The sequence below is a fragment of the Cupressus sempervirens genome, chromosome 11 (assembly GCF_028749045.1).
Source record: "Cupressus sempervirens isolate cs-2001-9-10 chromosome 11, ASM2874904v1, whole genome shotgun sequence".
Taxonomy (NCBI): Eukaryota; Viridiplantae; Streptophyta; class Pinopsida; order Cupressales; family Cupressaceae; genus Cupressus; species Cupressus sempervirens.
Genome location: NC_143128.1, coordinates 49,440,125 through 49,512,213, shown reverse-complemented (window position 1 = coordinate 49,512,213; position 72,089 = coordinate 49,440,125).

The following is a 72,089-nucleotide window of genomic DNA, read 5'->3' as shown; positions in this document are numbered from 1 at the left end:
CCAAATCTCCCACCTCAAAAGATCTTTCATTCCTTTTCCTATTAGCATACAACTTCTATTGGTTATGTGCATGTTGTAGATTATCCTTGAGGGACCTTATTATGTCTTGACTTTGCTTGATGAAATCACTGGCTACAAGTACTCTGCTATCTGAAAGTACTAGAGCAACAAAGGAAAGGGCATCATAACCATAAAGAGCACAAAAAGGAGTCATACCAATAGAAATGTGATGAGATGTATTATAGCAATACTCCCCTAGGTGCAACCATTTCACCCAAGCATGTTGTTAATTTGAAACATAGTTCCTCAAATATCCCTCTATCCATTTATTAACTATCTCAGTTTGTCCATCTGTTTGAGGGTGATAGCTAGTACTAGGAGTGAGTTTAGTTCTTGTCAAATGAAAGAGCTCCTTCCAAAAAGAGCTGAGGAATCTACTGTCCTAGTCACTGAAAATGTTTCTAGGAAAGCCATGTAATCTAAAAATTTCCTTGAAGAAAAATTCAGCCACTTGTGATGCCTTGAAATCAAATGTGATAGGAAAGAAATGTGCATACTTAGTTAGTCTATCTACCATCACATATATGAAATCCTTACCTTGAACCTTGGGCAACCCAGTGATGAAGTCCATGGAAATACTTTCCCATTTTTGTTCAGGAACAGGAAGTGGCTGCAACAACCCTGCATAAAAAATTTTCTTACTCTTGCTTTGTTGGCATACCATACATTCCTTAATGTGTTTAAGGACATCCTCCTTCATACCCTTCCATGAAAATTGCTCTCAAATTTTTCTGTATGTCTTGAAGTATCCCTGATGACCAGCCAAAGGTGTGTCATGAAAGGCCCTCAATATCCTCTCCTTAGTTTTTGATCCTGGCACTAAGAAGATCCTGTTCTTGTAATAAATCAATTCATCAGCAACCTTGTACAAGTTATCATCAACTAACTTATCCAAAATCTTGGTGGCAAAGGAATCTTTAGCATACTCTAAAATTATGGAGACTTTCCAATCAGCAGAGATAGATGTTAAGGAACACAAAGTGGGCTTTCTTCAGAGAGCATCAGCAACCACATTATTCTTTCCTTTCATGTATTCAATATCAAAATCATAAGCTTGCAATTTTCTTACCCATTTTTGTTGATGATCATTCAAATCCCTTTGGTTCAAGAAGAACCTGAGGCTATTATGGTCTATCTTTACAATGAATCTCCCACATATCAAATATTGTCTAAACTTATAAAGTGCATGCATGATTGCCAACATTTCCTTATCATAGATGGAGTAACATTTCTCTGATTGATTTGATTATCTACTCTCAAATTCTATTGGATGTCCCATTTGAGTTAGGACAGCTCCTATACCTTCTCCAGAAGCATCACATTCAACAACAAAAGGTAAAGAGAAATTTGGAATTGCAAGCACAGGGCATGAACTCATTATCTACTTAAGCTTATCAAATGTTTTTTGTGCCTCTTCTGTCCAAACACAAGCTCCTTTCTTTGTCAAATCAGTCAAGGGGGCAGCAAGCTGAGAAAATCCCTTGAAAAATCTCCTATAATAGCTACACAACCCGAAGAAACCTCTCAACTATGTAAGATTAGTGGGTGGAGGCCAATCCAAAATTGCTTGGATTTTTTGTTGATCAACCTGTACTCCTTTAGAACTTATAACATGTCCCAAATATAGGATCTCTATGAAACCAAACCCACATTTAGATAGCTTAGCATAAAAGGATTGCTGCTCCAAGATTCCCAAAACAGTGTCTATGTGCTTTAGATGCTCTTCCCATGTTTTAGTGTAAATCAAGATATCATCAAAAAATACCAAATTTTTTTCTTGAAGATGCTGGTTGAATGCCTCATTCATACAAGATTGGAATGTTGCAGGTGCATTAGTGAGGCCAAATGGCATAACAAGAAATTCAAAGTGCCCATAGTGACATCTAAAAGAAAACTTTTCCACATCTTCACTCCTCATTTAGATTTGATGGTACCTTGATCTTAAGTCAATTTTTGAGAAGTATACAACAACATGTAACTCATCAATGAGTTTATCTATGCATGGTATGGGGTACCTATTTTTTATGGTCTTCTTTCTTAGATCCCTATAGTCTATACACATTCTCATTATACCGTCCTTTTTCTTGACAAGTACCACAGATGATGCAAATGGACTAGAGCTAGGCCTTATGAATCTCATGTCCATGAGTTCTTTAATAGTTTTTTCAATTTCTTCCTTATATCCTCTTGGATGGTAGTATGGGGTTGTTATAACTAGTTTGGCACCCTGTTCTAACTCTATAACATGCTCAAAACCTCTATCTGGTGGTAATCCTGGAGGCAAGTCATTGAAAACTATACTATGCTTATCCAGAATATTTTGAATTTCAAAATGGAAATTACCTTGATTCTTTGGAGAGCTTATTGGATGGATTATGACTCCTACTACCCATGCTACTTTTTCTCTTTGAAAAGTCCTCTCCATCCTCTTTGCAGAGACCACCTTAGGTGCTCCATTGGATAAGCCTCTTAATAAGACTTCTTTCCCATTGGAATGAAATTTAAACTCCATAGTTTGATAGTTCATGTAATAGCCTCCAATACAGTGCAACCATTGAACACCCAATACAAGATCTGTCTCCCCAATGCCAACCACATAGAAGTCATCAAATAACTCATAATCTCCTAAGGTCATCTTGAGTTGTTTCACCACCTGTGTGCAAGGCATAGTGAATCCATCAGCTATAGTAACATTGAATCCTTCAAAATCTTCTGCTTTAAGCCCTCTTTTCATGACAAATCCCTCATCAATAAAATTTTGAGTTGCCCCAATATCAAGAAGAACTGTCAACCTTTGCACTGCTAGTACCCCTCAAATTCGAAAGGGGTTGTATGTTGGGATTCCTAAAAATCTTGCTAAAGTGCCATCCTTGCTGATTTCTTTTTTTTTTTCTCTTCTTCTTCCTCCACCTTAGTGTCATGAAATTCCTCATGCTCATCTGAATCAGATTCTGAAGCAACTTCAATATAGTGCACTTGACCTTTCCCCAAACATCTATGTCTCGGAACCCATGGTTCTCTACAAGTGAAACAAAGCTTTTTCCTTCGTAATTCACTCCTAGTCTCTTCATCTACCTTCTTTTTTGCCACATTTATCACATCTCTTGGTGGTAGTGTTGGAAAAGTCTTTTTCTGAAAATTCCCCGTATGTTGCCCAAGATTTGGGATTTTTTGATTAGTGACTGGTTTCATAGGCATGCAAGTTTCAAGTTGCAAGCTTCTTTTGATAGCTTCCTGTAAGGTTGAGGGTGAGAAAGCCTTAACCAAAGCCTTAACAGAATCTTCCAAACCATCAAGAAAAAGATAAAAAATCCTCTTTTCACTCATATTAGGTACCATAATAACCACTTTTTGAAACTCTTCTATATACTTATTAACTGGTTTGGTTTGCTTCAACTTTGACAATTCTTTAAAGTACTCTTCATCATCCTTGAGGTCAAATCTATCTTTCACTCTTTGACTGAAATCATCAAATGTAGTTACCTAATCATGACCTTGAGTAGTTATTCCATGATACCACCAATCATAGGCTACATCTTCCAAGTGTAGGCTTGCAAATTGAACAACATCACTCTCTTTCATGGGGTTAAGTGCGAGGAAGGTCTGTAACTTTTGTAGCCATGCTCTAGCTGAAATTTTATTTGTTCCATCAAAAGTAGGTGTTGTAAACTTGCTTATTTTATTTTTGAGCTCTGTTCCACTTATGTCATTCTCCCTCCTATACTCTTTCTTGGGCATAAAAGTGTTCATCATATCCACATATTCTCTAAAAGGAAATTAACTGTGAAAGTCATCATCTAAGCCATTGTAAGTAGCTCTTAATGCAATCAAGTTACCTATAACCTCTTCCACAGGATTAAGGGTTGGATTTGGTAATGGTGGCTCATTTGTAGGCAAGAAAATAGTTTTTGTTGATTTAGAGGGTGTGGGTTTTAGATTTCTTGGCTCCTCTGAAGTTCTCCCTTTCTCATTAATAGATGCAACTCCTTGTAATTTTGATGTCAATATCCACAAAGCCTCTCTAGTTTCTACCAAACTATCCACTGTTTACTTCTGATTATTTTGGATGTCTTGGAAAAATTTCTTTGCCATCTCATCTTGATCAGCCATACTTTTTCCTTTTTTAGATTTTTTACTTTTACTTTTAACTGGAGGTTTGATCAAAATTTCTTTATTCTTTTCTCGCTGCAAATATCTCTTTTCTCTTTCGCTTGGTTGCATGCAAACTTCTACAAACCCTTAGGCTGGCAAGATCATAGCTCTAATACCACTATAATTTCCCTTCCTCTAATTTTTTATGATATTTCAAGCCTCTAATCATATTTTTAAAATCAAACAACCAATATTTCAAAGATCCACCAATTTCTCAATAAACCCCAAATTGGGTATGCCCAAAATAGTGCCAAAAACTTCATAGCTTCACATATTATTAATAGATTTGAAAGTGGAAATTTTTACAGAAATTTTAGTAGCATAAAAGCCTACAAAATGACATTTCTAGATCTTCATAGCATTTACACAATAACTCCCAAATGGAGGGCAAAAACAATGCTCATCGGGCTCCTAAAAATAAAACAAAATAGCCTGAAAAAACCACAAAACACTAATAATCTATCACAAAAGTTTAACCATGACCCAATACATATATTCAGCTCTATTTTAACATCTAAAAGTCTAAAATATAACAGCAAACCAAACTAATATGAAATACTCAATCGAAAACACCAAACTCTTACAAAAAACACAGCCGAAAACCCACAAATTTGCATTGTTCAGCACAAGGGTAAACTCTGCATGAGCTTGAACATGGAATGGCTTCAAACTCCTATCCCTAGCCTTCCTAAAAATTGGAAAACTCCTGTCCTTTGGTCTCCTTCTCCATAGGTTTGGCAGCCTCTGAAGAACAAGAAAGAAATAAGTGAAAATGAATTTATGGAATAAGCCCAAAATGCCTCCAAATCCCTTAAAAGAGGGCATAACCCTAACTCACATCCAAGAGGGGTTAATAAAATATATTTTAATAATAATTTTTATTTATTAGTCCATTGGTTTCCAAAGATTATCCCCTTTTTCCAAAACTTCACCCTTTTGAGCCTGCCTGCCTTAGCAAAGATTATTATTTTTAATTATTTGAAAAGGAGACATGATAGCTAGTTCTCCAAAATCGATAATATAAGCCTAAATGGTCACACATTTTTTGTATTTTAACCTCACTTGGTGGCCACACTCATTTCTCCAAGATTTCAATAAGTGATTGAAAATGGTAAATGCCATGCAACACAAAGATGGAAGACCTTGACATCACAGGGCATCCTCCCATGCACAAAGATGAAATAACCAACAAGCATATAGAGATACTGCAAGTGTTTTGATAAGACACAACATCAAATTCATGAGCTATGATAGAAGCCATCAGAGTTGATTTGGAGGAGCACGTGATGGTACCAGTGTCATACATGGCAAGGGGCTTACTATGTCTATTATCACAACAATTGGGAAGGAACATTGCAATTTCAAAGTTAGGCATCATCAAAGAAGGATGCCTAGTGATACTTGGTGGTCTTAAATTGGGTATATTCTTTGCAAGGTAGTAGCTTCAATGAATGCACCAATAACATCAACATTTGGCCTTGGGATTAATAGTACAATCACTAAATTAGATTCCACAAGTATCAACCATGTCAATATGCTGATATTTTGGTCCAGCCTAATGAAAACAATCAACAAATGACAATTGAATTATTTTGTGTACATCTTCACATGATTGGGTACCACCAAGTGTAGAATGTAGTTATAGCCATATGTATTGCTCTTTGTCTTCATAGCCAAGGCTAAAAAATTTCTATGGACTCAATTCATGTTGATCTAGAGAATACAGTTTTATATTAAAGATGCTAGTTTTAACTCCTAAGCAACTCGAGATGCTTGGTATCAGTGATGCTATAGTCTACCAAAGCTTTGGCAACCACGATTAGGATGATGTATCCAAAAAAAACTTTGGCCTTTGTCATAGGTACAAAAAATGATAACGATCATTCATCTTTTGTTAATCATCTCATTTCAGGTGCATGACCATTGGTGGTTATTTTCACAGAGGTTAGTTGACTGGTCTAAATTATTTAATTGATGTCCATGAAATCAACCCAAAAAATTAACTCCCTTTTGTAATGCCCATAACCAACATGGACTAAATCCACAAAGACATGTGGTAACTAATAGTAAATATATTATTAGATCGAATAAACCGAAGGTCACTTTACTTCGGAAAATGACTAGTTAACCCAAGGGTTAATAATCTAAAAGGAATGATTTGATGAGTCATCAGCTATATACCATCTATCAACTATCACATGTTCCTTTCAAAAACCTTAGTTCCGATATGTCCAAAGAGGAGTCTAAAAACCAAAGGGAAATGATTTTGAATGATAAAGTATAAAGAATAATTTCAAGAATTAGTTTTGAAATGGAAGAGAAAATCGACAACAAGAAGATAAATATGCCTCAGCAAATGTGAAAGGGGTTCCATTCATTTTTTCTGCTTCTGGAATGTAGACTATGTGCTTTAGGAGGGGAGGAGATCTTCCAAAATTATTCCATTTTCTTGAGAAACTGTGAGAGGTAGAGCATAGACATATTTTTCTTTTCTTCTAAACTATGTCTGAGATAGAGATAAGATTTTGATGGTTAATGTAATATTGTGAAAGAAGTTTCTGTTTTCCTTTAAATAGTGGTTTGGTTGTAATGTGTAAAAGAGTCTTTGTGGTCTTTTACAGTCAGGGAAGGGAGACTAGAGGTTAATCACATTAAAAATTTGATTATAATGTATTTCTTTCCACTGATCATGACCTTTACATCATTTTCCATTTTCTCTGAAATTACATTCTGATATCACTATTTCCTTGTTACATTGTCATTTTGAAACATATTTTAAAGCTTTGATTTCAATTCTCTCAAGAGGATGAAAGACATGTTTTCATTTTCATTGTGTAATGCAACATTTAGCAAATGAACCTTGTGTCATCTGCTATTCAGTTATTAAGGTTTTTGCATCTACTCTATGTTTATGGATGGATGCTTGTAACTCTTTTGTGCTTTCTGGTTAAAAGTTCCTATAATTAATTCATTATATATCTTACACAGGGAGTTGTACCCAATAAAATTTAGAGGAAGGTTATCAATCTAATGATAACCTGTCCAACTGTTGGTGCTGATTAGTCCTTTCACTTGGGCATTCAGGGTTAGATTTGTATTTCTAAATTATAGTTATTTCCACTTTAGAATTGAAGGAAATTGAATTAAAAAAAAAATAAAAAAAATTTGATCCTCTAAAAATTGATGTTAAACACATATCCTCAAACAATTATTTTGTTGTCTTTTTTGAATAAAAAATTACACTTATTCAAGTGACAATTACTCCTAAAAATGGTTACAATATATTTTAAAAATCTTTCTCTAAATAATATTTAGAGGCTAAAATGAAATACTAAAATACAATAATTTGCATCTTACTTATATTTGTATTTGTTTTGACCTAAAAAGTGTTAGAAAATAATTTTTTTTTAAATGTTGATCTTAGTGTTAAAGTTTGTCAAAAAGGACATTCAATTGTGGGACCTCCTTCTCAATTTCATCATTCATCTTGGGGTTATTTTTTCAACAATAGTATTGTTTAAAGATTATAAATGTACCCTATGAAAAAATCATGATTTTCATAGTTCATGAGTGTACCAAGAAGGTCCCAAAGTATTTAAAATGGATGATATTTTGATTAGATATATTCATCATTTATATTGTTGTTCTATTTTTCAACTTATCTTCAATAGAAATTACCTACTAAAGAGAAGATTAAACCCTCAAGTGTGTTTGTGGTGAATATGTCATAAGTCATTAAGTGTTATCATCTCTTAAAGACAAATAGAGATCCATATAGATAACATTGGTGTGATTGTCAACATGATTCCAACTAAGAACATCTCCCAACTCCACATCCTATATCCTATAGTTAGATATAAGGAAATAGGAAGTCTTCCTTCTCAACTAAATGATAAGACTTTTATCTTTTAAAATTTTTGAGAAGAGATGTGAAGTTCAAGTAGGAAGATGTTTTTGAAGCATTGTTTGATTGAATAAAGAATTATTCATCAAGCATTTTTATTTTAATGTTGGCCATGCTAGACTAGCCATTGATACAATAAACCACAGACAGAAATAAAAATTACATGAAAATATAAATAATATTAGAAAATAATAAATCATTTAGAAAAGAACACAAGACACCAAGATTTAATGTGATTCACCCAATCCCTGGTCTATATTAACCAAATAGAAAGTTCAATATTATTATAATCCTTTGATTGCAAACCAATTACATTTAGTAATCCCTTACTCAATACTGCCAAAAGAAGCAATTTTCACATCAGACCTTATGAATATCCCTAACCCTAAGCCCTTCTATACAAGTATTTTTCAACTTTAGGGTTAAAATTAGATATAACATGTTGGCCCTAAACCCTACTAAGGAAATATGAATTTTGTACAATAGTTCCTTGATTAGTCACCACAAACTAACAATCTCCCACTTGGGGATTGATTAGGCTCCACACTAAACAACAATCTTCCATTTTGAGACAGATCCTTTAGCTATGTCAATACTCCATGAGGCTCCTACTCGATCAAACCACACAAGACTCTATTGTTCTTTTATTCTACTTAGTCTAGAAGACCAACCAAAGATGAAGAGGAGTTCAAATTCTCCCTTGTTAGTACCTTTGTAAAAATATATGTTGGATTGTAATCTATATATATCATCCAAAACTAACTGAATGAAATGGTAGCACAACTATATATTACTTTTTAATGCAGATTAGAATTCTTCACAAGATAAATGACAGTCTAACTATCTATGAATAGATAATTATTCTTCTTAAAGTGTCTAAATTATTCCAAGAAGAATTGAAGCCATATCATCTCCTTGGTTTCCTTGGTTATCTCTGTAGAAGCAATGTACTCTGCCTCTATAGTGGCTAAAGTGTTGGGTAGGTACAGGATCATGGTCAACCAAATTATGGCCTTAAGTGGCAATGAAAGACCAACAAATCAAGGTTATGTCAACTTGACACATAATTTTAAAGTGGGTCTAGACTTTATATCAAAAAGATGTAAGAAAATAATCTATAGGAAAAGAAATCTAGTTTCTAAACTACTAGGTCTTATATGGAGAAAAAAATATTTGATGGGTCAAAATTTTGGATTTTAATGGAGCACTACAAAAATTTTAAGATAAAAATAAAAAGTAGGTGTATGTCTAACCACCTTAATCAAAATCAAATGATAATTTCTGTAATGCACACACACACACACACACACACATAATAGACTCATGCCCAGATGTGACACATATTTTTGGGTATTTTTATTCCAAATAAATAATTAAATATAAACTTTCTACGATAACTTTTCCAAAATAAAAAGAAATCCCATGTCTAACCACCTTAACTAATTGAAAACTTTACCAAATTAATTTTTTTCCCTTATACTAAGTGAAGGATAAAATGTGACGCAACTTTTGGATTTCAAAAATGTTACACCATTTGAAAGTTATAGCTATTTTTTAAATAGTATGTCAATTAACACTTTATAGTCATTCTTATTAAAAACTAGCTAATAAATACTTACCAAACTCAGAATTGTATAGCAATTATATCAATGGAATCTTGAGAGTGTTATAAAAAAACTCTTTCGTTTCATTGAATTTTGATGAAAATAATGTTGTCTAATGGCTACTTGAAGTCTGAATTTTAGTGAAACCTTTCTAAAACACATTTTTTGATTTAACCAAATAGATTTAAATACCAAGCCTAATTGGGTACTCAAAAAGTGGTGGTCAAAATTCTTTCAAGCATTCATAGCCAAGCCCAAATTTTTGAAATTTTTGAGGGAAACCACCCAAATTTTGGTTTGGGCATTATTATTATTAACTATTATTATTACATATGATTATGATTATTATTATTATTAACTATTATTATTATATAGATTATGATTATTATTATAACTAAATATAATATAATAATATATATGATAATAATTATTACTAAATATATATAGTAATATTATATGATTATTATTTTTATATAATCTAGTAATATATTCTTATTTTATTAAAATATATAGTATTATATTATTACTATTAAATATAATATTGTCAAGAAATGCATCAAAAGGGGTCATAAGATAACCTGTGACCACTTTTGATGCATTCAAACCAACCAAATGTGTCCCTAGGGGTCCTAGGGCCCCAAGGCACATATGTTGTCAACCAATGTGTTGAAAGGGGTCATACATTAACCTATGACCCCTATCGATGCATTTGAACCAACCAAATAGTTCCCAAGGGGACCTAGAGGCCCTAGGGACATATGTTGTCATGAAATGCATTAAAAATGGTCATAAGTTAACCTATGACCCCTTTTGACATCCCTAGGGGTCCTAGGGCCCCTAGGGACATATGCTATCATGAAATGTGTCAAAAATGGTCATAGGTTATCGTATGACCCCTTTCAATGCATTCTAAAAAACCAAATAGGTCTCCTAGGGCCCCAAGGGACATATGTTTTCATGAAATGAGTCAAATTCTACACATTCAAGAAAACCACATTTTTTGTCATGAAATGCATCAAAAGGGGTCATAGGTTATCACATTACACCTTTTGATGCATTCAAAACAACCAAATAGGTCCTTAGGGGTCCTAAAGCCCCTCAAGAAATAAGTTGTCATAAAATTCATTGAAAGGGTTCATAGGTTCACCTATGACCCATTACGTTGCAGTCGAACCAACCAAATAGGTCCTTAGGGATCCTAGGGCCCCTAGGGACATATGTTGTTATGAAATGCATCGAAAGAGGTCATAGGTTAACCTATGACCCCTTTCGACATACATAGGAGTCCTAGGTCCCCTAGAGACATATGTTGTCATGAAATGTGTCAAAAGGGGTCATAGGTGATTGTATGACCCCTTTCGACACATTTTAAATAACTAAATAAGTCTCTAAGGGAACTAGGGGACCTAGGGCCCCAAGGAACATATGTTGTCATAAAAAGCATCAAAAGCGGTCATAGGTTAATCTATGACCCATTTCTACATATTCAAACCAAATAGATGAGGGCTCCTAGGGACATTTGTTGTCATGAAATGAATTGAAAGGGGTCATAGGTTAACCTATGACCCCTTTTGATGTCCCTAGGAGCCCTACGGTGTTTAGGGACATATGTTGCGAATAAATCTATCAAAAGGGGTCATAGGTTATCATATGACCACTTTTGTTGCATTCGAACCAATCAAATAGATCCCTAGGGGTCTGAGGGCCCTTAGGGACATATTTTGTGATCAAATGCATTGAAAGGAGTCATAGGTTATCATATGACCCCTTCACATGTATTCAAAAAAAGAAAATAGGTCCCTATGGGTCCTAGAGCCCCTAAAATCATATAATGTCATGAAATGTCTTGAAAAGGGTCATAGGTTAACCTATGACCCCTTTCAAAGCATTCCATCCAACCAAATAGATCCCTAGGGGTCTTAGGGTCTCTAAGTACATATGTTGTCATGAAATTCATCAAAAGAGGTCATAAGTGAACCTATGACCACTTTCAACATCCCTAGGGACATATGTTGTCATTAAATGCATCAAAAGGGGTCATAGGTTATTGTATGACCTCTTTTGATGCATTAGAAACAACTAAATAAGTCCCTAGGTGTTGTAGGTCCCCTAGGGATGTATGCTGTCATGAAATGTGTAGAAAGGCATTGTAGGTTAACCTATGATCCATTTTTATGCATTTGATCCAACCAAATGGGTCTACAGGGGTCCTAAGGCTCTTAGGAACATATGTTGTCATGAAATGCATCAAAAAGGGTCATAGATTAACCTATGAACCTTTTCAACATCTCTAGGGGTCTTAGGGCCCCTAGGGGCATATGTTGTCATGAAATGCGTTGAAAGGGGTCATAGGTTATCATATGAAAACTTTCAATGTATTTTAACCAACTAAATAGGTCCCTAGGGGTCCTAGGGCCCCTAGGCACATATGTTGTCATGAAATGTATTGAGAGGGGTCATAGGTTTCTACCCACTCAAAGGAATCAAATAGGACCCTATGGATCCTAGGGCCCCTAGGGACATATGTTGTCATGAAATGCATCAAAAGGGGTCATAAGTTATCATATGACCTCTTTCGACACATTCAAAACAACCAAATAGGTACCTCGATGTCCTAGCCCTAGGGACATATATTGTCATGAAATGCATCCAAAGTGGTCATAAGTTAACCTATGACCCCTTTCAAAGCATTTGAACCAACCAAATAGGCCCTTAGGGGTCCATGGGACCCTAGGGACATATGTTACAATGAAATGCATCGGAAGGGGTCATAGGTTAACCTATGATCCTTTTCCACACATTCAAACAAACCAAATTGTTCCCTAGGTGTCCTAGGGCCCATAGGGACATATTTTTTCATGAAATGCATCAAACCTCTGACCACTTTCAATGCATTCCAACAAACCAAATAGGGCCCTAGGGGTCCTATGGATACTACGAATATATGTTGTCATGAAATGCATTGAAACATGTCATAGGTTATTGTATGAACCCTTTCAATGCATTCAAACCAATCAAATGGGTCCTAGGACCCCTAAGGACATATGCTGTCATGAAATGTGTCAAAAGGGGTCATAGGTTAACCTATGATCCCTTTCGATGCATTCAAACCAACCAAATAGATCCCTAGAGTCCTAGGGACCTTAGAGACATATGTTGTCATGAAATGCATCAAAAGGGATCATAGGTTATCCTATGACCCCTTTCGATGCATTCAAACAAACAAAATAGGAACATACATTGTCATGATATTCATCAAAAGGGGTCACGGGTCAACCTATGACCCCCCTTGACATCTGTAAGTTTCCTAGGGCCCTTAGGGAGATAAGTTGTCATGAAATGCATCAAAAGGGGTCATATGTTGTCATGAAATGCATAAAAAGGGGTCATATGTCATCATATGACCCCTTTCGATGCATTGAAAACAACAAAAATGTTACCTAAGTGTCCTAAGTCCCGAGGGACATATGTTGTTATGAAACACATTGAAAAGGGTCATAGTTTACCTATGACCCATTTTATTGCATTTGAACCCAAAAAAATGGGTCCCCAAGGGTCCTAGGGCCCTTAGGGATATATGTTGTCAAGAAATACATTGAAATGAGTCTTAGATTAACCTATGACCCCTTTCGACATCCTTAGGAGTCCTAGGTCCCCTAGGAACATATGTTATCATGAAATGCATTGAAAGGGCTCATAGGTTATTGTATGACCCCGTTTGATACATTCGAACCAATCGAATAGGTCCCTAGGAGTCCTAGGGTGGGTAGGGACATATGTTGTCAAGAAATGTGTTGAAAGGGGTCGTAGGTTAACATATTACCCCTTTGTACTCATTTAAACCTACAAATTGGTCTATAAGTGTCCTAGGAGCCCTTAGGGACATTAGTTGTCATGAAATGCATTAAAAGGAGTCATAAGTTATCATACAACACCTTGCGACCCATTCAAAACAACCAAATAGGTCCCTAGGGGTCCTAGGGCCCCTACAAATATATGTTGTCATGAAATGTGTCAAAAATGGTCATAGGTTAACATATGATGCTTTTCAATACATTCAAACCAGCCAAATAGATTCGAACAAACTAAATAAGTCCCCAGGAGTCCTACGGCCCCAAGGGACATATTCTGTCATGAAATGCATCAAAAGGGGTCATAGGTTATCTTATGACTCCTTTTGATGCATTCAAACAAACTAAATAGGTCCCTAGGTATCCTAGGGACACAAGAGATATATGTTGTCATAAAATGGGTCAAAAGGTGTCATAAGTTATCGTATGACCCCTTTCAATGTATTCAAACCAACCAAATGGGTCCCTAGGGGTCATAGTACCCATGGGACATATGTTGTGATGAAATGCAATGAAAGGGATCATAGGTTAACCTATGACCCCTTTGGGCATATTCGAATGAACCAAATAGTTCCTTAGGGGTCCTAGAGACCCTAGGACATATGTAATGCATCGAAAGGGATCTTAGGTTATCACATGACCACTTTCAATGCATTCAAAACAACCAATAGGTCTCTAAGTGTTCTATGGCTCCTAGAGACATATGTCGACATGAAATGCTTTGAAAGGGGTCATAGGTTAATCTTTGACCTCTTTTGATGCATTCGAACAAACCAAATAGGTCTCTAGGGTTACTAGGGCTATTAGGGACATGTGCTATCATGAAATGCTTGGAATGCAGTCATAGGTTAACCTATGAACCCTTTTGACATATTTGAAACAATCAATTACATCCCTAGATATCCAAGGGCCCCTAGCAACATATGCTATCATAAAATGCATTGAAAGAGTCCTAAGTTATCATATGACCCCTTTCAATGGATTCAAAACAACCAAAAATGTCCCTAGGTGTTGTAGGGTCCCTAGGGACATATTTTGTGATCAAATGTGTTGAAATGGGGCATAGGTTAAATTATTACCCCTTTCAATGCATTTCATGAAATAAATAAGTCCCTAGTAGTCCTAGGGCCCCTAGGGACATATGTTGTCATAAAATACATTGAAAGTGGTCATAAGTTACCCTATGACCCCTTTCGATACATTCAAACAAATGAAATAGTTACCTAGGGGACCTAGGGCACATAGGGACATATGGTGTCATGAAATGTATCGAAAGGAGTCATAGGTTAACCTGTGACCTCTTTCGACACATTTGAACCAACCAAATGAGTCCCTAGGTGTCCTAGCATCCCTAGAGACATAAGTTATCATGAAATGCCTCAAAAGTGGTCAATGGATTCAAAGCATTCGAAAGAACCAAATGGGTCCTTAGCGGTCCTATTGATCTAGTGGATATTTTTAGTGAAAATTTAAGTGTCTTATTTCTCTCTAAAATTTGCACCATCAAAAAGATCTCGGTGTCCTAATTCCAATGCAACTTGAATGGACAAAAACGAAGTTCAGATGAAGAAGTTACGCCCAGTCAAAGTTTTGGTCAATAGGTAGACTAGAGGGCTAGATAAGGTGAAAAATTGGACCATCTCAAAAGTGTTCAACAATGGGTTTCAAATTAAAGATCTCGTCACAAGCTTTCTGATGGCATTCATTTCATCAAAAATAGACTTCATATGTGAAAGTTATGGCAATTTGAATTTTGGAGGTAAAAATGTCATTTGAAAGTTGATGACATCATCATGACATCATGGTGGCAATTTTAAATTTTAAAAAAAAAAAGAAAAAGAAAAAGGTTAGTGGTGAGATTAGAACTCCTAACCACCCCTTTGCTAAAATAAGGCATGGTCGTTGGGCCATGCAGATTGTTCATTACATAAATGTCAAAACTTCTATTTAAATTTGAGCTAGCCGCCAATTTGATTGTCAAAAAGGTGCCAGCAGGGGTTGAAATGCCAACCTAACACCTTTCAAAATTAGCTATAACTGTTGTGCCATGTGCATCTTATGAGATATGGAATGTGTGATTTCTATTTAAAGTTTAACAAATGGCCCGCTCCCCTTTTAAATAAGGAATGTGGTTATTTTGTTAATCTTTAACCACCCTAATTTGGTAAAATGCCAAAATACAAAAATGTAAAGAGGGCTATTTGTTCAAGACCTATAATTAAATATTTTTGTTTTGGCCTAATTTAAGTAAATTTGTTGTATAAAAAGGGGGAGAGAGTGAGTGTTTTTCACTCATAATTTTCAAGAGTCTTTTGGGAGGAGAATTTTGTCCAAGTATTCTTGAAGGCACATTTTATTCTCTTCAAGTGATGATTTATTGAAATAGACATTGTGATAGAGAGGTCTTGTAAGGATATTTTTGTACCATTCTTGTATCTTAGAGTTTTATTGCTGCTGAATTGGTCAAGGGAATGGTCTTGGTGCTTTGTAATTGATTTCTAGAGAATAATCGAATCGGTCATACTCTATTGGAGCCGACCCAAAGACGTAGTCACATTTGTGGCGAACTCTGAAATCAAACTGTGTTTGCACTTTCTATCTTCTTCTCTCTCTCAATTCTATTTCTCACCTTAAGTTTTGATGCATAATTTCTTTTATGTATAAATGTATTAATACTTTTGCTAATTTGATTTTATTTAAGCATTCAGTACTGCAATTAGTCTAGGTCCATCCATCAGATCACCTATGACCCATAGGGACATAAATTGTCATGAAATGCACCAAAATGGGTCATAGTTTAACCTATGACCCCTTTCTACTTATTCAAACTAGCCAAATAGGTTCCTAGGGGTCCTAGGGCCCCTAAGGACATATTTTGTCATGAAATGTGTCGAAAGGAATCATAATTTATTGTATGGCCACTTTTGATACATTAAAAACAACCAAATAGATAACTATGGGACCTAGGGCCCTTAGGCACATATGTTGTCATGAAATGCATTGAAAGGGGTCAAAGGCTAACCTATGACCCCTTTCGATGCATTCAAACCAAGCAAATAGGTCCCTAGAGATCTTAGGGCCCCTAGGGACATGTTGTTATGAAATGCATCAAAAGGGGTCATAGGTTGTCATATGACCCCTTTCGATGCATTCAAAATGACCAAATAGATCCTTAGGGGTCCTAGGGCCACTAGGGACATAAGTTGTCATGAAATGCATTGAAATAGGAAAAAGGTTAACCTATGACCCCTTTTGACACATTCAAAGCAACCAAATAGGTCCCTATGGGTCCTAGGGCCCCTAGGGACATATGTTGTCATTAAATACATCAAAAGGGGTCATAGGTTATCGTATGACGCATTTCGACACATTCAAAACAACCAAATAGATCCTTAAGGTTCCTAGGGCCCCTAGGGACATATGTTGTCATGAAATGCATTGAAAGGGTTGTAGGTTAACTTAGGACCCCTTTCAACACATTTGAACCAACCAAATGGCTCCCTAGGAGTCCTAGGGCCCCTAGAGAAATATGTTGTCATGAAATGCCTCAAAAGTGGTCATAGGTTTTGACACATTTGAAACAACCAAATGGGTCCCTAGGGGTCCTAGGGCCCATAGAGACATAAGTTGTCATGAATTAGATTGAAAGTGGTCATAAGTTAATTTATGACCCCTTTCTACTTATTTAAATGAACCAAATAGGTTCCTAAGGACGTATGTTGTCATGAAATTTGCAAAAGGGGTCATAACTTATTACATGACCCCTTTCAACACATTCAAAACAACTAAATATATCCCTAGGGTCTCAAGGCCCTTAGGGACATATGTTGTCATGAAATACATTGAAAGGTGTCATAGTTTAAGCTATTATCCCTTTCGGCACATTCGAACCAACAAAAAAGGTCACTAGGGGTCGTGGGGCCCCCTAGGGACATATGTTGTTATGAAATGCATTGAAAGGGATCATAGGCTATCATATGACCACTTTCGATGCATTCAAAACAACCAAATAGGTCCCTAAGAGTTTTAGGGCCACTAGCAACATGTTGTCATGAAATGCATCGAAAGGGGTCATAGGTTAGGCTATAACCCCTTTCTAGTTATTAAAAAAAAAAAAGTTTTCCATGGGTTCTAGGGACCTTAGGGATATATTCTCTCATAAAATGGGTTGAAAGGGGTCGTAAGTTATTGTATGACCCCTTTTGACACATTCAAAACAACCAGATACATCCTTAGGGGTCGTAGGGCACCTAGGGAGATATGTTGTTATGAAATGCATCAAAAGAGGTCATAGGTTAACTTATGACCCATGTTGACACATTTGAACCAACCAAATAGGTCATTAAGGGTCCTAGGGCCCCTAGGGATATATGTTGTCATAAAATGCATCGAAAGGGGTCATAGGTTATCGTATGACTCCTTCCAATACATTCGAAACAACCAAAAAGGTCCTTAGGGGTCTTAGGGCCCCTATCGATGTATGTTGTCATGAAATGCATCAAAAGCAATCACAAGTTGACCTATGACCCCTTTCGATGTATTTGAACAAATAAAATGGGTCCCTAGGGGTTCTAGGGCCCATACGGACATATTTTTTAATGAAATACATAAAAAGGAGTCATAGGTTAACCTACGAAACCTATTGACACATTCAAACCAACCAACTAGGTCCCTATAAGTCCTAAGTAAATTGGGGATATATGTTGTCATGAAATGCATCGAAAGCTATCATAGGTTATCATATGACCCCTTTTGACACATTCAAACCAACCAAATGGGTCCCTTGGGGTCCTTGGCCCTTAGGGACATATGTTCTCATGAAATGCATCAAACCTATGACCCATTTTGATTCATTCGAACAAATCAAATAGGTCCCTACACATCCTAGGGACCCTAGGGACATATGTTGTCTTGAAATGTGTCTAAAGGGGTCATAGGTTATTGTATGACCCCTTTTCATACATTCAAACAAACCAAATAGATCCTTACGGTTCCTAGGGCCCAATAGGGAAATATGTTATCAGGAAATGCATCAAAATGGGTCATACGTTAACCTATGACCCCTTTCGACCCACTCAAACTAGCCAAATAGGTCCCTAGGGGTCTTATAGCCCCTAGGGACACATGTTTTCATGAAATGTTTAGAAAGGTGTCATAAGCTAATATACAACCACTATCAATGTATTCAAATAAAAAGAATAGATCCCTAGGGGTCTTAGGGACCCTAAGGACATATGTTGTCATGAAATGCAATGAAAGGTATTCATAGGTGTTAGTACCCAAGGTGATCTCAGTTTTAAAACTTTCAGTTTCAGAGGTTGAACCTCTTTGAACCACTTCGAACTAAAGTTTGATGTAGTTCAAAGTAGTTCGACAGTTCAAAGCAGTTCAGTTCAAAAATGCAAAACGGTTAGAAAAGTTCAAAAATTTTGTCTCAATGCATTTTCTAGGTTCGGTTTGTTAGTCCCATGACTTCAAGAAAGTGCAAGGATGTAGATTAAGTGAAGTTCAGATTCTGGATTTGAAATGCAGATTTTTTAGTTCATAAAGTTCGGAGCCCCTATTAGTGCCCAATATGGTTTTAAAACTTCAAGTGCAGATTTGTCAAACCACTTTGAACTGAAGCCCAAAGTAGTTCACATGTAGATTCAAAATCTTTGACTCAGAACTGTCAACTCCATTAATTCATAGCAGAAGTGTTCAAGGAAAAGTTATCAGAAGTACAGGTTCAATGATCTATTATGAGAAGTTCATTCAAGGGTTCAATGGTTTAGGTAGCCCATCCTGCAAGTTCAACACAAGAAAAGTTCAGACTCAAGGTTCAAAGGCTTATTTCTGACTCATTGGAGTTCAACAATTCATAGTTCTAGTCACAATTCATTGGTTTAGATGGATATTTTAAATTGGATTCAGAACGATTTGGTAAACTTCTCCCAAGTTCAAACCTATTTGGGCATCTACATTTGAAGTTAATCATAGTTTTCATAGGTTCAAAATCTGATTCAAGGGGTGAGCTTATTAATCCAAGAATGCAGTCCCTTTTGAAGGATCAAATTTAGAAGTTTGGGAAATTTCTGATTCATAATAACGCAACGGGCATAAAGGTGGCTATCAACTTACATCAGATCTCTATCTATTTCTTCAAATCCGCATAGATTCATATACATCATTCGTGCAATCACTATCACCTATTCATATTTTCAAGAAAACATTGAGTTCACAACCAGTGCATTAATTTCCAGATCTGCGACAAATGCTATGAGAAAGAGGAAGAACTTGATGGAATAGGCAATATGGGAATGCATCACTATATGCATAAGTCTTCAACATTCTACCTATGGACACATGGAGCCTACGACATCATACATCTCAAAGACCCAAGCATTAGTTGAGACTATTATGCTATATTGATAATTTCTCAAAGCATAAGCTCGGGCATCTTCATACAAAGGATCATAGATATAAGTAAGATGTTTATGGAACATGAAAGAAGGAAGTAGTTACAAACTCCCATAAAGACACTTTGTTTAGCAACCTCAATTGTTTAGTAAAAAATTTGCAAAGTGTAATGATAGATGTCGATAACAATAGGATACACGAGATGCAGATATATATGTGTGGAAGGTTTATATCAAAGCAAATGGTGAGCTACGACACTCCACATGTCTATTTCACAAAATGATAGCACGAATGATAATATAAAATGCAAATAGAGGTCATCCATTCTTTCCAAGCCCGATAACAGTTTGACAAAGGAACATGAATCGATTCTTGTCAAATCTCCATTAAGCGGAAATAACTGGATGATAATACGAGCTAGTGCATAGCAAAGGCATCAGGTCTATCATGAGGTGAGCATTCCAAAACATGAAGATTGGTACTAACTTCCAAACTTGAGTTGCCCCAAAGTTAATGCATAAGGTGTAAAGCTGAAATCTCAAAGCATTAAGAAAGGAGATATCAAGATAATCATGGTGCTTCCTTTTTAAAAGATTTTGAAAATCATTTAGCACATGATGGTATTATTAGAAGGTGAAAAGACTAGACATCCAAGAAGTAATTTCAAGAATCGGTTACAGAAACTGAACAACTACCGACAATAGAGAAAGATAAATACATCTTAGCAAGGGTGCAAAAGTGGGGTTCCATTCTTCCGGCTTCTAGACTGTAGACTTTGGGCTTCAGCCAGGGAAGGGATTTTGCAAGATCATTCCATTTTCTTGAGAGGCTGTGGGATGCAGAGCAGGGGCTATTTCTTTTTTCTTTTCCAGAACTATGTGTCTGAGATAGAGATAGTTTTTTGATATTTGATGTAATTTTGTGAAAGGAGTTTTTGTCTTTCTTTAAATAGCGGTTTGGTTGTAATGTGCACAAGATACTTTGTGATCTTTTGCAGTCAGGGAAGGGAGACTGAGGGTTAAGTATATCGGAACTTTAATTATGGTGTATTTTCCTTCCACTGATTATGAAGTTTGTGTCATTTTCAGTTTTCTCTGAATTACACTTCAATATCATTTTTTTCTTGTTGCATCATTAGTTCAAACATCTTTAAAGGGTCTGAGTTTTATTTCTCTCAAGAGAATGGAAGATATATTTTATTTCATTACACGATGCAATGTTTAGCAAATGAACTTTGTTTCACTTGTTGTTCTTTGATTTCTTTCTATGCAGTAATATAAATTTACGCATCTATGCTGTATTTACGAGTAGATGTTTGATATCCTTTTATGCTTTCTGGTAAAAGCATTCACATTTGATTCATTGAATATTTCATATGAGGAGCTGTACCCAGTAAAATTCAGAGGAAGGTTATCAACCCCGTGATAACCTATCCAATTGTTGGTGTTAGTTTGTCCTCTCACTTGGGTATTCAGGGTTAGAATTGCATACATTTTCTCTAAGGACAATCTATTCACTAACAGATTTTTGGCGACTCTGCTGGGGAAGAATCAAATATTTGAGTGCCTAACAATTTCTTCCTTAGTTTTGTGATTATCTCTACATGTAGGAGATTGGCGAATCTACATTTTTAACATGGTGAATCTTTGATTGTGGGGTTTCAGCCTGCATTATGGCAGCAGCTGCAAGTCAACCATGGGGAGCTCAAATCAGACCCTTTGCTTTGGCTCAATATTCAGCCTTACCAAAAGGTCGTGGAAATTTCTTCCCAAGTTTCATGGAGATAGAATGCAAGACCCGGCTGATCATATCAAAGCAGTTATTGTTGCATGTGGGATTCTTGGTGTGCAGGAAGAAGATGTATTTGTCAGATTGTTTGTCCAAAGCCTCATGGGAAAAGCCATAGAGTGGTTTCAGCATTTGTAAGATGGATGCATTACAACTTGGGATGATCTTGAGCAAAGATTTCTCAAAATATTTCAGCCTACAATCAATTCCCATCAATTACTGGTAAATCTTTTGCAAGTTCAGATGAAAGAAGATGAATCTGTAAGGGAGTTCGTTGATAGATTTAACCAGATTGTTGGTAAAATTCCTCTAGCCAACCAACCAAGTGAAAGTAATCAAGTATGCTTCTTTATTGCTGCTATGGATGTTGAAGTCAAGATTTGGTTGCAACACCTTGGAATGCAAAATTTGGTAAATGTTCAAAAAGAAGCAATCAGATTAGATGATGCCTTAATTCTTAGTGGCATGAAATCTATGAAGACTCCCCCAACAAAAGAATACCTTTATGGTCAGCAACAGTTCATTGATGAGGAAGCCAAACCTACCCCCAAGGTTACTCATTTTCAGAATTTGACAATTTTTAATGATGGAGACTTTAAAGAACCCTTGTTGGCTAAAGATGGTGCTTCAAAGATATCAGGATTTTTCTGCATACATATTGAAAATGACGAAGAGGAGCAAAGAAATGCTAAAAATCTTGGGAATTCAGGTAACATGGTTTTACCACATCCTCTCTTCAGCCAAGAAACTAGATCTCTTAAATCCACAGGTGCAAAATGTTATCTAGTTTCAAATAGTCTTGATGGTAAAGATTTTCATAACGGTATTCAAAAGTTTAGTCTCATAGAAAGAATCAATATGGATGATTCTTTATATTCTAAAAATTGTAATCAGCAAGTTGAAGAGTCTGTCATAGGTGATGCTGAAGCTATATCATATTCCTCTTTTGAAACTTGTGCTGATAGTAAGGTGTCATATGCTGATGAGGATAAAATTGCCTAGAGTGACCCTAATCCACTTTTCATGCCAATGGGGTTTGAAGAGAATATAGCTATCAAAGAAAATCCTCTTTTTCGGTTTCAAGATTCTCACTTAAATAATGAAAACCTATCCTATTTTTCTTTATTGACAAATGCTGAAATTCTCATGGAAGGAGGACAAGTGGAGGTCAGTCTCCAACCAGTTGAAAACTCTATTGAAAAACCATGTGGAGATCTTATCTATCAAAGAGAGGAAATCATAGACACGTTTCTATCATCACTCAAGTTAGACAATTCCTCTAATGGTGAGCTAAATATTTGTTCAAATCAAATAAAAGACTAGGCATTTATTGACAACTTTTCCCTTCATCTATGCACAATGTTGCTAATTTGGATCGTAAGAAAAATGTTGAGATATGTGATGACAGCCAATTCCTTGAAAGTGGTGAAGGAGATATACATCTAAAGGCTGATCCTATGCTGAAGGAGACGTCCCTATGGCTGCAAATTGATCATGATCATGTACAAGAATTGAATTTGCATGACAATGTTCATGAGGACTGCACATCATCTTTTGATGAGGCTTTTTCATTTCATGTTTTTCAATCCAAGGTAGAATCAGCTCCTACCGGTGTAAAGGATCAATGCTTCAGTGGAGATGAATACTATGATGATTCTTGGCTATTTAGAAAAGAGTGTTGGATCAGCATGTACATGCACGCTGCCATTCTAAAGTTTGGCATCAAAAGAGGCGTCATCAAGCAATGGTTGGGAGCTGTTTCATTGAGGTATGCTTTACTAATTCGGAAAGGCTCCTATTTCTCTAAACCAGCAAATGGATTTGCATAGCTTCATCCTCCTTTTGAATTCTCTTAGTAGGTTCTTTCCTACCTTGGTAAATGTTTTAAATAAGTTTTTGTTGTGTGTAGTGGTAGTTGGAATAATGCACAAGCTTTAAGCTTGTTGGTAGTTTAGGTGTGTGTTGTTGGTTTTCTTTGCTGGTTTTGCCCTGCTCCCCTCCACCCTCTCAACAAGTAGCTCCCGATCTTCTCTTCTAGTTGACTCTATTTGCCCAAGATTAAAGCACCGTTCTTCTCCTAGAGATTGTTGGAGTTCTTTGATTTTGCATCAAAACCAGTCCCACAGTCAGAGCCCTTGTTATTACCCAAGGTGGTCTCAGTTTTAAAACTTTTAGTTTCAGAGGTTGAACCTCTTTGAACCACTTCGAATTGAAGTTCGAAGTAGTTCAAAGTAGTTTGATAGTTCAAAGAAATTCAGTTAAAAAATGCAGAACGGTTAGAAAAGTTCAAAAATTCTATCTCAATGCATTAGTCCCATGACTTCAAGAAAGTGCAAGGGTGCAGATTAAGCGAACTTCAGATTCTGGATTTGAAATGCAGATTTTTCAGTTCATAAAGTTCGGAGCCCCTGTTAGTGCCCGATATGGTTTTAAAACTTCAAGTGCAGATTTGTCAAACCACTTCGAACGAAAGTTCAAAGTAGTTCGATGGTTCACATCAGTTCAACATGTAGATTCAAAATCTTAGACTCAAAACTGTCAACTCCATTGATTCATAGCAGAAGTGTTCAAGGAAAAGTTATCAGAAGTGCAGGTTCAATGATCTATTATGAGAAGTTCATTCAAAGGTTCAATGGTTCAGGTAGCCCGTCCTGCAAGTTCAACACAAGAAAAGTTCAGACTCAAGGTTCAAAGGCTTATTTCTGACTCATTAGAGTTCAACAATTCATAGTTCCAGTCACAATTCATTGGTTTAGACGGATATTTTAAATTGGATTCAGAATGACTTGGTAAACTTCTCCCAAGTTCAAACCTATTTGGGTATCTACATTTGAAGTTAATCATAGTTTTCATAGGTTCAAAATCTAATTCAAGGGGTGAGCTTATTAATCCAAGAATGCAATCCCTTTTAAAGGATCAAATTTAGAAGTTTGGGAAATTTCTGATTCATAATAACGCAATGCGCATAAAGGTGGCTATCAACTTACATCTGAGCTCTATCTATTTCTTCAAATCTGGATAGATTCATATACATCATTCGTGAAATCATTGTCACCTATTCATATTGTCAGGAAAACATTGAGTTTACAACCAGTGCATTAATTTCCAGATCTGCGACAAATGCTATGAGAAAGAGGAAGAACTCAATGGAATAGGCAATATGAGAATGCATCACTATATGCATAAGTGTTCAACATTCTGCCTATGGACACATGGAGCCTATGACATCATACATCTCAAAAACCCGAGCATTAGTTGAGACTATTATGCTATATTAATAATTGCTCAAAGCATAAGCTCAGGCATCTCCGTATAGAGGATCGTAGATATAAGTAAGATGTTTATGGCACATGAAAGAAGAAAGTAGTTACAAACTCCCATAGAGAAACTTTGTTTAGAAACCTCAATTGTTTAGTAAAAAATTTGCAAACTATAATGATAGATGCTGATAACAATAGGATACACGAGAGGCAGATATATATGCGTGGAAGGTTTATATCAAAGAAAATGGTGAGCTATGGCAATCCACATGTCTATTTCACAAAATGATAACACGAATGATAATATAAAATGCAAATAGAGGTCCTGCATTCTTTCCAAGCCCGATAACAGTTTGACAAAGGAACATGAATCGATTCTTGTCAAATCTCCATTAAGTGACAATAAATGGATGATAATACGAGCTAGTGCATAGCAAAGGCATCGGGTCTATCAAGAGGTGAGCATTACAAAACATGAAGATTGATACTAACTTCCAAACTTGAGTTGCCCCAAAGTTAATGCATAAGGTGTAAAGCCGAAATCTCAAAGCATTAAGAAAGGAGATATCAAGATAATCATGGTTCTTCCTTTTTAAAAGATTTTGAAAATCATTTAGCACACGATGGTATTATTAGAAGGTGAAAAGACTAGACATCCAAGAAGTAATTTCAAGAATCGGTTACAGAAACTGAATAGCTACCGACAATAGAGAAAGATAAATACATCTTAGCAAGGGTGCAAAAGGGGGGTTCCATTCTTCCGGCTTCCAGACTATAGACTTTAGGCTTCAGCCAGGGAGGGGATTTTGCAAGATCATTCCATTTTCTTGAGAGGCTGTGAGATGCAGAGAAGGGGCTATTTTTTTTTTCTTTTCCAGAACTGTGTGTTTGAGATAGTGATAGGTTTTTGATAGTTGATGTAATTTTGTGAAAGGAGTTTTTGTCTTTCTTGAAATAGCAGTTTGGTTGTAATGTACACAAGATACTTTTTGATCTTTTGCAGTCAGGGAAGGGAGACTGAGGGTTAAGTATATCAGAACTTTGATTATGGTGTATTTTCCTTCCACTGATTATGAACTTTGTGTCATTTTCAGTTTTCTCTGAATTACATTTAATTATCGTTGTTTTCTTGTTGCATCATCAGTTCAAACATCTTTAAAGGCTCTGAGTTTTATTTCTCTCAAGAGAATGGAAGATATATTTTATTTCATTACACGATGCAATGTTCAGCAAATGAACTTTGTGTCACTTGTTGTTCTTTGATTTCTTTCTATGCAGTAATATAAATTTATGCATCTACGTTGTATTTACGAGTAGATGTTTGATATCCTTTTATGCTTTTTGGTAAAAAGCATTAACATTTGATTCATTGAATATTTCATATGGGGAGCTATACCCGATGAAATTCAGAGGAAGGTTATCAACCCCGTGATAACCTATCCAACTGTTGGTGTTAGATTGTTCGCTCACTTGGGCATTCGGGGTCAGAATTGCATATATTTTCTCGAAGGACAATCTGTTCACTAACAATAGGTTAATCAATGACCTCCTTCCTCGCATTTGAACCAATTAAATAAGTCCCTAGGGATCCTAGGGTTCCTAGGGACATATGTTATCATGAAATGCATCGAAAAGGGTCATAGGTAATTATATGACCCCTTTCGATGGATTTGAAACAACTAAATAGGTCCCTATGGGTCCTAGGGCCTGTAGGGATAGATTCTATCATGAAATGCATCGAAAGATGTCATAGGTTAACCATTGTCCCCTTTCAATACATTTGAATGAACCAAATAGTTCTCTAGGGTCCTATTGCCCCTAGGGACATATATTTTCATGAAATGCATCAAAAGGGGTCATGGGTTAAGCTATGACCCTTATTGACATATTAAAATAAACCAAATAGGTCCCTAGGGGTCCTAGGGCCTCTACAAAAATATTTTGTCATGAAATGTGTTGCAAGGGGTCATAGTTTAACCTATGACCCTTTCGATGCATTTGAACCAATCAAATGGGTCTATCGGGATCCTTGAGACCCTAGGCACATATATTGTCATGAAATGCATCAAAAAGGGTCATAGGTAATCACATGACCCCTTTTGGTGCATTTGAAACAATCAAATAGGTCCCTAAGGGTCCTAAGGCCCATTGGGACATACTTTATAATGAAATTCATCGAAAGGGGTCATAGGTTAACCATTGGTTGCTTTTGATGAATTTGAATCAACCAAATAGGTTCATAGGAGACGTAGGACCCCTAGGGACATATGTTATCATGAAATGCATGAAAAAGGGTCATAGGTTAACATATGACCCCTTTCAACACATTCAAACAAACCAAATAGGTCCCTATGGATTCTAGGACACCTAGGGACATATGTTGTCATGAAATGCATCAAAAAGGGTACTATATTAACCTATGACCCCTTTCGATGCATTCGAATCAATGAAGTGAGTCACTAAGGGTCCTAGGGCCCTTAGAGACATATGTTGTCATGAAATACATTCAAAGGGGTCATAGGTTATCATATGACCCTTTCTATTCATTTGAAACAACCAAATGGGTTCTTAGGATTCCTAGGGCCCTTAGGGACATGTATTATCATGAAATGCATCAAAAAATTTCATAGGTTAACCTATTACCCCTTTCTATGCATTTGAACTAACTAAATTAATTCCTAGGGATCGTAGAACCTAGAAGGACATGTTTTCATGAAATGAATCGTAAGGGATGATAGGTGCTCTTATGTCAACTTTTTATTCATTGAAACCTACCAAATGGGACCCTAGGGTTCCGTAGGCCCCTAGGGACATATGTTGTCATTAAATGCATCGAAAGGGTTCATAGGTTAACACATGACACCTTTCGATGCATTCAAATCAACCAAAAAGGTCTAATGGGGTCCTAGGGACCTTAGGGATATATTTTGTCATGAAATTTGTCGAAACAGGTCATAGGTTAACATATGACCTCTTTCGACACATTTGAACCAACCAAATTGGTCCCTAGGTGTCCTAGGGCCCATACAGACATGTGTTGTCATTAAATGCACCAAAAAATTGATGCATTCAGAACAACCAAATAGTTCCTTAAGGGTCCTCAAGGACCTAGGGACATATGTTGTCATGAAATATGTTGAAAGGAGTCATAAATTAATCTATGATCCTTTTTTATGCATTTGAACCAACCAAATAGGTCCCTCGTGGTCTTATGACCCCTAGGAACATATGTTGTCACTAAATGCTTTGAAAGGGTTAATAGGTTACCTATGACCCATTTTGACATATTTGAAACAACCAAATAGGTCCCTATGGGATCTAGAGCCCCTAGGGGCATATGTTGTCATGAAATGCATCGAAAGGGTTCATAGGTTAAACCATTACCCCTTTTGACACATTCAAACCAACCAAATCAATCTCTAGGGGTCCTAGGGCCCCTAATTATATATGTTGTCATGAAATGCATTGAAAGGGGTCATAACCTATAACCCCTTTGGATGCACTTGAAACAACCAAATAGGTCCCTAGGTGTCATAGGGCACCTAGCAAGATATGTTTTCATTAAATGAGTTGAAATGGGTCATAGGTTAAACCTATGAGCCATTTTGACGCATTCGAACCAATCAAATATGTCCCTATGGGTCCTAGGGCCCGTAGGGACATATATTGTCATGAAATATGTTGAAAGGGGTCATAGGTTATTTTATGACCCCTTTCAATGCATTCAAAATAACCAAATAGATCCCTAATGATCCTAGGGCCCCTAGGGACATATGTTGTCATGAAAAGTGTCGAAGTGGTCATAGGTTAATCTATGACCCCTTTTGATGCATTCAAACCAATCAAATAGGTCTTTAGGTGTCCTAGGGCCCCTAGGTACATATGTTGTCATAAAATGCATCAAAAATTTTCATAGATAACCTATAACCCCTTTGGGTGCATTCGAAACAACCAAATAGGTTGTTACTAGGTATCATAGGGAAACTAGGAACATATGTTTTCATTAAATGAGTCAAAGCCTTTCGACATATTCGAACCAACCAAATAGGTCGTTAGGGGTCTTAGGGCCCCTAAGGACATAAGTTGTCATAAAATGTGTTGAAAGGGGTCATAGGTTATCATATCACCCCTTTTGACGCATTTGAAATAACAAAATAGGTCCCTAGGGGTCGTAGGGCAACTAGGGACATATGTTGTCATAAAATGCGTTGAAAGGGGTCTAGGTTATCCTATTACACCTTTTGAAACATTTCATGAACCAAATATGTCCCTAAGGGTCCTATGGCCCCAAGGGAAAAATGTCCTCATGAAATGCATCAAAGGGGGTCATAGGTTAGGCCCCTTTCGGCACATTCAAACAAACCAAATAGTTACATAGGGGTCTTAAGGCCCCTAGGGACATATGTCATGAAATGCATCAAAAGTGGTCATAGGTTAACCGATAACCCCTTTCAATGCATTCAAACCAACCAAATGGGTCGCTAGGGGTCCTAGGGCCCCTAAAGACATGTGTTGTCATGAAATCCCTTAAAAGTGGTCATAGGTTTCGATGCATTCGAATGAACCAAATGCATCGCTAGGGGTCCTAGGTCCCCTAGGGACATATATTTTCATGAAATGCATCAAAAGGGGTCATAGATTAACCTATGAACCCTTTTGATGTCCCTAGGGTTTCTAGAGACCCTAGGGACATATGTTGTCATGAAATTCTTCGAAAAAGGTCATAGGTTATCGTATGATACCTTTTGACAAATTCGAAACAACCAAATAGGTCCCTAGGGGTCCTAGGGCCCCTAGGGACATATGTTGTCATGAAATGTGCCGAAAGGGGTCATACCTTTTGATGCATTCAAACCAACCAAATAGGTTCCTAGGGGTCCTAAGACCCCTAGGGACATATGTTTTCATGAAATGCATCAAAAGGGGTCATAGGTTAACTATCACCCCTTTCGACATATTTGAAACTACCAAATAGGTCCCTAGGGGTCTTAGGGCCCCTAAAGACATAATTTCTCATGAAATGTATCAAAAGGGGTCATACGATATCGTGTGACCCCTTTCAATGCATTCAAAATAACAAAATTGGTCCTTAAAGGTCATAAGACCCCTACAAACATGTGTTGTCATAAAATTGTCGAAAGGGGTCATAGGTTAACCTATTACACCTTTTGAGGCATTTCATGAGCCAAATAGGTCCTTAGAGGTACTAAGGCCCCTAGGGACATATGTTGTCATGAAATGCATCGAAAGGGGTCATAGGTTATCATAAGACCCTTTTCAATGTATTCAAACCAATCAAATAGGTTCCTAAAGTTGTCGATCATCCTTCAATGTACTTATGTCAATCATGCTTAAATTTCCTAATTATACACACTGCCTTGTAAGCTTATTATACCTCATATTTATATATTTAGCTTACTCCAATTTTTGAGAAATTCACTAGTCTTGGCTCAAAATTCAATTTCTCATGCAAATAACTTAAATTCACTTTTGCTCTTGTTGTAAGAAAGGGGACTAATAAATATTTGAATGCCTTCTTCATAGAAAAATGTGTTCTCAAGTTGGGTAGGTTGCATAAATGATAACATTTGGACATTGGTTACATACCAACTAATGACCATACTGACTAACAATCTCGATTACTATCTTTCACTTGATTACTGAGTTCCACTTGGTTAACCAACACTTTACCACCAATTAACTAATTTGCTTGGTTATACTTGTTGACTACACTTGCATTCACAATTATGCAAGTTATGCCATTGCACATAGTCCTATTTTAATTTTCATTTGATTACATGATTATAAAGAATTGATGTAAATAATCTAGATTTAAATGTATTTCCCACACACATAAGTATGTTATAGTTTCTAGTTGTAACATCCCTTGATCTAGAGGCTAAAGTGTCTTGACTAGTACACTTGCTCCACTCTTTATGTCTTCTTTTTGTGACCATATCTTCGAACCACTCTAGATGTAAACCATTATAGATGTAATCCTTGCGTTATAATCCTAGTTGATAGTACTACCTTGTCTCTTTAGTATCTAGTAGAACATTTTCTATGATTTGTAGTCTCATGCTTTGTAACCATACTTTGCACTTGTTTTACAATAACAATCAAATTTCTATTTCCTATGAGTCAACCCCCACTATATGTCATAATCTTCAGGGACATTTCAGTTGTCAATGGTCATTTGATTTTCTCAATTTTTGATTTGGCCTCTCAGTCCTTAGAAATAATTTCATGATTGATTTTCTCTTTTATCGCATGCAAATTTCCAAATCGTTGATTTTGTCTCACTCTATGAAATATTTTATTGATAGTTGATTTTGCCTCTTAATCCCTACCATTGATTTCACACTTCATCATTCCAAAAAAATTAGCAAATAAAATCAAATACTATATTTTCCTATGCATTTACAGGTCATCTTATCCCTCCACATGAGTCATCTACACCCATTATATGTCATAATCTTTAGGGATATTTCATTTGTCAATGGTTGATTTGATTTTCTCAATTGTTGATTTGGCTCTTTAATTTGTGGAAATAGTTTCATCATTGATTTCTCTCTTATCCAATTCACATATCCAAAATTTGATTGTGTCTCTCACTCTATGAAATGTTTTATAGATAATTTATTTTGCCTCTTAATCCCTATCATTGATTTTGCCTCTTAAACCCTACCCAAAGTGTATAAATAATATCTTTAACCCACTTATTACATACCTACCAATACTATCATGGTGAAGAGCAAGCCACGTACAAAATCATTCAAGTAAGTCTGAAGTAACAATAGAGTCTTTTAAAGTCTTTATAATTATATTATTTTTTATCATTTGACTTTTTAAATACATAATAATATTGTTATCATTTGATTTTACCCATAGATCTTATATTTATTTTATCTCTGTATAAATTTTGACTCTTGTACAACATAGAACTTAATATTTCTTTTACAATAAACTTTTTTTTTCTCCTGAATTGATTAGTACATCTCTATTGCACTTCGATAAGAAAAGTTATATTTGATAAGAAAAGTTATATTTGATAAGATATTTGAAATTTTAGAAGTTAAATTTATTCCCACTGAGTACTAAAGGTTCATGTGGAGTTAGAGAAAGATCGTCCGAAATTTATCCCCTCAACACAATTGCTAGAAACACTTCTGATGCAGGAGCACCCACATAAAGTATTTAGGTCAAAGTTTATATAAAGTATTTAGTTCAAGTTTTATGTATTCACCCACATAAAGTATTTAAGTCGAAGTTTATATAAAGTATTTAGGTCAAGTTTTATATACAAGTCGACTTGAGAAATTTATCTTGATTTGTCTTTAGGATAAGATAATTCTCTTGGGATTTGTACAGATCATTGTGGGGTCATTCTTCCTCATTCTATATCAATCTAGAGTATTCTATAGACTGTATTTCCTAGTTTGCAATAATCTAGAATTTCCATAGATCGTCTTAGCAAGTATAAGTAGAGTTTTAGGTTTAGGTTAAGCTTGAGAGGAAAGTTTCTGGATACAAAGTTACGAAGAGAAGAAATCTGTAGGAAGAGCTAATGTATGTACTACTCATTTGATAAATTAAATAGAAGAATTTTATAATCTATCTCTTGCTGGTGCTGGTTCTTATTGCTATTATGTTTGCTTCTGTTGTGTTTATCTCTGCATCAACTTCCCACCAATAGGCTCTGTTTGTTATCGATCCGGCTACGAACTTTTAACATGGTCTATTTAAATCTGACAGGAAATCTATTTAAATCTGTTTAAAACGATTTGAACATCTGTTTGTACACCTGCGAATTAGGGAAAAGAGGTCCATAAATACAGCTGCGAATTAGGGAAAAGAGTTCACCTGAACACAACTACTAGAAACACTTCCCGCCCGTGATTTTCCAACGAGGAAAGCACAAAGAGGATGTAGCCATTTCTCTCCAACTTCACAGGTAAGAGGACAAGATTAATCGTCTTGTTGACCTTTAATATAGCAAATAATAACTGATAGTCTAACTAATATTAGTTTGTCTATGAAATGGAGGTAACCTCTCTTAACCATCTTCGTGCACTAACACATAGAGGAGCAAATTCTTCTAAATGTTCAACATTAAGAAGACAAAATTACGAATAGTTTGCTCTTCTATGTGTTGACTATGCAAGAAGATGGCTAATAGAGGTTACCTCTGATTCAGAGATGGAGAGAGCAGAGGTATTCTCATGGTAAAATTAAACAATCATGAAAATATAATGAAAGAAATGTGTATCAAAATTAACCTGGAGAACTATTAGGTAATTTGAATAGTAATATAGTAAAGTTGACTAAGGTATCTATGATATTGCTTGTATTTGGCTTGGGGTGTCTTTTTGGATGTTAATCTATAGATAAAGGTTCCTGCCTTCACACACATGCGAAGAAAAAATATAAATTTGGCAACATTTGCATATAAGAAAAATAGGAAATGGTGGTTAGTGGAGGATAGACTATGAAACCTATGTGATAAAGACTAGTATTGGACCAAAAACCATGTTCTCTTTCATAAAATGTAAACAATTTTTTTTTGAAAAAATAGACTATCACTTTAGAGATAGAGGACATTGATCCTGCAAAGGCAAATAAATTGAACTAATTTTAAATTTAAAACCCTTCATTATCTAACTTTGGCTTCTCTTCTAGACTTGTAACACTAATAATTAATTATCAGTTAAATTATTATCAATTAAATGTTCTTCTCTCTAAATTTTGTGAACGAGTAATGGGATATGCTATATTTAGGAGAAAGGTTGGCAAGCTGATCAATCTGGTTCACTTACCTTTGATGAAGTTGTCAACATAGTTTGGAGATAAATAGTGAAATATTTGGATCCTTGTCTCTTGCATTTAAATATCAATTTTCTCTAAGGTACCATAAATTGGTAGGTGATTGGGTTTTTCTAGACAAGGTTCGAGATTTGAACATTAAATTTTGCTCTATGAAGCAGCTCTGCAGCTCTATCCTTTCGAAAATTTTCTTCACTTTAAGTCGATCTACAATTGTAATAAAATGTTTTCTAAGAATTGTGGTTGGCATGGTTTTGAAGGGCCCTCATTTTGGCCTACTAAGTTGGAAAACATCAACCGCCTGAAGGCTCATAAATTTGTTCATGCCCGAAAAATTGGAGAGACTCTTTTTTGGCGGCAATCTTCTTCCGTGATAATGACTCTGGGTACCATAGTCCATGGACACAAGTTAAGCTGATTATATCATTTCTTTATATTACAAAGCATTGCATAATATTTGATTCAATTTTTTCATCTAAACTAATAGTCCGATTCTATAATCATTGAAGCAGCTCAAATAGATACAAATTGCTAAGTTTTCAAATTGATCTTTTTGCATGGGCTTGCCATTTGGAGAAGATTCAAACAGAACTCTTTCTAATTGATACTTTAATTAGGGTAATTGATGGAGATAATCTTGGATTTACATTTTCTTAAATCAGTCCTTGCTGCTGTGCTGTGAACTACCAGATCACACTCTATGATGGAATTAGATTCAAGCTACAGTAATCTACGTACTCCCCTTTAATGCTGAGACTCTCAATTCGATCTCAAGGCACTCAAATTTAACTCATGCATCTCATAATTCAATTCTTCATTACTAGAGTCTTATAGATTCACATGGCACTTCTAATAGAAGTCACCCATTTGTTTAATTATTTCTTTCTTTCATGAGAGACCACAAGGCTCAGTGTTCTCCACCTTTAACAAAGAGAATAATCATGACACTTCTGTGTGCTAATCAAAACAAGAAGTCAACAACTACTTTACTCATGAGAGACCACAAGGCTCAGTGTTCTCCTCCTTTAACACAAAGAATAATCATGACACTTCCGTGTGCTAATCATGAACTACTTTACTCAAACTTCTGAACTCTGATCCACCATTGTCTCTTTTAAAATGACAAGTTTTTTGACAATACCATAATATACTTTTTCCTTTTCATAGAAATATAATTTCAATAGCTCTTGTTGAATAATCTCTAGTTCTTAGCAAAATGCTTCCTTTTTGTTTCATTTGGAGGCTCCAATCTTCAATTTAATAGCTCTACCAAACTTATTTTCCTTTTCATAGAAATATAACTTCAACAGCTCTTGTTGAATAATCTCTAGTAGCTCTACCAAACTTATTTTCCTTTTTATAGAAATATAACTTCAAAAACTCTTGTTGAATAATATCTAGTTCTTAGCAAAAATGCTTCCTTTTTGTTTCATTTCAAGGCTTCAATCTTCAATACAATAGCTCCTCTAGTAGCTCTACCAAACTTATTTTCCTAACATCAATAAATTTATCTCAGGCCTCACGGGAATGGACGCACAAGACAATAAATTTCTCTCAGGCTTCATAGGAATTGAGGGACAAGACACTAATCTCATAGTAGAAATTTGTAGATCTAAGAAAATACTAATAAACAAACAATAGCGATCTCCTCTCCGTTTCACTAGTAACAATCTTCAACTAATATTTATCAAATGTAAAAAATCTTCTTCTCCATCAGGTATGGCCTAAAATCCTATCACTTCAATCTTTCTGCTTCTCCTTTGGATGATGGTACTTTATTCAACCACTTATCATGCTGGCAGCTATATCTTTATTTTTGTATGATGTCCTCCACACTATTACTTTTGGCAGGTTCGACACTTTGCTTGTGGACTGCAACCTGTCCAATGTGATTTGTATTCATTATGACTGGTAAAACAATTAAAACATGGCAATTTGTTACTAACCTAAGCCAAGATACTGGCCCCTCCCCTAAGGGAATGGGCCTAGCTCTGCTTGATACCAATTGAAGAAACCGAATGTAGTCATAGAAAAATCAAAGATTTTTTACATAAGCCTAGCTCTTTAAGCATAGACCAATTCCTTTTATTCCATGGACAAAAATTAATCTAATTACATCACTTCTTTATATTACAAAGGAGATCAATTATTTATCTAAACTAATTTTATTCGACCTAATTTTCTCATCTAAACTAATTGTCCAATTCTAAAATAATGGAGATCAATTATTTATCTAATAAGAAAAACATGAGTGGGAGTGGAAGTGGAAGCAGAAGCACATTGCATGTGGATGGATTCAACTGCAAAGTGGGGGGACTTGGTTTTCATTTCCTTCCGAGCCCTTTGGGAATGATATTTTCTATAGTATGTTGCTTTGTAGAAAGGGATTCAGTTTGGTCATTGGTGGATTCATTTCTGAACTATGGGGTGCTTCCGTTAGTGATAGCTGCTCTATTTGTGAGCTTGGAACTATTGATTCATGCCTCTCCATGTTGCATCTCAGAGTGTTGTGTTGAGATCTATGGCTTAATGCTGTTTTATTTGTTGGCAGGTTTGGGAATCCTCATTCCTCCTTTGGAGTTGTTGACTTGGAAATTTTTGGTGTTCCCTTGGAATAGTGGACATCTATCCTAGAAGGTATTTCATCTTTTGGGAAGTCTGGTTTCTTTCCCTTCTTTCTTCATCCACGGGTGTTCTACTTCTAAGTTTACCAATTTTTGGGGCTATTTTATGGTTTAGTAGTTGGAAGTCATGGATCTCTTCACTCTACCTCCTTATCAAGCTTTTCTGCTTCTTTCATGATGTGTATTTACCAATTTCTTAAGTGGGCTCTATTTTTTGGTTTTCCTATTAGTTACCAAATGGTTTTTGTTTGTATTGAGATGAACTCTCATCTTTGGTTTCAAAAGAACCTTTAGTTTGTCCATTGGTTTGAGGTCTGGTTAATGTTGTTGTACAGTATGACCACAACTCTTATTAAGTTGGGGATATCATCTATTAAGTTGGTGATATATTGTGTGGATGTTGCTTATAATTTGTTGAACAACACTACTCTTTTGTTTAGTGCCATGAAGGTGGAGTGGTTTCAAAAGAGGGTTTTCTTGGGTTTTATTTTCCTCCTCATTATCTCTATTGAGGTGGGTTTCCTTGTTCTTAAGAGGGAAGGAAGTTATACTAGGAGTGTTCCTCCAAACTGAATGTGATGTTTTTTGATTGAGTCCTCTACAATGTTGACTTGACTGTGAGATTGACTCCTATAGAGGTGGAGTTGATTTTGGAGTTTTTGGTGGTAGAGGCTAGTTTTATTAAAGGGGATGGATCCTTGGTGGATACTAGAAATAGTGTCAATGTTTGAAACTTTCTCTCCCCCAACTTTAAATTCAGGATCTTCCCTCCCCTTGCTGCTATTGAGGTGGGAAGGGAGTTTGTGAGGGGACTAAAGATTTTTGAGACAGTTGACTTGAATTGGTGGTTTTGTTGGTTTTGGACCTATATAAGGGTGTAACAAGAATAGGCTACATGTTTCCTATGATTTATCTCTAGGCCTTTTGAGGATGGGTCCCCCCCCCACCCCCACCCTCTCTCTCTCTCTCTCTCTCTCTCTCTCTCTCTCTCCTATGACCAGGGGGTTGTTGTTAGTTTTCAAGGGCTCACCTAGGTCATTTGTTCTTGGTTTTGGGATGAGATTGCAGCTAGTATTAGGGCTTGTCTCACGTCGATCCTTAGCAATGCGGACTATGGTTGGTGGATTTACCGCATTCAAACCATTTTTTTGATAGAGGTAGACCTTAATTGATGTCTCTGTGGATATCCTGCACTAGTGTTGTTAATTTCTTCTTTAACAATTTCTAGTGTACTTTATTTGTAGCTCAAGTCAGCACCTTCTTGCTTCTTTTTAAATTCAAAACCTCTACAATCATGGATATCCACTCCACTCAAAGCAGCTCAAACTAATACAAATTTCTAAGCTTTCAAATTGATCTTCTTACATATGTGTGCCCTTTGGAGAAAACTCAAAAACAAAACTCTTTGGAGTCAAGTAGCAGTAATGATGAAGAAAATTATTGACACATAACTCTATATGCCCAAAGCTAAATAGTTTTGTTTATACAAATTTTAGAGATATTGTTTTTCTTAAATCATCTTGGATTTATTTGTAATAATTTTTTCTTAAATCATCTCTACAAATTAAATAGCTCATAAATTTGTTAGTCAAAAAATTCTCAATTATTGAAATTTATAAATTTGGTTTGGCATGTTACTTCTCTCCCTTTCTCTTTTCTCTCTTAAACATACCTTGCTTAGTCTGCAATTTACTTTTTGCTTTCCTTGGTTCTCCTGCATTCTGATAATAGATCATGTAATGTAATATGATCTATTGACAGTAAAAGAAATTTCTTCGGAAAATGACCAACTTTACAATATGTATAAATGTAGATAGATTAGTGAGAAAAGACTGCATGGATGAGATCGATAGTGGAGGATTATGTTTTCCTCATTGTGTGATCGATGTATATATGTTAATCAGTGTTTCTTTCATCCTTATTTATTCTGGAGTTGAATGGCTCTCTTTTCTGTCTGGTCCAATATACTTGCCCTTTTGTAGATCCAAATACTAGCCGGCTATGCAGCCGACAAGTTCCCCATCCCATTGCCATGCATAGCTCGTTCCATGTATACCATTTACACTGCATCCACTGATGAACCATTAGCCTTGCGCCTTTACACTCAGTCTTAACTGGAACTCTTATTAATGTAAGATAATTTTTTTAATAGTATAAAATAATTTATTGTTTATATTAATTTTCACTTATAATGTTTTTTTGTGTGTTTGTTTAATTTGATTTGTAACACAAAAATGTTTTTTCCACTAATATTTTTCTTGGTTAAATTATTATTTATTTTAAATAGTTTCATTTAAATTGAAAAATATATTATTATTTTATTTTATTTCTTGAATATATATTATTATTATTTTATTTTATTTTTCTAAAAATATTTTAATTGGTTTTATTCAAATTAGAAAATATATAATTATTTTATTTAAATTGTGTTGTGATAAATCTTTTAATTGAAAAGATCAAATATACAAGCTTTTCTTGTTGAATTTTAGTTCTAATTTATTTGCAAAGATTTTGTTTTCTTCAAAATTTAAAATTAAATATATTTTTAAAGATTTTAAAGTGAGACTTAAACAATAACATTTCTTTCACCTAAAGATTACAACATTTTTTTCTTTTGAGATGTACAATTATTTTAAATAAAGTATTAAGAACTCATTTATCCAACTAAGTGAAGCCAACTAGGTCAAGATTCTTCCTATTTGTTCAACCTTCCTCTTGGCCTTGTTTAATAGTTTCTTAGCCACTCAAAAACTATCTTAGTCATTTGAATTGGTCTATGCTCGCTTCCACCAACTTCTGCACAATGCTCATAGTTCATTGGTTGTCTCACTCCACTACTCCACCATCTCTTTCACATATTAGCTCATTCTCACATGCATTCTAGTGAACTTTATTTTATTGGCTTAGAAGAGAAGTTATCTCTCAAATCAAGCTTGTTCATTTCCATTCTCATTAAAGCACATCATAGTTAGAATAATCTTTATCTTTACATAGGTTGTTAGTGAAAACATCTAACTACTCCCATCTCTCTACTATTGTTTTTTTATTAATATTTTTCCTTAAAATTATAGTTAATTTTAATAATTAATTGTATTGTTTTAGATTAAGGTAAAAATGGGTTTTAAAGGGACTCGAAGCCCTGAACAGAAAAAAGAAGATATTCAACTAAGCACACCAAGAAAACACCCTCCTAAAACCCAAAAAACAAACACAAAATTAGGTTTTATAGGGACTTAAAACCATAGAATGTAACCAAAAAATATGACCAAGTTTTACAAGGACCTGAAGCCTACAAGTTTACAAAATTTTCAAAATGAAGACAAAAACATAAACGAAAAGTAACTAGACCGCTACTATAGTTCCTTGATAATCTTTGCAACCTCCTTAGCCACATCAGTTGTACTAAGAATATTATCAATAGGGGTAAGACCTATACAAAAAAGTGTATAGATTGAAGAGATCTCTTTATGGGCTCAAGCAAGCTCCAAGGGCATGGTATAGTAGGATTGACTCATATTTGATGAACAATGGCTTTAGGAAAAGCGATGGTCAGCCCACTCTCTACATCAAGACAACAAATGGTAATGTGTTGATTGTTATCTTGTATGTTGATGATTTAATCTTTACTAAAAATGATAATTTCCTAATTGGTGAGTTCAAAGAGGCCATGAAAAATGAATTTGAAATGATAGACCTAGGTCTCTTGAAGTAGTTTCTAGGCATAGAAGTAAAACAAATGCATGATGACATCTTCATCTCTCAAGAAAAATATGCAAGATAGATCTTGGAGAGATTCAAGATACAAAATAGTAAGGCAGCCCCAACACCAACAAAAGTAGGTTTAAAATTGAGTAAAGAAGATTGTAACAAAAGTGTGAATCCAACACTATACAAGAGTATGGTTGGATGTTTGATGTATTTAACTACAACTTAGCCAGACCTAATGGATGTAGTAAGTCTGATTTCTAGATTTATGGAAACACCAAAGGATTCCCATTGGCAAGTTGGAAACAAGATCCTAAGGTATGTGAATGGTATCAAGGGATTTGGGATTTTGTATACTACAGAAAATGATTTCAAGTTGGTTGGTTACACAGAAAGTGATTGGGCTAAAAGTCTATGATCAACGAACATGAATCTTCATGAATGTGAGTTAGCAAAGCCACACCCACGTCACACCATGATGCAATAGTAAACTAAAGGAACTTGAGGGAAATGGCACAGTTACCATTCATGTTCAAATAATAGTTCATCTAGTCTTGCTAAATAAAAGTCTACTGGAAAAATCATTTAGAAGGTCAATAGCCCCTTACTGGTATACCAAGCTGCTCCAAAAAGAAAATAGTAATTACAGCAACTCTGTAATTTTTTTGGTACCAATATCATACAATAAAGCTTTCTGCAATAAGCTTATTTACATGCATTTAAGAGAAAAAGAGACTGTTTTAAACATGAAGCGTAGTATTTGATTGGTGGTTGTAGTCTTATAACCATCAGGTCACCGTGCAACTAGCAAGGCCTCAGCAAACACCCATCAAACCATCGCAGTGACAAACATTTTAGAAAGAAAATTTCTAATTTATGTGACACAAAAATTATAACCAATATTTCAATAAATTGTTTTATAATAATGAATTTTCTAAACCAATCACATTTTTAAGGTGAACATCCCTACATGGTTTTTGAAAACCACAATAGAAATTGCCTTACAAATTAAATATCATAGAAAACTGTCACATAATGCAGACTTCCAAGACCTTAATCAATAATGCAGACATACAAAGTCTTAAATGAGATTGCCAGTACTACAAGTATTACAACCAAACATTCGCATCAAGGCACCCAATAATTTATTAACAAACAATTTGAAACAGCTCTAGTTGTTTACCTTGATAGATATTGCAGCAACATGTGCACTTTCTTTCACCAATCTTTGAATGAAAACTTTCATATAAGAACACGAAGCCTTGAGTTACAAGGGAATATAGTGGTAAAATTAGTTATGAAAATACCGTTGTTTCAAGCCCCTGTATATCCTTTTTGCCATTAACTTGAGTATCGTGCCAATAAATTTCAAAGCAGATCGGATTGTCATTTTCTGTCATCCAGGCTTGCTTAGATGAACTTGTACTATCTTTCTAGCTAAAAACCCTATCAGTATCAATATACCTGTAAAGATGTTTACACTCTTGCTGTAAGTAAATAATGTCCATACTAAAAATGTTTGCTGTTTGGAATGGAATGAGAGGAATGTGTTGTTGCGTCAGAAATTAATCTGACCATAGACGTGGAAGAATGGAGTAATGTGGATTAATGTGTTGTTGTGTTGGAATGGAAGAAAGAAAATACAAATGTTCGAGTGTGAAGAATAATCGAAATCATTTTTTTAGTTGAGAAATTTTATTGAAGGGTTTGTGGTAAGCTTAACACATTTGTTTAGGTGAAAAACCTAAAATTTTATTGAAGGGTTTGTGGTAATCCGAAACCACTTGTTTAGGTGAAAGAACCTAAAGCGTTTTTTCAAAGAGTTTGTGATAACCTAAAACCACTTGTTTGGGTGCAAAACCTAAAAAAAAAAATTTGAAAGGTTCATGGTAAGCAAAAACCATTTGTTTGGGTGAGAAATCCCAAAAGAAAATCAATTTCATTAGTTGGGGCACAATCATTTTACATTGTAAATGGGTACCTAACAAGGCTCAATGCTAATCCTATCTAAATTTCTTATTGTAATTTCTCCCACTGAAAGAATTTTTAAGTGGTAGAAATTAAGGGAGAGTGTTAGAAATTAATACTCCATTCTTCCACGTCTATGGTCAGATTAAGTCAACGGTCAGATTAAGTCAATGTTGCACACACTCTAGTTAACATTGAGTCTCCCCCACACGTGTATTGAATCAAGGTGATTTCTCCACATTTGCAGCAGATAAATGTAACCATTGTCTAGCTCACTGATAGTTCTATCCATCATACCATCCACATAAAGACTCTAGAATCCTCTTCTTTAACTTCAGCCTTCTATTTATAGAGGTTATGTAATTGGTTTTTAGTGTGCAGTCAGATCAATATAAATATTGAAAGTTATATTTTCTTGTGATCCGCTGTCACCATTTTTAGTTGATTCATAGTTTTAATTTTTAATATGTTGCACTTTGTAAGCACGCTGGCATTCAACCCACCATGATGATTATAGGTATGATGTCAACTTCTGTATAGTTTTTGTGAATAATTTATCTTCCTTTCATTGAATGAGTTTCAGATTGATTGTTATCATTATTATTTGTTGAGATTAATTATTATTATTTTTTAGATTTGAAGTAAGCTCAAATTTAAAATCTTTCATAACTTTCCATTGTCTAGCCTCTTGCCTGAAATGAAGCATATATTGATGATAAAAAATAGTATTGTTCTTGGATTAATTTGATAAGGACTCTCACTTTCATTTTTCATAGTAGTGTCGAATGGATTGGAAAACGAGAACACAATTTTTCATCAAGTATAAAAGAAAGGACATCGAAGGCAAAAACTAAATCGGATGTTAAGAGGATATAACTGCTATATTTACAAACTAAATCTTTAAAGCATGATTATAAGTTGTTTTTGGATTATTTTCTAGTGTGCATATCTGTTCACTAAATTTGTAAAAGCAAATCTTGTGTGCTTAAATTTGATTTATAGGATCAAGTTGCAAAATATATTGTCTATCATTGGGCTTTTGATACATTTAATAGAAGTATAGACTTCTTAGAATTCTGAATTATCTTCATTTTCAGTGATGGGAGTGATAGGTTTTGAATCAATAGCATGGTGAAATAATTGATCCTGTCATGGGATGGGGAAAATAATATAAGGCAATAATGAGGACAACTAACTTTTTCTTCCAACTGATATCAGAGGCGCATCTAACATAAGACTTTTTTCTGTACAGTTGCTTCGAGTGTTGACCATATTCGAAAGTTGGCAAACAATAAAAAAGTTTTTCAAAACTGGCAAAGGTGGCAAAATATTTGAAATGTGGCATAAAAACATAGCAAATAAAGAAGCTTTTTTAGCGGCAGCATAAAAGATAATAACACTGACATAAAGTATGTGTGATTAATTTCTCACCGCAGTATATGTCAAGTGTTATAATATTTTGGCGGACTTGAAATGGCATTGAAATACAATTTTCTTTGTGGGTGCTCGTTAAGGTTGAAAGAAACATTAACACAGTGCATTATGAGGGTTTTCTTGGTTGTTCTTTGTAAATTTATGGCTCGGAAACAGGATTATTTTACTGTTATTGCAAGTTTAATCTTCGTGGAAGAACTCGTGGACAAATCTTTGACAGCAAAATGTAATTTTTTGGGTTTTGGCATGCAAATCTTTTAAACAGTTCACTGAAGATAATATGTTTGTTTGGCATTGCAAAAGGACAAGGTTTTTTCATGATACTGATTTCTTCTTTGTTCAAACCCATTTGTTTTCTTTTTCATATGCTTGAATGAGAGGAATAGTGAGCTGCTTCTTCAAAGCTGAATATGAATTTCAAAGGCAAAAGGATAAAACATTTTTCAGGTAAAAAGACGACAGTCTTCAGGTATGTCGTGAAGAGATAAATATGTCATTTTTTGAGTAAGAGACAAATGGTGTCTTTCTTCATTTGTTTTCGAAAATACTATCAATAAAACTTAAAAACTGCAGCCAGAATAGTAAAGTTGAAAAGGTTTTCATTTGATCTTCAGAATTTTTTTCTTCATGAAGTCAAGGGTTTCAAAATTTTAGTTCTTTCTTTCATTGCTATTGTCAGATCTTTTTAATCACATGGAAGATCGAAACTCCAAAAGAACAAAGCACAGTCATAAAATTATAATCTTTCAAGGTTTTTGAAAAGAATTCTTAAAGGAGATAGCAAAGAAGTTTTTTTTTTCTGTTGAATCTTTACTAAGATTCAAACAAGAATGACATAAACCCTAAAAAAAAATTTCAAAAAGACAAAAGAAATAAATGAGAAGACACATTATCTGTAATATAAATGGTTTCAAAAGCATTGCATGTTCAAACTAGAAATACTGAATAACCAGTGGTAAAATGTTTTCTTTTTGAAGAAGTAAACAAATTATCTTGAAGATTATTTTAAGAGTATTAAACTCGAATACTTCCAGCACAGTTTTGATTAAAAAGGAAGAGATGACAGATAGTTTCATAAAGAAAGGGCACATTCGAGTTTTAACTAAATTAAGTTGGTTTCTTTAACAACTTTCTGAAAGAAGTTTTTTTTTTAACAAACCTAACTGGTTCAGTTAGGTTCATGTAACTTATCGGTTTCGAATTTCATCTCTATCAATATAGAGATCATTTGTAAATTAAATACAGAGATAGCTGAAAAGAGGCAAAAAGGAGACTTATATTTTAGAACAATTTGTAAAGACTGAAAGTCTTATTATAAACTTGTATGCATGTATAAATGTCATACATATACATTTATATATGTGTATAAGATTGTTATTACAGTACTCAATAAAGAATACAAGTTCATGGAGTGGTTTTTCTCCCTATGACAAAACCGTGAGGATTTTCAAGGTTTTTCCACTCAACACAAAATTGGTGTCTCTTCTTTCTATGAGTTGGTATTATTATGCATGTTTACATTTACAGTTTGACTTCTTCACTATTGTAAATTGTGAATTAAAATTAGTGTAATCAGACTGTGAGATAATTTAATACTATTCTGATTCACCCCCCCTCTCAGAACCCTGATACTTCCAACAAGTGGTATCAGAGCATAGGATTCTTTTTTGGAATTGTTCCAGGGATATTAATTGGAAGTCATGGCTCAATCTGAAGGAGCTTCTCTTAGTAGGGCTCTGCTATTTGATGGAAATGATTATGTTTTTTGGAAAGTTATGATGGAAGCCTTCATACATTCCTTAGATGTAAGAATGTGGGATGCTGTAATAACAAAATATACTATCCCAACAATAGTTCCTACTGATGCTAATGAAAAATTGAAATTTGAACTGGATAAGAAGGCAAGATATGCCCTTCTTTGTGGTCTCTCTAGAGACGTATTTGCCAAAGTCATTTATTGCAAATCAGCCAATGATATATGGGTTAAACTTGAAACTATATATCAAGGAGATGATAAAGTAAAAGAATCTAAACTGATTACTCTTAAAACATAGTTCGACAATCTAAAAATGAATGAAGATGAAACTATTACTGCTTACTTTTTAAGAGTAGATGAAGTTGTAAATGCTAGAAAAGGTCTAGGAGAAGATATAGAAGAACATGATGTAGTTCAAAGGTCATTAGGTCAGTGTTACCTAAATTTGAAACAAAAATATCCACTTTAGAAGAAAAGAACAGTTTTTCAAAAATGACCTTGCATCAACTTCAAGGCACATTAACTGCATATGAAATGACGATTTTACATAGGTTGATTTATTGGTTTTAGATTTGGTTTCAAATTTGATTTTTCAGTCTGTGGTTGATTCAAATTAAGTTGGTTTCAGTGATATGGATCAGCATTTCATGTGAAATTTTTTGCATAAAAAATGGGGGAGATTGTTGACCATATTCGAAAGTTGGCAAACAATAGAAAAGTTTTTCGAAACTGGCAAAGGTGGCAAAATATTTGAAACGTGGCATAAAAACGTAGCAAATAAAGAAAGTTTTTTGGCAGTAGCATAAAAGATAATAACACTGACATAAAGTACATGTGATTAATTTCTCACTGCAGTATGTGTCAAGTGTTATAATATTGTGGCGGACTTGAAATGGCATTGAAATACAATTTTCTTTGTGGGTGCTCCTTAAGGTTGAAAGAAACATTAACATAGTGCATTATGAGGGTTTTCTTGGTTGTTCTCTATAAATTTATGGCTCGGAAACAAGATTCTTTTACTATTATTGCAATTTTAATCTTCATGGAAGAGCTCTTGGACATATCTTTGATAGCAAAATGTAATTTTTTGGGTTTTGGCATGCAAATCTTTTAAACAGTTCACTGAAGATAATATGTTTGTTCGGCATTGCGAAAGGACAAGGTTTTTTCGTGATACTGATTTCTTCTTTGTTCAAACCCATTTGTTTTCTTTTTCATATGCTTGAATGAGAGGAATAGTATGCTGCTTCTTCAAAGTTGAATATGAATTTCAAAGGCAAAAGGATAAAACATCTTTCAAGTAAAAAGATGACAGTCTTTAGGTATGTCGTGAAGAGATAAATATGTCATTTTTTGAGTAAGAGACAAATGGTGTCTTTCTTCATTTGTTTTCGAAAATACTGTCAATAAAACTTAAAAATTGCAACTAGAATATTAAAATTGAAAAGGTTTTCATTTGATCTTCAGAATTCTTTTCTTCATGAAGTCAATGGTTTCAAAATTTTAGTTCTTTCTTTCATTGCTATTGTCAGATCTTTTTAATCACATGGAAGATCGAAACTCCAAAAGAACAAAGCACAGTCATAAAATTATAATCTTTCAAGGTTTTTGAAAAGAATTCTGAGAGGAAATAGCAAAGAAGTTTTTTTTTTCTATTGGATCTTTACTAAGATTCAAACAAGAATGACATAAACCCTAAATGAAAATTTCAAAAAGACAAAAGAAATAAATGACAAGACACATTATTTGTAATATAAATGGTTTCAAAAGCATTGCATGTTCAAACTAGAAATACTGAATAACCAGTGGTAAAATGTTTTCTTTTTGGAGAAGTAAATAGATTATCTTGAAGATTATTTTAAGAGTATTAAACTCAGAATACTTCTAGCACAGTTTTGATTAAAAAGGAACAGATGACAGACAGTTTCATAAAGAAAGGGCACATTCCCAAAATAGTAGAAGCTGCTGATTGTAGAAGAGTTGGAGCTCAATAAAGAATACAAGTTCATGGAGTGGTTTTTCTCCCTATGACGAAACCGTGAGGATTTTTGAGGGTTTTCCACTCAACACAAAATTGGTGTCTCTTCTTTCTGTGAGTTGGTATTATTATGCATGTTTATATTTTAGTACAGTTTGATTTCTCCACTGCTATAAATTGTGAATTAAAATTAGTGTAATCAAACTGTGAGATAATTTAATTATTTTTTGATTCACCCCCTCTCAGAACCCTGATACTTCCAACATCGAGAAGCATCTTGTGTTTGGAAATTCAATTTCAGGGAATTTAATCCAAATCAAGAAATTCAAGCGCCTGATTCAATCAAGCTGGTGAGTAGTATCCATTTCACCTAACACAACACATTGGTTATCCATTAAAAGTTCTTTGTTGAGCTTCTGATTTCATCTGGTATTATTTTCAATAGGAATATGAAATGGGTTGTTTTTCATGGTGTTTATAATTTTGGGTACTTGTTAAAACTTATGATTTTGTAGTGTACCATACCTGCTATAACCCCTTTTAATTGATGCACCAATTCCTGAACTGAGGCCGTAGGGTGGGTTTGGACAATGTAGTGTATGATGACTGGGTATGATACTCGTATAGTGTGCCAAGTTTCGTATGGTAAGATACCTATACGGTGACTGATCGTACATTGAGACCAATGTCCATACGGTGGGAACAAATGTCGTACGGCGGGAAAGTGAGGGGGTCCGTACGGAATGGCAGATTATGAAATCATACATTGTAGTGTGTGTTTGTACAAATTTGAAAGGTGAATGCGAGTTGTTGGGGATTGCAATAGCCATACGTTAGGAGGTGAAGCACAAACAGTTGAGCTCTTAATAGTTTGATTTGTCCGTAGAGAAGGGGAAGTGAGCCGTGCACCATAAACATCAACTGATATTATTTAATTAATGGAAAATAATAATGTAAACACCATGCAATGCCTATACCAATTTGGATGAACATTCGTAGATTGATAAGTATTTGCAAATAAGGAGAGCACTCCAATTGCTGGATACAAACCAGATGAACATCGACGAAATAGGGTGAGGGTTGATTCCCACCAAAACAATGCAAGCCAAATAGGGAAGGCCTTTCACTTTCAAAATGTCAAACAATGCCAAACTCCAATAGGAATCCATAGTACAAAGAGATCAAATTCCAAAAGCATACCTATCGTCTACTGCAAGCCATGCTTAAATACCCATTGGGAAAAGCTTTTCTAGGGTGTACAAAGATTAGTCGACGGCGATGCAAACTACTATGAAAAAAATTAAATTTGGGTCCGAATTAAATTAAATAATCAGCCTGTTACACAAAAATAATTAAATACATTTATTTTTGTTCAGGGAACATTACAGTCCTCCCATCCCAAAATTTGCTTGTCCTCAAGCAAATGCAGTGCTAGATGCTAAAGGATGCGTTTGCCTTCCCACGTTGCATCGTCCAGTGATAGATGTCGCCAACATACCAGGTATTCTCTCACAATTCAATTACGCAATACTTTTTTGCATACTTCAAGAATCTCAGTAGGTTCCAAGATGAGTTTCCTCTCCTCATTGAGTGGTGGAAGATCTGTAGTGACGGAGATGTTTTGCCCGATAGCCTTCTTCAGGTAAGAAATGTGGAAGACATTATGAATGCGACTACCTTTGGGAAGCTCTAGTTCGTATGCTACCTCACCAATGTGATGGATCACACAGTAGGGACCATAAAATGAGGGCTTTAATTTCTCCTTCCCTGTTCCCTTCAGTGAGGACTGTTGATAAGGTTGTAGTTGGAGATAGACCAAATCCCCACTTCAAAACTCCTCTCTAATCGATGTCTATCGGCATATACCTTTTGTCAATTTTGTGTTTGTTGCAAGTTTTCTTTCAAACTCTTTAGAATGTCATGTCCTTCCTGAAGCTAATCCTTCACCTTTGGAGTGCGACTGTCACGCAACATTGTATCAAGGAAGGAGTGGTTCATGCCCATACAGAGCCTTGAACAGTGTCATTCTGATCGACATGTGATAAGTGGTAGTGTAGCAGTATTCTCTGAGGTGGATTCATTTCACCCACACATGTTGTTGTGTCAAGATGTAGTTCTATAGATAACCTTCAAGCCATTTGTTCACAAATTCAGTTTGGCCATTTGTCTATGTGTGGTAACTTGTGCTCGGTGATAGTTTAGTTCTTGCCATCCGAAACAATTCTATACAAAAGATATTGATGAAGCATCTATCCTAGTTGCTGACAATGTTTCAGGGTAACCTATGTAGGTGGAAGACTTCTCTAAAAAATAGATCGACGATCTGTGCAGCCTTAAGTTCCAAAAGGATGGTGAAGAAGTGAGCATACTTTGTCAATTGGTCAACTACCACGAAGATGCAATCCCTTCTGTTCTTCTTGGGAAGACCTGTTATGAAATCCATTGATATACTTTCCCACTTATGTTCGGGAATTGGCGGAGGCTGTAGCAGTCCAGTAGGAAGAGTGTGTTTGGATTTGTTTTGTTGGCAAATAGTACATGATTTGACATGTTGCAATACATCCCCTTCCAATCCCTTCCATGAGAATCTCTCTTGCATACTTTTGTAAGTTTTTAGGAAGTCAGGATGACCAGCCAGAGGGGAGTCATGCACGTGCTTCAGGATCTTTTTCTTCAACTTGTATTCAAGCACTAGGTAGATCTGATCCTTATAATAAATGATATCATTCACCACCTTATAACAGCCATCATGGATGTGACCATCCATTATCTCACGGGTGAAAGTATTCTTGGAATATTCCACCAGCAATTATGCCTTCCAATCAGCTAAGATCTGCTCTAGTGAGCAGATGGTGGGTCTTCAGGACAAGGCATCTGCAACAATATTGTTTTTCCCCTTTACATATTCAATATCAAAATCAAAAGATTGAACCTTGCTTACCCATTTTTGTTGCTGTTCATTCAGATCCCGCTACTCTAGGAAATATTTTAGACTTTTGTGATCCGTATGGAAAACAAACTTGGCACCAACTAGGTACTATCAAAACTTGGTCAGTGCGTGAACAGTGGCCAAAATTTCCTTATCATGGATGGAATACAGGTGCTTGGTTGGTGTAAGCTTCCTATTCTTGTAGGCGATGGGGTGCTTGTCCTGTATCAAAACTGCTCCAATGCCTTCCCTTGATGCGTCACATTCCAAAATGAATGGTCGGGTGAAGTTGAGCAATGCCAACACCAGACAAGTGCTCATGGCCTCTTTTAACCTATCAAATGTGAGTTGCACTTCTTCATTCCACTAGAAAGCTCCTTTCTTCGATAGATCTGTTAAAGGCGCGCTAAGCTGAGAAAAACCCTGGACAAATCTCTTGTAGTAGCTGCACAATCTGAAGAACCCTCATAGATCCATGAATGATTTTAGGGGAGGAAAATCGAGGATAGCTTGGATCTTCTCTTGATGCACTTGAACCCCATATTGACTGACAACATGCCCCAAGTACAATATCTCTGTCATTACAAACTCACATTTGGATTGTTTAGTGAATAGGGACTATTCTTCAATGATACTTAGAACCTCGTTCAAATTTTTCAGGTGCTCCTTCCACGTCCTACTATAAATGAGAAGATCATCAAAGAACACCAACAAATACTTATGCAAATGCTTGTTGAAGATGCAGTTCATGCATGACTAGAATGTAGCAGGTGCATTGGTCAGACCGAATACCACGACCAGGAACTCATAGTGTCTATAATGGCAATGGAAGGCCGTTTTATCCACATCCTCTTCCCTCATTTGGATCTGATGGTATCTAGAACGGAGATCTATTTTTGAGAAATAGATAGTACCATATAGTTCATCTAGTAGCTCATCTATCTTCAGAATGGTTGCCTATTCTTTATTATCCTCTTATTCAGTGCGCGATAGTCCACACACATATGCAACATTCTATCCTTCTTCTTGACCAACACCACTAATGATGCGAACAGGCTAGAACTAGGATGGATCCATCCCTTATCAAGTAACTCCTGGATCATCTGTTCGATTTCATCTTTAAACTTCTTCGGGTGGTGGTATGGTGTGGTTATAATAGGTTTCACTCCTGGTTCCAACTCTATTGTATGTTCAAATCCTCGATGCGGTGGTATGCTAGGAGGAATATCCATAAAAACCTGTTCATGCTTACTTAAAACATCCTAAAGCTCTTTATCTTGTGGAGGTGTTTGGTGCCCCTTAATAGGTTCTACCGAGATGAAACATTGTGTAGCCCATTCAAAATCATCATGCCATAGGATTGCCTCCATTCGATGCCTAGATACTTTCTTCAATCCTTCATTTGCCATCCCTCAGAGGACCACCTTCTTCTAGTTAGCCATGAAAGTGAAGTCCATTCGCTTGAAACTTTGAGTGTATTCATCAAGCATCTCCATCCACTGTATCTTGAGGATGACCTCCATGTCGGCTAGATCCACTATGAAAAAGTCCTCTTTCATTGTGTGATTTGCCATCATGATGCTTAGCTAAGCAACTAGGTGTGTGCAGGGTAGGAAAGTCCCTCTGGAAACTTTGACTTGAAAGCCCATGTGTGCTTCTGTCAGAAGATTTCTTCATTGTACTAAAGATGAATTTATGAAATTCAATGTAGCTCCGCTATGCAGCATCACTCTGACCCTTTGTCCTTGAAGGGTACCTCGCACACAAAAAATTGTGCACCTCAGACTGCCAGCCAAGGCAATGGATCCTCCACATTTTATTAAAGAAGCAATCCTCTCCATATGGTTGAAGTTGGCCATGTCAATATTATCGCTAGGTTGGATGTCTTCCACTAGTGTTTCCTCTCGATCTTGCTCATCTTCTTCATCGGACATCACTTCGATGTAATGAATTTTCCCTTTCCCAAGATATCGGTGGCCAAGTTCCCAAGGCCCCTTGCAATTAAAACATAACTTCTTTATTCAGAGTTCTTGTTGGGATGCTTCATCCAGTGATGGTTTCTTGGGCGGAGGTTTGTCCCTCGGGAATGTCAACAATTTCATATGTGAATGAATCTGAGAGGATTAGGATGATGCTGATGACAACACCATGCTTTGTGCCTTACTTATTGCTTCCATCAAGGTTGATGGGTTGAATCCTTTCATCCAACCTTTCAGTGGGTCTACCAGTCCATCCATAAAGAGAACGACTTGCCTTCATTCAGAGATATCTATCACCAACATAGAAAGTCTTTAAAACTCTGCGATGAACTAATCTACTAATCCCATTTGCCTCAGATGTGTAAGATCTTTAAAATTGAGCTCAGGGTCTTTTCCATCAAATTGTTCAATTAGTCTCTCTATGAATTCAGCATAAGTCTTTATTTGATCATGCCCAAGAGTGATAGTGCCGTAGTGCCACCATTCGTGCGCAACGCCCTACAAGTGTAATGTGGAAAATTTGATTGCTTCTTCTTTGGGTATAGGATTTAGTTGGAAGTAGGTGTCATCTTTCATTAACCATGCCTATGCTGAAATGGAGCCTAAACCATCAAATGGAGATAGGTTAACCTTACTCAATTTTATCCTTAGGTCATCGTTAAAAAATCCTCCTTTTTTTCCACCTCCTACTTATCACATTGTTAGATCTGCGTAATCCTTGTAGGAGATGTCTTCTTCAAGATTTGCATTTCGCTAATCCTCCTATATTTCCTCAAAGGTTGGAAGTCTCTCTTCGTGATGTGTCTCAGTCCGTGGTGGGAAAGTTGACATGGATGGTTGAGAGTGTGCAGTGTGAGGGTGTGATCTGCCTACCACCAAATCTGTGCTATGTCCATTCAGTTCTCTAGAAATTTTGTTTTCTACCAACTTTTTGAGAGTTTCTTCCATAAGCCATTGAGTATCAGTGATTTGTGCATGGTTTCATGCAAGATCCCTTAGAAGTGTGATGATTTTGACACTTGTCAATTCCTGTTCCTTTTTCTGTTCTTCAGCCATTCGATCAACATAATGTGTCCTTCTTCTCTTCCAGCTATAAACTCCCATTCATTGATCACAAGCTAGTAGGATCAATCACTCTGATACCACAGTAGTGTAAAGTACCTACTATAACCCCTTTTAATCGATGCACCAATTCCTGAACTGAGGTCATAGGGTGGGTCTAGAAAATGTAGTGTATGGTGATTGGGTATGATACCCGTACAATGTGCCAAGGTCCATATGATAAGATACCTGTACAGTGACTGATTGTATATTGAGACCAATGTTTGTATGGTGGGAACAAAGGCTGTATGGTAGGAAAGTGCAGGGGGTCCATACGGAATGGTAAAGTATGAAATTGTACATTGTAGTGTGTGTCCGTACGGATTTGAAAGGTGAATGCGAGTTGCTGGGGATTGCAATGGCCATACATTAGGAGGTGAGGCACAAATAGTTGAGTTCTTAACAATTTGATTTGTAGGTAGAGGAGGGGAAGTGAGATGTACACCATAAACATCAACCGATATTATTTAATTAATGGTAAATAATAATGTAAACACCATGCAATGCTCGTACCAATTTGGATGAACATTTGAAGATTGATAAGTATTTGCAAATGATGAGAGCACTCCCATTGCTAGATACAAACCAGATGGACAGTAATAGAATAGGGAAGGTCTTTCACTTTCGAAATGGCGAACAATGTCGAACTCCAACAGGAATTCGCAATACAGAGAGATCAAATACAAAAAGAATACCTATTGACTACTACGAGCCGTGCTTAAATACCCATCGAGAAAAGCTTTCCGTGGGGGTACAAAGATTAGCCAACGGCAACACAAACTACTTTGACAAAAATTAAATTTGGGTTCGAGTTAAATTAAACAATTGCCCCATTGCACAAAAATAATTAAATACATTTATTTCTATTCGGGAACATTACAGATTTGCAACAAGTTTCCTCATAGAACTATTTTTCAGTCTGATGAGATTATATTTTCTGAGCGTATATGTTGTGACGAATATGATCAAGTTCTATGTTGGAGTTTGTGGAGGCCTTAACAAAGTTACTGAGCTACTTAAAGTAGAGAGAATTGGCATATGTCACCAAGTAGAGTCTGATAGTCTGCTTACTTGCTCTATTTTCATGAAGTTGAAAGAGGGTTTTATAAACATATCACTGGACAAGTATATAAATGTTTTGTATGGATTGTATCTGAAAAAATACATTGGATAAGGTACTTGAGTCTGCATACATGGTAATGTTAAATTTGATTTCCGTTCACTAACTTGTGGGCGCACCTGAAAAGAGTTAAAAATGATAGATTTAAACATATCCTCCATATGATATCATATGGGTAAATCATTTTCTCTGGTATCTGAATTGGTTTCATACCATTCAAGGCCACTTTTTTCAAGATTAGCGATTTCTTATTTCTGAAGAAAGGAAAATTGAACACTAAGAAATGTCATATCACATCATGGGCTCATTGAAGAGGCTTTCAAAACTTTAAATAAAATGCAATTTTCAGGTGCAAAGCTAAATTCTAGACCAGCATCTTAAGCATGATCAAAACTGATTGTGTTCCTATGCTATAAGACTCGAAAGAGTGACTATGGATGACCATTAATACCATATTTAATTACAAACCTATTTCATTGCCTAGCTTGACTAATTGAATTGCAATTGTGATTGAGGAAGAAGAACTATTTGGAGGAATCCTATAGATTGATATGGAGGAAGAAAGAAGGGGAAGAATAATTATCATGTAAATAGAACAACATTAATCTAGGCAATACTTCATCTCATATGAGTAGATAGGCTTTAAGCTTCAATGTTAAAATCATTGAGAAACATTAAATATCCTATCCACTTAAACTTTTATGTATTCAATTTATTGATGAATAGTTCATTCCTTATATTAAAAAAAATAACAATAAAGTTACATATTCACAAAAAAAGGGGTCAAGGGATATAGGATCACCCCACAAGTTGATACGACCACTAGCCAAATATTAGCCATTCATCAAAAAACATTAGAAAACAACAGAAAAAAAGAAATCCTCATGCTACCAGCATAGCGCCAATTGATGAAGGAGGATCCTTATCATCAAAGCCCCACCCAAAAGTGGGGTGAGTAGATAGCTTAGGGGGAGCCCAACCATCATCAACAATAGCAACATTATCTTCATCTTCCTCTCCCTTAGGTCCTGGGACAAGAAATGGCTAAGTCCAGCCACTTGGGGTTCGATTGAGTAGAGCGCCAACCAATAGTAGGAGTAGCAAGAGGAACCATTGGGGGCCACCCCAAACTAGACCTTCAAGGAGGCAAGACCAAGTGGTGTCAATTACCAGAACCTCTAGAAACATGGTGTCGACCAAAAGCACCACTGCTAGGAGAGTGGTGCTATTGAGAGCAAGGCATGTGCGAGTGGTGAGCAGAACTACTATGTCCTCGATGGTGACCATGAGGAGGGGTACAATCACTAGAGGCCAAATCTGGTGGAACACGAGCAATCATGTAGGGTGCATTTTCCCAATTAGCCAAAAGCTCTTGTAAGTGTGCCACCTTTAAAGCCACTTTATCCATCTATACTTAAATCTGCAACTTGACATTGTTATAAATACATGCTTTAGAATACATAGCCACATTAATGTCAAGTGTGTTGTGAGCATAAATGATTACATTGCAATCTTTTTAAATGGTAAATAAGATATCCAATTTGAAAGCATGCCATATCTAGGCATATTTGAAGGGAATCAAGGTATTATCACCTAGAAGAACCATATGCCAAGAAAAAGGTTGGGTGGAAGGATCAAAAGAGATCATGGATCCATTGCCAGTAACACTATGCCCGTCTACAGAACCAAAAAATTTGCAAAAAGGACTCTAATTGACCACAAAAAGGCCAATGGAGTTAGGAACTCCCAGATGCTATAGCTAGGAGCCCAGAAGAAAGCCCTAGAAAAGAATACACAAGGCAAAATGCACAATATTGGGTTCAGTAATGGTGTGCCATACAATGGAGAACCTATGACTCTGAGTGCGATGCGAGGATTAAAAATGCCAACGTTGTTTAAGTACATCAACCATGGGCAGGTGAGGAACTAGCCATCAGTAACCCAACCTAGGTTTAGAGCTAGATACCAGAGTGTTTGGATACCACTTCCAATCTTTCCACCAAGGGCAAGAAGACTGAATGCCCACTTTGTGTAACAAATGTGACGGCACCACAGAAACTATAAGATCAGTAGTTTTCCAATTTGGATGAGTGAGCTAGAACTACACTCTCATCTCTTCCCACGATTGCAAGCTCATAATAACTCTAGAGAAAATATCTTTAGGGGTCCTTATGCCACATTTGAAAAAATGAAAAACACTAGCCCCATGCACCTTAGCCAAGGGAACACCTTGAATTGCAAATAAAGTTGACCACTAGAGATTGTTTGGTTCAAAGAAAGGTCATCACTGAATCCATTGCCAATGTAGCAAAGCTAGGGCTTAATTGCTTCCTAGGATTTCCAAATACTCTTGGCAAAAAAAGTACCCTAAATTTGAATAGGTTCAGCGATAATCAAGAGGGTTTGAAACTCAATCCCCTTCTAGGCTGGTCGGTGAACCAAAAATTCTATAGAAATGCAATGTCTTAACAAAGTCTTCCAAGCTTCATTTCTAGAAAGATCTTGAATCACCCATTTGGCACATAAAGCAGTAGCTTGCTTCTAGGTGGACAACAAGCCAAGGCCAGCAGACTCCTTCGGAAGACAATAGAAATCCTAAGCAACTCTATGAAAGCCTTGGTGAGAAGTGTCTAACACCCAAAGGAAGTCACATAAAAGGCATTCAAGTTTGAGGTACGAGGCCTTTGATAGAGCCCAATAGGAAGAATAATAAACATGGGTAGTGGGCAACACTTCGGAACAAATTTGGATTTTTCCTGCTAAGGAAAGAGGTTTGTTGATCCAATACTCCAACTTCTTCTCTATTCTAGTAAGAACTGCATTCCAAAGCTCAATAGTTGAGGCTTGGAAGGCAAAGGAGATACCTAGAAACTGCAAAAATTCCTCTTGTTGAACTCATTTCTATTGTTATTGCTCAAGCCAAGTAGGACAAGGAAGGTAAGACTGTCTGTAACAAAGGGTTTTGTGCCATTGAATGACAGATAATGAAGCAAGACAAAATTTGTCAAGACATTGCAAAGCAAAGGCAATATTCTCTTCATCCTCAATGAGAGTGAGGCAAGAGTCATCTAGAAAATGACCATTGACAAGCTAATAAGGGGAATCTAGAAGGGAAATACCTCAGACCCTTCTTTGGGAGATTACATTTGCGAGAAAATACCCAAATCTTCTACGGTCAATACATATAATGAGGGAATTAGTAAGTAGCCTTGGTGAATTGAATGATAAAGCCCAAATACTTGAGATTGACAACCATTAATGGAGATACAAGCAGAGGCATCTCTAAAGAGAGTTTGGACTAACAACAAAAAGCTAGGGCCAAACCCAAGAGCCTGAAGCATGGATAGAATGAAAAGCCACTCAATCCTATCATAAGCTTTGGAAAAATCAATTTTGAAAAAGATGGCCTATTGCTTGGAATGATGAGTGCATTCCATCCCTTCCCACATAGCAATTATATTGTCCAAGATATAACGGGACTTGATAAAAAATGTTTGGTTAGGGAAAATGATTTGAGGAAGAAGATGACAGGTTTTGAGTGAGAGAGCCTTGGCAATGATTTAATAGGAAACATTCAACAATGTGATAGGCCTCCAATTGTAGATGTCTTCAAAGTCACTTGCCTTAGGTGCGAACTTAATATTCCCTTTGTTAATAAGATTACCTAGAGAATGAGAATTGTATGCCTCAACATAATCCTTATGCAAGTTTGGAACAATCTTATCCCAAAATGATTTGTAAAATTCACAAGGGAAGCTGTCGCAACTAGGGGCCTTATGATCAGCCATGGAGAAAACAACTTCCTTGAGGTCCTCTAGAGTGAGCTTCTACTCATAGAATACATATTGTTCTGGATCAAGTTTTTTAGGTGTGACAACCAAACAAGCCTACAAGGCTTTGTCCTTGGCCACTGAGGGACCCTGAGCTATGATTTTTTTTCATAGTGGTGAACAAAGGCTTGAAGAATATCAAGAGGCTCATAGAGGGTATGCTGACCCTCTTGAATATGCTTGATCCCCACTATAGAGTGGTGTTCCCTCAATGCATTAAAGAATTCCTTGGAAGGTTGATCACCAAACTCTAGCCAGTGAAGGAAGGCTTTGAGTTGAGCTCCCTAAGTAGTATAATTATCTACAACTTGTTTCTAATGGCGAAGGTTGGCAAGCCAAATCTAGAGATCTATATCAAATAGATTCATGCCAAGAGCTTCAGTGGCCATATGGAGATCTTTGATAGTGGCCTTAATGGATCTCTTGCAGTACATGGCCAATTGCCTCCCATAAATGCAAAGAAACCTTGTAGTATGGGTGATGTATCATTCCACCACTAAATCCACCTAGAGGATGAGTGGGGCGTACGTTCAAGGTTCCAAGTTTGTAAAATATGGGTGGTGGTGGGTGGATGGGACAACACAAAAGTATTAAGGTAAAATTGAGTTTTATAATTATGAGGAGGGGGAAAATGCTAGGTAATGGAGAAGTGGATGGAAAAATGGTCTGAAAGAGTCATGTCAAGGAGCAGAGTGACAGGTAGCATACTTGTGTCAGAAAAAGAAAAGAAGGACTAAGAAAAAATCATAGCATGGTCCAAACTTTTAAGGATCCTATCAGCTCCCTCTTAAAAGTTGCACCATGTGTACTAGATGCCATTAGTCTAATAGCGATGAACATTACGATAAAAAAGTCAACTTGTTTCACATGTAGAACTAGGCTCCTTGCTCACCAGCTAACCATTAGACAGGCAAAAGGCCCACTTTTTCAATAGCCAACTCAACCATATTAAAATCCCCATAGAATAATTAGGTGGCAAGTGGCAAAGAATCAAATAGCCACCTCCACAAGTGTGAATGCTCAATTGCATCATTAAAGGCATAGATATTGACAATGCCAAAAGAATAATTTTGAAAAGATAGAAAAATCAAAATTACTCTCTACATGGGGTCAAAACCATGGGAAATAACAAAAGGAAAAAGCTAAGGGGAGAGAAGAGTGACGACACCACCTCGACCCACTTCGTGCTCAGAAGAAAAACTAACACTGTCTGGCCATATCACATGGCAAGATGAGTTGAGAAGGGACCCAAAGACTTTAACTTATTGCAAACAATTAACATTAATGTTGCCAAGCCTACACTCGGCATCATGAACATACTACTTTCTAGGGAGGTCTATTAGCCCCCACACGTTCCATGAGAGAAAATTCATGATAAACTAGTTTGCATGTTCTCCTCATCCTCAAGTGAGGAAAAACTATTATGCAAGAAAGTGGAGTGTTCAAACAAAGAGTCACCCAAAGTGATGGTTCTTTGCTTATTTCCTTCAAGGCTCTAAGAGTGATTGGGAGATGAAGAATAAATCATAGAAGCAGCTTTAGGCAACTGAACCCAGGCAGCTTGTACATCCAGATTAGCTATCTCATAGGGTGTAGGGTTTGAAATCGGTGATGGAACAACTAGAGGAGCCTTTGGTGCCAAGGGCCAAAGAGGAGCCACACTAGAACTAGGATTGCTAGGTTCTTGAGAAATAGAGTTTGGCTTAGCAATGTCCTTGCCTTTCTTGACAACCATTGTCCAATCATCTTTTTTAACAATCAGAGCTAGCTTGGTTTCTTTCATTGAAGAATGATTGTACTCAAGAAGAGGAAAATACTTGAATTTGTGACTCGCATATTGATAGAAAAAACAAGTATTTGAGAGATTCAAGTAAAGAACCTTTTGACAAAATGTGGTAGCACCAATCTGAATTTCCATAGTCTCTTTAAGGTCCCTAGAAAGGTCGACCTCAACATAGACCCTCTGCTGAGGATGGGCATTAAAAAATTTATCTGGTTCCATGCAAATGACTTTTCCCATAGTTTGGGTGTGAGAAAAGACTAGTAAGGGATGGGAAATCTAGGGAATTCTACCCAAACTGGAACCCTAACCTTGCGGTCATCCAAGATGCAAAAGTCTCAAGACTATCTCTAGAAAAAGAGCAGAGATGAGTGAACTGTCCACAACCCATGGCTGAAAATAGTCTTAGCCTACGAGGGGTTACCAAAATGAAACAAGAAAAAACCCTTGGTGAGGTTTTGAATCCGTTCAAGTTGAATCCCCTAGGGGGACTAGGCCTGGATACCCATTCATGCAGTGTGCTTTTAGAAGGAGTGCAACCCACAAAATACATAATAAGGGTTTGGGTTTCTAGTCATTGGCAAGCAGATTTGAAAGCAAAAATATTTAGAACCAAGTTAGGAGAGGAATTACCTCGTGAAATACCTTGGGCACAAATTTGCATGGGCATTTTCTTGGGGGGGCTATTTTTGAATGCATCAGCAACTCCAACACTAGTAGTAACTGCTACGCTCGAGAGGGCCAAGGCCATTATAGGCTAAAATAAATTCCCACACTAAATGTGGAATGATAGATAGTAATGCACAAAGAGCTCAAATGCAAACTGCACAAACCCTAGCAAAGATGATTGGGCTTTTTATGTATTCAATTCTCCTTCAAAGATTATATAAAGATGTATTCACTATATTATTTCAAATAAGAAGCAAAAAAATCAAAATTTAACGTGCCTACAAGTACACTTCTTCTAGTTGATGTGTGTTGGAATGTGTAATTTTCCCTCAAATGAAATGTAAATAATACTAGAGGATTCTAAAAATTGTGGATTACAAATAGGGTTAGGTAATATTAATATTTAATTCTATAAAGTTCTAGAAGTCATTGGAAAAGTCTATTTGTCCTTTGTCTGTTAATTTAGATATTTTTGGAAACAATGAAAGACTTCTATAAAAGAGGTACATTGTAATGTGTTTTTATCGAGATGGGTAATAAAATGATTCTATAATTTCTCTAAGTACCTATAGTGTGTATTTTTTGTTTAATTATTATTGTCCCTCCACCCTTATTAGTGTAGAATTTTGGAATCTACCCTGCTACTGTTCTCAACATTTTTTCTCTACTTTTTCTAAGCAACTCCCACTTGATGGTGAAAACCAAACTCTCAAGATACAACTATGTTTCTCCTCCCTTGTAAAGTGGTCGACTCTAAAGAATCAATCCTTCTTTTTAAGTTTCCTTCGTAACCTAGACTTAGCAGTATCAATTAATGATTCACATGCTTAAGCTATTGAGTAGATTAATAATTGGTATGGTTAAAGTGTACAATTTGAGAGGTTGGAAATTTATCGTAAGGGATCAGGTATGACTATTTATATAATGATTATGTATATATGTGCAAGGGTGGTTCTCTTTAAGGTTTAGGTTAATTTCTTTTTTTATTTTATTTTATTTTTAAATACTTGATTTATTAAAATTTGTTTTAATTTTAATATTAAAATTTCAAAAGGATTAAGGATGATGATAATAGCTTTGATTAATATTGATTTTATTGTGTCTACCTCCTTTCCTTTGGGTTGGCTATGGTATTTCCTGCATCTAATTTAGAACAAAAGTGGTTAAACCTTTATGATATATTTGTGTAATAAAATTCGAAACATGTATTGAAATTTTCTTTTCCTATAGTATAATTTCCAATTAAAATTAGTTTGATTAATTTTAAAGTAATTTTTAACACATCTATTTATAGAATTTGTCATAATTAATAAATTTAAATTTGAGCAAGTTAAATTGTGATACCCTAAACTCTGGACCCAGACTCTTCTAGGACACAGTTTCTAAAACTAGAGTTAGTTAGACAAAAACCACCTAGGGCACAAAAGTTATACCACTGTATCATATTGGCCAATATTGCTTAGGCCATCAAAACCACATTTTAAAAAACATTTCTTCTCACCTAAGGAACATTTACAAAAGTCATTACTAAATGAAGAACAATTCATTTAGGGAATCAAATAGTAAAGATATGTGTATTGTAGTATCGAAAGACAGGCGGTGACATATCCTCCCCGTTATGAGTCATTGTTGTTAATAACAAAAAATAAAATTACAAAAATATTTATAGTGCATAAATGTTTCTTCTAAACTATCTAGTTATATACATTAAAAAATGAGAAAATTATTGATGGATCTTGTCAATGTATTCCCACACAACATTGTCCTCTGAGTACGGGTCCCATTGGACCATACACTGCTTTACTTATTTATTACACAAGTGTAATGTATGTGCCTCGAGCACCCTAATGGTATCAACATCACCATCTTGGAGTGTCATATCTACAAAGAGTTTTGATCCATCATGTGTGAGAAGTCAAAAACACACTTTTTAAGGTAAGAAATGTGAAACACATTGGCCATTAAAAAGAACATTGGTGGTAGTGAAATCCTATAGATGATTGGGCTTATCACTTCCAAGGTTTATGTAAGTCCAATGCATCTAACCAAAAGTTTGGAGGATTTTCCAAAGGTTATTGCACTTTTCTTATATTTTACCCTTAATAATGCCTTTTTACTTATTATAAAATGGTAGAATGCATTCATAGCATCACTATAGAATATTTTGTCAATTGGTACCTTCTACCAACCTTTTTCTAATCAATCTAACTCATCCCTAAATTTCTTGCATTGTTTCATGGCCTAGTACAACCTTGCCCCTTCTAGCCTATCCTAGCTAATAAAAGTTCTATGAAAAAAATTCTATACAATGCTTCAAGGGGGTCATCTTGATCGAGGATTGGTAGGTATTATAATATGAAAACTCAACCAATGTAAAATAATCCTCCCATTTCTATTCGTTATCCATACAATACATTGTAAGTAAACCATCTAACATCTAATTCACTTTTAATATTTTTGTATTGATCTTGGGATGATACGTGAAGCTTAAGTTTATTTATTTTCTCAATTTTGAGAAAATAGTCTTTCAGAATCTCAACGTCCTTCTAGCATCCCTCTAATAAATTATCTTCTTAGGAACACCATGTAGTCTAAAGATTTCTTGCACAATATTGCACACAATAAATGGAGCTCCCTTTTTTATGTCACCTTGGATAAAATAAACTACCTTGCTAAGTCTATCTATGACTACTAATATCATTTTGTACTTGTTACATGACATGGGTAGTTCTTAGATGTAATCCATACTAATAATTTGCTACTGACATTTTGGTATAGCACACGAGTGGAGTCAACTAGAATATATATTTGTCCTTGAAGTCTTAGTATTTCATCTCCATATCAAAATGGAACCCACCATATCAGTGCTCTTAAAGGGTTCAATTGTAGTGCCCTCCTAATTGGATTGTAGAATTTATTACCCCCATAACTAGATATGACATGTTATTTGAAGTTTGTTCAAATATATATTATAGTGCAAATATGTCATCATTAGCTCAAGAGGTCAACTACCTTATTCTATATCCCTTTAATGTAAATAATTTTAAAATTATAGTAAGAAATTAGTTCTAGCCAACACCGTTATCCTACATTTAGATTGGGTTAAGTAAAACTATATCTTAAGCCTTGGTGATTGGATCAAAATGCAATTTTTTTCCCATCAAATATTAATGTCTTTATCTTTTGAATTCATATTGTATGAAATAAGTAGGTTCCCTTTTAAAGAGATCTCAAAGTGGCCCACGCCTTGAACTTTCAAATGAGGTAAGAACCATATTGAAGTAAACTAATAAATGGTTGTGTTGGGAATATATGAGTAACTAAGAGGGAGGGGGTGAATTGGTTACGAATAATACAACTCCAAATCCCTTAGATATTAGTACAAACTATCTTATAACTCACATCTTGGTTAGAACTAGAAATCTACTATAACTCAGTTGACAAAGAAATTTTGAAATGTTAATGTGTATTAACCCTTAGTAACTTTGTTGCAGAAAGATAAAGCAACAAGAAAATAACATAAATAGATGAGACACCAAGATTTAACATGGAAACCCAGTTTGAGAAATCTATCAATGCAACTATTTACAACTTTTCACTCTTCTGGAGTGATCTCTTTTAGGAACCAACTCTATTAAAGGTTACAAAGCATACTATTAGGTGTGACCCTATTAAAGCATTTAAATCACCCTGTTAGGAGTGACCTTGTTAGAGGTATTAAGATACTTCAATTTAGAAATGTCACCTAGTTAGAGGATTTATAAAATGATTATTATGTCAACTCTATTAATGGATTTCTTCACTACTACAATTGTTAGAGAGTAACAATGATTGACCTAATTGATGAAGCAACTAAATTCCAAATTTAGATCATTGTTCTAGCTTATCCTCTAGATCCTCCTTGATTAGAATTCGTTTTGGAGCTCCTTGGATACTTCGCTCCAAATGAGATATTCTTCTTTATTCACATATTATCTTCTTCTTCTCAATCTCATATTTTAATCCATGTCCTAACCTTTCATATATATGAAATCTAATGTCAAGTTGTCTTGAATACCCTTTCAAATAAAAAATTAATATCCACTGGGTCACTTGGTTACGATTGAGTTCTTTGGTAACCGACCTAGCTTAGTTTACACAAGAATCCTAAACTTGCTTGGTTTATACTCGATTCTTCTAGACTCGGTTCCAACTACAAGTGATCAATAACACAACAATAAAAAGATACAAAATTGAATAATTGTTATCAAAAGTCTCCCTCTTTGGCATTGATGGTAACACAACATTTCATTATGTAAATAACACTTAGAGAAATCAAATGATTTATAATATTTTATAGTATCCTCAATTTCATTTTGATTCTCTATTTGTCCATGAGAATTCCCTCTAAGATGCTCTCCCTACAATCTTATCTTTGAACTCTATTAGATCAAGTTCCCTCTTTCTAATATGCAAATCACTTTCTCTTATTTTACCTTGAATACATTAATCTTTCCCTTAAATAAGTATATGACATGATTCAATCTCTTCTTATTCGACATCAAATGCAAAAGACTTGACACAATGTTTTTACAATATACTTGATGTAATAGTTCATATGCAATGTGCTTTGACTTTTTTGCATCAATTAATGGGGTGATGCCACAATAGCAAGTGCCACTTTTTGACCAATTTTGACATTGAAATCAATATTTTTGAAACAAACCTCACATTCAAGTGACTCTATCTCTCAAAATGTGAATAATTTAAAGATGACATAAACTAGTGATTTCCAATACTTTGTTCCTACTTTACAACCATATTTTTCAATTTAAAAAAAAATTATTTAAGTCAAATTTTAATTCTCCCCCAAAAAGTGGTACATATAAAAATCCAATATTTTTAAATAGTGATAGTCATTTTGACAAGCATAACTTTTTTTCTAGAAAGGATAATGAGATAATTCTTTCTATGTTAGATTTTTAACATCAATATCTAGAGGATGAATTTGGTTTGATTCAATTTGGTTGAATACTGTATATTTTATGAAGTTTTGAAATGACATCAATCACATTTCAGAAATACATTCATTTTGACAAGGATAACTTGAACTAGATTTATCATAAATCAATTTTTTTTTATCAATAGAAAGCTATCTTAGTAACCTATTTCTAGATTTTTTCAAATAAAAAAGACCTAATTTATAATTTTTTCAATGTATCAAACTTAGTTGATGTTCAATTGTTAATCAACCTATATTGAGTTAAAATCATATTTGAAAGTCTTGATGAATATAATATGTATTAGAATTATAGTCATTGGTAACCTTGCTTCGAGCATCACAAATTTATATTTTTTGATTTGTAGTAGGAGATCATTTTATCTCAACTTTTAGGGTGAAAACAACAATTTAAATTCACGTTAACACTATGTTTGCATGAACATATTAATCATGTTTGCACTAGAAAAATCCAATGACTAGAAATTTATTTTAATGTATTTGTACAAACATATAAAAAACTTTAGGTTCAAGCAAACATGTCTAAAAATCTTGTGATGACATCACCTATGCATCGAAATCAAATGTTTGAAATTGAAACGAAACTTTATAAAGTAAACATGAATTTATTGAAGGCAATGATTTTTTTTTATTTTTTTGATTTTTTAAGGGAAACAAGAAAGGAAGACAAAAACAAATATGCAAGGTAGAGATCTCACGAAGCAGAAAAAAATCTTCATTAAACTTTGGCTTGTTTCAAAATAAACAAGTATATATATATATATATATATATATATATATATATATATATATATATATATATATATGTATATATATATATATATGTATATATATATATATATGTATATATATATGTATATATATATATATGTATATATATATATATATATATGTATATATATATATATATATGTATATATATAAATGTATATATATGTATATATATAAATGTATATATATGTATATATATATATGTATATATATATATATGTATATGTATATATATACATATATATATATATGTATATATGTAGATATATACATATATATGTATATATGTATATATATACATATATATATATATATATGTATATATATACATATATACATATATATGTATATATATACATATATACATATATATATATATATGGATATATATACATATATATATATATATGTATATATATATATATATATATAGTTTATTTATTTTCATAGTTTTGAATGTAATTATGTATCAATCTTATTTTTTATCTAATTTGACTCATTTATAAATATATTGTAGATAATCAACAAGGTCAAGGTGAAGAAAATGTTGAAGGATGCTCAATAGAAGTAGAAGAAGAGCATATGGGAGAAGGGTCAAGATCACTCCCTATAGAAGTTCAAGTAACATAAGTTGGAGAAGAGTTAGAATCTTTCCCTATAGCATCTTAAACAATGAATGTTGGAGAAGGCTCAAGATCACTCCCTATAGAAATTGAACTAATAGAAATTAGAGAAGGGTCAAGATCATGTGTAGGAATTTGTATGGATGAACTCATAAATATTGTTCAATCTATAAAGAATAAAATTTCTCATAAAAATTTAGATCATTTACTTAAAATGTATATGGATGAATTGAGAACACTTGTAGCTACTATTCAACCCTTAAATCTGTCTAAGAAAAGGTCAATGAATAAGACGATAAGAGAAATAATGACAAAATTTTATAACATTGAAATACTTGAACAAGCTTAGTTGCTTTCACTTTTTCTTACACTAAAGAAGTTGAATGAGGCTTTGAAATCATTTAGTGTAGAGACAACATCAAAGAAGAGAATTTTTTTAACATGTAAGTTGATGTGATTGAAAATGTTAAACAAGGTTTGAAAAATATAGGAAAGAAGTCTTGAACTAAAGATGAGTCCATGGCAAGAAAAGTGATATTTGTCTGTTGTAAATAAGAATATGATGCAAAATAGGAAAATATCTTCAATTTTTTCTGACATGGGTTTCACTAGGAAAACAATGAGAGAATTTGTTAAGAGAATATTAATTCTAGATGATAGTACTATGGAAGGAAATTGGGCAATCATGTGTAGAGCACCTCATTCTGATAGGATTGATAAGGAATTCAAAAATTTAGTCATATTTTTTTTGGATTGATAAAACTTTTCTATCATCAAACAGTAGAGATGTTATCAAGCAAAGGATTTCATCTAGTCAATATGAACATCATACAAAACATTGGTTGGACACAACACAACATGAGTTATATGTGTCATATTGTAGTGAACATCGTAATATAAAAATTGGAATTTTTTTTTTGAAAGATTGGAGGCATACTTTTTGATTTCAAAAAAAGTGTTTGAAATATGTTGTTGTCATCATATTGAGTCTAATCTCCACTATCAATTATTTCAAAAGTTTGTAGAAGACACATATGGTTTTCATGCTGCTCCTCCTAGTGGGTGAAGTGAGTTTATATGTTTCATTTAATGTGACAAAAATAGATGATCCAATTAGTGAATTACATAAGTTACAAGTATGTGAAGAATGAAACAAAGTTGGTCAAAGAGACTTAAAGGTTGGAATATGTTGAGGAGGAGTTACCTATTGCAACATTTATGGACAAAATTTAGAATTTGATTCAAACTTATATTTTTCACACATTTTTTTTGAAGTGGAAAGCACAATAGTTTCAAACTTTGAGAGATAATTTCCCACTTGGAATGATTGTATTAGTCATTAATTTTGTAGAGAACTATTACTATGTTTATCAAAAAGCATTTCAATCAATTTTTTTTTTTAAGAAAGTCATTATTATGGTACATGTTTCTTATAGACATGCATAGTTAGATTTGGATGGTATTCAAATACACTTGAAGCATGAGCCATTAAAAAGAAATATTGTTTTTATATAAGTGATGATAAAGAAAATGACATTCACTATGTAGAACATTGCTTCAATATTTTATTTTCTCATTTGAAACAAATAGACATAAATGTTGATAAACATTATGTTTTGTCTAATGGATGTGCTACATAGTTCAAATAATCAAGAAAATTTTATGCATTATGTAGATATCATCGTAATGAGAATATAAAACACATATAGACTTTCTTTGAGAGTGACCAGGGAAAAGTGAACATGATGGTGTTGGAGCTTGCATCAAATGTGCTATGTAATAAATTATAAGGGAGTTTGTATAAGCAATGTGCATGATGTTGTTGAATGATGTAAGACAGATTTTGCATCAGACAAGGTTGGGACATCATCAAGAACAAGTTGAAAAATACCATGTAGAGTCTTTAAGGTGATAGCAGGTATGGATGTGTATATTTGTTTAAATTTTATGCAATTAAGTTTTAAAATTTATCTTGATTTTTTGAAGTATAAATATAATATGTCCATATTTTTGTCATGAAATTTCAAGTGTTAATAGAAAAAACATGCATGGTTGCAAGAGGATAGAAAAAACACGTTCCTTATATTCAACCATGAGTACAGATAATCACAGTTGGACATTGAAGAAAAGAGAATACTCATATTTTTGTGATAGTTGCATTGATGAAGACTATCAAGAATGGCTCAATCAAACAATGTGGATGTAAAAGCACATGGATTTTGTTACCACTTGATGTTACTGATACATATGATAAAGATGATAATTTTTTTATGATATTCCATTGATTCGTGATGATTATAATCATATCTATGGATTGGTAAAAGTGGGTAAATTTCATAAAAATTTATCTCAACTTGTCAATTAATCTCAACTTGTTATTTAATTATTAACAAACTATCTTTTATAATTTACATGTATGCATACATTTTTTGCAGGAGATGTCTTTATAGTGATTGCTGAGTTTGACAATCATCAAGGTGTTAGTTATTATTTATTGTGATGTACAATGGAGAGGAAAAAGTTATATGATTCTAAATAAAATGATAAAATTTAACTTTCTTCCAAAAATATTCCTCTCAAAGTTCTCATTCTTCTAGAACTCTAGTTTAGGGATTCAACCTTTCCAAGATCTTCAAAGAAAGCTCAATCTTTAATCCACCTAGTTATGTCATCAACATTTTCCTAAGAAAGCCTCTTTATAAAGTGAAGGTTCCCAAAACATTGTCTATTCCATATCCTTAGCTGCCTTTTAACATATTAAAGCCTTTTAAAAAATGAAAACATAATAGTACCATATGTAGGAGCTACATCTCTTCACTAGAAAAACATAAGATCATAAAAAGAGGAGTCACAAAGCCACATCAACTAGAATTCAAAAGGTGGACACTTTAGAATAATAGCCCCAAGAAAAATTTCCAAAGAATCTAGTAGTGGGTTATTCAAATCAATTTAAACAAAAATTCTAGCAAAAGAAATAACCTTTTAATCGAGGGATTGATGCACAATTGCAATTGCCTTTAAAAGAAAAGTTGTAATTTCATGGAGGATGTCTTCTCGCCAAAATTATAAGGAAAGGCAAGGCACGTGAACGCAAACTGGCACTATTGAATGGAGATCCTTAGTAGAATTAAATCTTGAATGCCATGGTTTGATAAGTAACTCCACATGGTTGTAGAAATATGGCCCTCCAAAAATATGATCGTAATTAGACATGCATGAGAATACAACAAAAAAATAGTTATTCCCAGCCAGCATTATCTCCACATCTCCTTCCACCTTCCATGAGCAATGGATTCATGCCTTAAGAGATGATAAGAAAATTTGGATTCCAAGAAATATGAAAATCAAAGCATGCTTAGTCTAATATTCAATGTCCTCATGACTGCTACTGGAGGAATAAATAGAATAGCAGAATCATGGCTACGTGGAAATTTTTTTCCATCTTTGAACTCTCCCCTAAATAAAATGATTCAAATCTCATTACATGTCCAGTTAGAGAAGAACCATTTGTCCTCACCAATGCAGAAAAAATCTAACCCTTCCATGCAAACAATAAAAACCTCAATCCAAAAATGTTTGCAAATGCTCTCCAAAATCTAGAACCCACACTAATTTTTTCTAGTAGCCATCAATCCAAAAAGAGCAAGATAGAATGGAAAAGAAAATCATCAAAAAAATAATAGAAAACATAGGGCTAGGCCTTGTGCTAGGGATTGAACCCTAGATAAGTACACATCCATCACTCCTCATCACTGCCATTGCTAAAGATATTTTAGCGAATCTTTAGAAAATAAAAATTTCTAAAGTTAAGGCCGACCACCACACTAGTTGATTTGAAAAACAATATAGTTGATCTGTTTAAATGTATTTGAAGCTAGCGAAATAAATTTAATTATTTAGTCAAAGCAACATTGTTCAAAAGGGTGAGAGAATGTAACATATTGTCCTAACATCATCATTTAATACAAATATCAGTCTCACATTATCCAATAGTAGCACTCTTGATCCTCGTTGATAAAAACCCAAACTGATCATGGAGTGATGAAATTCAATGAAATGTTATATATCTAGGACATAGCTTCCATTTCCCTTTTTATGTGTTAAATGAGACCATGTAGATATAATAAGAGCACCGCTAGAATAAAATATAGGGAATGCAACTTAAATATACTACATGTCTATCTTTATTTGGTAACAAATTCATAGAATCACTTTTTCTTGCTTGATCAATCTGATTCTTCATCATGACTTATCTTTTTGCTAATGATTTTAGGAGTTACATTCTCCTCCTATGGAATTGGTTAAAAACACTTATATGTGATCAAAGATTACATAGTTTACATTTGATAGCTCTCCCTTTGGAATTAGTAAAAATAAACTTATATATGTGATTAAAGATTACATAGTTTACATTTGATAGCTCCCCTAGATCTATACTTTTTTGTTCTCCAAAAGATTCCTTTTGTTTTCTAATCTTTTAGAAAACTATTATTTTAATATGTTTGTTTTGTATCATCCCCTTATATCTATCTCATACAACCATATATAAAATAATTTTCACTTCACATAATATAATGCCTATCACTTGTCCCCATTTTTATAGTGATGCAAAAAAATAACTATTATATGTGGCAGTTTGTCAAAAAAAACATTATGCCAAATATTTGCACTTATGGGATGATCTTTCATGCTTCTTTTGGTGCTTCCAATGCTAGATATTCGGAATGTATCTATGATGAAATATATATAATGTATTTTTCTGCAAAAAATCTAGGGGTAGTAGTGAGTTCTCCAGATTTCTTGATATTCTTTTGTATGACCTGCAAATGAGGTATAAGGAGTACCTATAATTCAATTGGGTTTTTGTTCCTCTATTGTCTTCTTCTTTTGTAAAATCTAGTTGTAAAATCATGAAGTCCTTTATCTTGTGATAATGAACCTAGAATGACAAAGGTTCCTCAATTAACTTATCTCTATTTGTC